This window comes from Protopterus annectens, chromosome 17.part0 (assembly GCF_019279795.1).
Source record: "Protopterus annectens isolate FY-2018-M chromosome 17.part0, PAN1.0, whole genome shotgun sequence".
NCBI lineage: Eukaryota > Metazoa > Chordata > Ceratodontiformes > Protopteridae > Protopterus > Protopterus annectens.
Genome location: NC_056751.1, coordinates 265,417,932 through 265,490,020, shown reverse-complemented (window position 1 = coordinate 265,490,020; position 72,089 = coordinate 265,417,932).

The window sequence follows — 72,089 nt, the reverse complement described above, 5'->3', positions numbered from 1 at the left end:
AAACCAAAAAAATCCATTCTACAGGACAAAAAACAATACTACTGCAACTTACAGACAGTAAATCAAAACAACCCTCAGAAGTTTTGGGCAGGATTGAATAATCTACTTCATCCTGAACAAACTTCTACCCCCATCCCAGCTGCTACTATTGATAAATGCCCCAAGGATGTTTCAGATAGTTTTAACTGATTCTTTACTGAGACAATTCAAGCCCTAGCAAGCCACTTACTTCAGAGTTCCCCTGGTCCTGAAAGTACCACCCCTAGAAACCTACCCTCATTCAGCTTCCAACCAGTGGCCATGTCACTTATCCGTACCTTGATCAAAAAATTAAAACCCACCACACTCTTTGCTGATTAACTCCCCACCGAGTACCTTCAAACATCAGCTGATGCTATTGCCTACCCAGTATCAATACCAATTAATCAAACCATAACAGAAGCTAGAATTCCCACCATCTGGAAAATATCCTATGTAATCCCACTTTATAAAGGATGCAGCTCTCCTGAATTCTCTAATTATAGACCAACTGTCATACTCTCTCCACTTGCAAAGATTATGGAAAAATGTATTCACAGACAACTCATGCACCACCTAATCCAGAATCACCTCATAGCAGATACCCAACACGGCTTCCATCTACACCACAGCACTACGTCAGCCCTATTAGCTTTCACCAACACCATAAACCAAAATCGCAACAACAATCACATATCCTCTGCCCTCTTCTTGGATCTTTCCAAGGCATTCAACATGGCTGACCATCAACTTCTAATACACACCCTGCAAACATTCTGTCTAGATACTAAGGCCCTTCAGTGGTTTACATCCTACCTGAATGGGAGACAGCAGGCTGTTCTTTGGCAGAACAAACTCTCTAACCTACTACCTAACACCCTTGGAGTACCACAAGGCTCTATACTAGGGTCCCTGCTGTTTTCCATCTTCATTAATGACCTGTATACTGTCATCTCAAAAGTCAGCTGTATCCAATACGCTGATGACTCCACCCTGATCTGCTCCGCCACATCTCCAGCAGACTTATGGTCTGCTACCCAGTCCACTTTTAACACTATAGAAAACTGGCTTTCTGAACATTGTTTGGTACTAAATCCCAAAAAAACTAAAATGCTGTTATTCTCAGCGACACAAAGGTCTCCTGCTTTTCCCTTTACCATAAATGCAAATGATGGCACATTAATCTCTCCTGACCCCTCTACAAAACTACTAGGTATCATTATAGATAACAATTTAAAATTTGACCTACATGTAAACCAATCGATCAAAACCATCAATAAAAAACTAGGGTCACTTTACAGAATAAAAGCCTTCCCAACCCCTCCAGCTAAAATTGCCATAGCTCGCTCTCACCTTCTCTCAACACTTCTGTACACATCTCTTATACTCTCTAATATAAACAAGACTATACTTAAACTCTCAACCTGCTATAACCACATTGCCAGGTTTGCCACTGGGCTGCCTTTTAGGACAAATCATTGCATCAATCTTAACCAGCTTGGGTGGCTTGAACTACCCAGTCTAATTCAGTATAACCAACTGATCATGGCTTATAAAATTCTTTATAATCCGGATAATACTCCTGCGCTTAAAAATCTTATCACCCCCTATCACAATCCATGACTTCTTAGATCCTCTAACAGACTATTAATTCAGACAAGCAAAATTAACAATGCAGCTGGTGACTCTCTCTTTGCAAACTCTGTAGGCAGATCCTGGAACTCACTTCCAGCTGACACTACTTTACTCTCCTCCCTAGGTCAATTTAAAACTAGACTCAAAACAACATCTGACACTAAACTGACTATGTCATTGTATCAAGCCTGGCTAACTCTCTTCTAGATTATGTAAAATCTATTAATCAGCTACTGTTTAATTTACCCCTGGCTTTCACCAGGGTTTAACTCTAACCTGTGGAACATGTTTATTATTGTTTGCTTATGTACTCTTTGTCAAAATTATAATTGTAACATGTTTTTAATGTTTCTGTTTACCTGGATCTTCTCCCTGGGCCTCCGCTGAAAATGGACATGCATCCAGTTGGACTATCTCGGTCAACAAATGTAAAATAAAATAAATAAATATTACTCTTGCTAAAGAATTACTAAAATCTGTCTGCAAGTAACTGGAAATGCCCAGGTTTATATAAGCAAAAACAATAACACAAATGAACTCACTGCTGTAGGTAACAAACAGTCCTTGGGCAATACTTTTCTACTACCAAATGATCTAAAATATCACCTGGCTGGATTCTATAGGAAAGGTAATTTCATTTGAATTTGGACAGATTTCTTGGAATCAAATAGAAATGAAAGATATCATATCACCACAGTGCTTTTTAGCAGTGCTGCTTCCTACATCTGGTCTGGAGGTTTGTGCCTTATTCCTTGTCAATCAGAATACAAATTCAAATAATAAATCCAATGGAAAGTCGCCAGCTGCAGCAAGATAAACTAATCCATTAGGTGACAGGAATGTAGCTGATTTAGCCTTGCTAATGCAATAGCGTGCCTATGTCTAATTGCAGCAGGCAATTTTAAAACATGCTGCCATTCTACATAAAACTCTGTTGCAGTTACTGTGCAGTTTCTTAAATTTCTATATTTTCATACAGATTTAGAGTAAAAATATTACGTTTTCTTCAGTTCACAGTTTTTCAGAGAAAAGAAAGAACAGATTCATCTTCACTGCTGATTATAGAAAGATGGGTATAGTACTCAGGAATAGTAGGATGTCTCTAGGAAAGAATTTGCAAGAGGATGACCAAGTCAGCATGAAGGTGGTAGTAGAGGTTAAATGCAGACAAAATGGAAAGTAATATATTGCATAAAATCTGGTAGAGGGAAATTGATGGCAAACGTACACAAAAACATTATGGGAGTATTAATCATACCTGGAAATGAGCAACAGGATTGTGGGAAAGGGCAACTGCAACATCAAAGAGCACGTTACGGTATAGCCTCAGAGGAAATGAAATAAAATAAAGTTGCTAAAGTGCCTGCATATATTATACACATAAAAAATAGTTGTTGCCTTTTTAAATCTAATGTTTGGTATAACCCTTTTTAAGAATGCATGCAGTCCATAATACATTGCAATTCTTAAACTATATTCAGTTTTGTATGAGATGCAGCTGTATGGTTACAAATAGAAGTTACTTGTTTGATTATACTGATGTTATTGCTTAAATTAGAGGAGTCTCGGTGACAGACCATGTGTTGTCCAGCCAGCAGAGTCGAGTCTGACTTTTCCTGATCCTGCTGATTCTGGTGATTGTAAAACTTTTAACGTATCTCATAACAGTATGTTCCAAAGTTTTCCTTTTGCAGGTTTTCAATTAATTTCCAGCTCTAGTCCAAACTCATGTGAAGAGGGGCCATGCAGCTTGAGTTCCATGGCATTTTAAAAGCTGTGAAGAGTCATTGAGGCAGTTAAGTAATTGCTAGTAATGCAATTTCATAATATTTCATACATAATAGTAATATTCATATCTAATGTTTATATGTAAAAGGCAGGATCAGTCAGTGTTGACTGCAATATACATCCATTTGATATTAACGTATTTTGTAATTTCGAAAAATGAAATTTTTCCCGAAAAGGGGAGATGTCATGATAAGTGAAATAAAGCAATGTATAGTCATTGGCTTTTTAAGATGAATGCCTGGTGTAGGCCTTTAAGGAATGTGTACAGTCCATGCTGTAGTGCAGTTGTTAAGCTGCATGCAGTTGTGTGTAAGATTTCAGTGTATTAATTGTTTATGTGGAGCTTTCATGCAGTTACAAATAAAAGTTACCCATTTGATTATACTGATGGTGCATCTTGACATTTCTGTCTCAACTAACAAAAAGTATTGGGTAACTAATGAAGGCAACCCCAACAGAAACTTAGTTGGACTTTATTGGAGCCTCTTTTTGAGACCTTATGTACTGAGTGTTGTGCAGTTTGTCGGTTATGGTCTTGTGGAAGTCCAGATGATTTGGTTTCATAGTATTTTTGGCTTTGTTTTAGATTATTTGAGATTCTGTAATGCATTATACTATCATGTATTATAGCTTATGATAAACCTGGATATGTCAGCATGTGAGCTATGAGAAAATGTTATTTATGTAATTTGTTTGGATAATGCATACTGGATGAGCACAAAATGATGAAACATAATACAAGGGTGTAGATGGGATTTATAGAATTACAGACCTACTTACACAGTCAGTGAATATAGAAATTGTTGGAAAGTCCCAATATGCTTACCAAATTATCTGCTGCTATTTCCCCAAAAAGAATTGTCCTTTTCATGAAATTAATAATGCAGCACACATTTAAAATTATTAGACTAGAAGCTAGGTGCCTTAATAAAATGATTAAGCTAGAAGCTAGGAGCATTTTATAAGACAGATAGTGCCACAACAAACACAGTTCTCTGGACATAGTTGTCCATGCCTGCTCACATGGACCATTTTATTCATAGACACTGAGCGGCAATGCATGCAGGCATCCTGCACACTATACCTTATATGTAACTATTCTGGATTATGAGTCATAGACCTGCATTTTGTCCCATAACAGCATTGTACAAATGTACCCAATTTTTATGAATTGCACACAACAGTACATTGCTAACAGTGAAGGACAAAGTAGTCTAGTGCGTAAGCTATCCTTGTCCATTCTGCAGTCCCAAAACTGTGGTACTATGCTGTATTGCATGACAGAACAGAGAACATCCATGCACAAAAGTATGCACTGCATTTTCTATACAATGATGTCTTTTGCTGAGCTGTGCTCATACATTATGCCTGACTGTGATTCATATAGCTATCACAGTCATTAAGCATGATGAAGGGACTAGGTTCATTACCATATTGTGTTCATGAAGACTTTTGGTTCTAGTGAACTCCCACTGTCAGAAACTTGCCAGCATCACTATGTGGGGATACAACATATTTGTTAATGCAACAGGTTTGCATGCACTGCAGGGAGCTCCATTTCCAACAGGACTTTTCCTATTGTGCAATGGAATTTTGTATTTGCTTGTAAGTGCTAATATGCTGCTTAGTACTACATTCTGAGCAGCATATTAGCAATAAAGGGAGATCACTGTGCTCGTAAGTGCAGCATCATTATATTGTATGTCACTCCTGTCCTAGAGGCTACTTTGTTGGGCCTAGATGGTGTTCCAATGGTGCTACCTTTGCTGAATTACATATGATTGGAGGTGATATATCTATATATATATAATCCATATCTATCCATCTAGATAGATAGATACACTGTGTGCATATCTAGATAGATGGATAAATACACTCCATGCATACAGTATAGTGCCTACACAGTTCACCAAGACTATGTACATGGCCTTGACCTATTATATATAAATTATTAATCAGTAAGTGTTTTGGTATGCAGATATAATGCATACCAGTCTTTCTTCACTGTGCACCAACATTAATGAACAAAGTTCCTAATCATCTCATTTAATTTAATTAGACATAAGTGTCTGAAGCCATGATAGTATATTTGTACTATGCAAAATTCTGCTTCCTTTAAAGTTAATTTGCACACTATGGCTCACTTTGTGTGCATCTGGCAATTACAGAGGCTTAATAGTAACATAGCGACAGTACTAGGTAAGTGATCATAGAGACCATAAGAGGCCTAGCCCTATGAACCTTTAGGAAGAAATACTTAAATATAACTAAATTGTATGGACTTTGAAGTGGAAAGTTGTCTCTTGAACAATGTAGTGGGATACTGTTCTCACTACCAAACAAGGCAATATTTGATTGTTGTCTTATTACAGAACTGCAAATTACTAAAAGGGCAGGAATGGAATCCTGAAGAATTTCTGCTTTTAAAGCATAGATGATAACTAATGTACAACGTTCATTTGCTTCACCCCTTGGCCATTATTTCTTGGTGAAGCTAAAAGTATGCAATTAATTTCAGCTTTAGCTTTTTGTTTAAAAATTTGTTTAAATTCACAAGGGTCTTCATTCAAAGTCCATGGACATGACAAAAACAAATAACAGATTGTTCTATGTATTCTCAGCCAAGATTCAGATTGAGACATATGTTGAGTAACCCATCAGAGATTACTGTTTGGCTGAGCTTTTTTTAGAAAACAATGAACAACTATACTTTTATAGAGAAAGATTTCTTATTTACCAAAGAAATTAAGAAACTGTTTTCTTATTATTATTTTCTATGATCCTGCCTTTGTTATTCCTTGTTTGGGATACTGCTTCTAACATACAACAATCTCATTCAACATGAAAATATTTCAGAATGTATTTTTATATAGGTAAAAGAAATAAACAGTCTGATGTACATTTGTGTCCTTTTACAAAATAATCATATTGTCATACTTGAAACATACAAGTGTCAACAGAAACAGGGTCAACAAAAATACAAAAGTATTACAATGTTAATCAGTGCTGCTGCATTTGTCTGTTTTATATATATGAGAGATACACCATTTTACCACTGCTCATTATATAGACTAACTAAAGTTGCTGCACCAAGTTGCTGCGCCTTGGGGTAGGCATCATACTACACAGTGCAGTAAACTTGCAGTTAGTATGTATTTTACAAGATTTTCTGTAAGTCTTTGGAATTACAACAAGAACTCATGCTGGCATGACTTACAAAACATAAACTTGTTGGATGGTAATGGTGGGTGTTAAACACTGTTATGTTTCCATTGTATTTTTCCTTAAAGATTATGGCTTATCCAGTGTAATCACCTTATCTTCAAGGACATGTGTAGGTTCAGCCTTGAAATGAAACAATCAGAATGGAAGAAATTTTAAGCATAACCAATGTCATATTTAAATCTGAATAATATAGGCAGCTATACTTGGGTTGCTGATGATAGCCGGTTCTTAGTACATGGTTCATTGAGATTACACAAAGAATTTGGGAAAAAGGAAACATTGTGAGGCACCTCTCAGTGCCATCCACTTTCATGCTAAACTATAATAGTGACCAGTGCTAGCCACCACAGAATAGTGTGAGAAGCTAAAACGGCTTTAAAAGCTGTAATATTCTTTGCTGCCCCCCCAACACAGAAAGTGTGGCAGAGAAAGGTATCTATCAGGTTTTAAAGGCCTTTATTCATCATGGGAACACTTAGATTCTCGCAAGTGTTTATGTGACAAAATTAAGGCCTCTTTTCATCAGGGGAACACAGGTTCTGGCTGTTTACTCATTAGGGGAACACTTAGATTCTGGCTGTTTATGCATCAGGGGAACACTTAGATTCTGGTTGTTTACTCATTAGGGGAACACTTAGATTCTGGCTGTTTACTCATTAGGGGGACACAGATGCTGGCTGCTGTTTATGTGGCAGAATTAAGCATATTACAACTATCAAAGTGGTAAAACAATTTGTGTTCTTACACTTTTTTTCTGGAACTAGAAGTATATCAGAGCATCTAAAGCTCTGAGTACTGCAACAATTATGATCAGATCCTTATCATCATAACTCAGTTGTTATTTGTTCACTTCCCAGCTCTTGAGCTGAATTTCTTGACAGACATGTCTAAGGCACATAACAGCTTAACAACTTGGTTTTGATTAGATACCTTATCATAAGTCTATGTGCTGTGGTTTCAAGACACAGACAGATACCAAGAAACTGACTTCAAGAGAAATTTGACAGGGGACAATTTTGCTATCCATTTTAAGAATATATTGGAAACCAGATCATAATTCTTTGTAATGCATGGGAACTTTTAGCTACCTAACTGTATTACTAGTTTCAAGCAGAAAGATCTAGAAGTACAAAACTATGTCATGAACTTCACATTGCCACACAAACAGAGGGCCAGGGCAAGGAGCACATCTAATAATTCAGCTGCTTTAAAAACTGCTAGGCACTTCACAGTGCAACACTTTCATTTTTTTAACTGCTTACGAGGCAGTGCAAAGGGTGTTAAAGTTTCTATTCAGTTCTGCAATGACTGCCACATGTGGATCAGTATGAGGTTCACTAATAACAGTTTCATATGTAAGCACTTCCCTCCAACAAGCGTATCATAGACAAATTCTTATTCATGAACCTTACTGTTGCAATCTTTTTTCGAGATTTCAGAGTGACATCATCACAATCTATACATTACACCATGTTCTAGAATAGGCATGTAATCTGTGTGTTTATTTTTTATCTTTAATAATCTTTACCATTTTCTTAATTCGCAATACAAAAAAGAGAAAATACTGTATAAGATAAATTTAATTCTGCATATCATCATTTACATGCTTATCGACTGTAAAATAAAAATTCTCTCTTCCTCTCCTTAAGGACTCGCTTGCCAAAAAAACAATGTAAATCCATGAAAACAGTCAAGTCCAAACAGGCTGTGCAAACTTTTATTCCATAAAAACAGGTAAAATAGTGATAAAACTGTGAGCGCTTCCGGGATAACCCTTCATCAGACAATGACACAGCTTTCATGAATCTATTTAAATATGTTTAAAAACACAACCACCAATCACACATGTATACCTTTAAGACCAGCCCTAAGGAAAAGGAGGACAGTGAGATGATTGGTGGTTGTGTTTTTAAATGTATTTAAATAGATTCATGAAAGCTGTTTCATTGTCTGATGAAGGGTTATCCCAAAAGCGCTCACAGTTTTATCACTATTTTACCTGTTTTTATGGAATAAAAGTTTGCACAGCCTGTTTGGACTCGACTGTTTTCTTGGATTTACAATGCTTATCAACTGAAAAAAAAATAATTTGCCTGTAAAGCTTCCTTTCTCTTGTTACTGAGCATTTTATAACTTAAAGCATTATTCCATTCTTTTCATGGAGATGGCAGGCATAGCCACATATTCATGACTTCAAAGAGTACCTGCATATTGAAAGTAACTTTTGGTGGTCAACAGGGAAGGACATGATGTCGTACTGCTTTAGATTGTAGAATTCAGTGACTGTCTGCCTCAGGTGAGCTGTGCAAACAGCCGAAGTGTTTTGCACTATGTGACATCCACCTCTTTCCACAAGAAGTATAAGTACTCGGTGGGAAACTTTCCGTCCACAGTGTGGTTTTTAGGCTTCTTCAAATTCCAAAAACAAACAAACATAAATAAATGAATAAATAAATAAATAAATACACAAATAAATAAATAAATAAATAAAAAATATATTCAAGATGAATAAAAAATCAAAAGGGAAGATAACCTTAGTAGAGACAGAAGTCTCAACAAATGGGTAGTTTTGAAGCATTTTCTGAATTTGGAGGATGCTGATATCTGTGCCCTTACTGAAAAACAGTTTAAAAATATGAAATACGTATCATAAATGTTATGGTGTACATCTTTTCAGTTACTGTGTATGTTATGGGTAGGTGGCAGCAGTGGTTATATCTTTGTAAAAGACCACCTAAAAAAAAAAACTAAGGACTTGAAATTCTATGCATGCCCCCTGGAGAGAATAAAAATTTAGAATCTGATCTCCACAATATAAAAACAAATGGAAACAGTTTTCATAGGAGATGTGAACTTGACAGACACTGAATGGGCAAACTACTTAGTTTAAAATAAACATGACCAAATACTAATTGCCTCCAATTATCAAAGTAATCTGAGCAATCTAGAATAATTCTACTCCCCACTCATCATTGCATCCTTTGTCATTTGCATAGATTGTGATACCACCATCTTTAAAACCAACCTCAGTTATAAAACATCCTTCCTAGACTTTCATAGCACAAATTATGATGTAGTAAATTATATATCTATGCAGAGTGATTCATAAAAGGCCTATCACCATAAGTCAGGTGTGTAACTGTAGAAGAAGTGATAAGGGACTACAGAATGCCCAAACTTTTTCGGCAGACCTTAAATTCTCTTAAATCATGTTAAATGGCTGTTTTGGTAACAGAGACTAGGGAAATCAAGCCTGAAACAAGGTTGTATGAGTGGATCTCTGCTCTTTGCTTTAATTGTTAACCCTATGATAAGAACGGTGATTGATAATTATTCTGAGGTATCAGTGTAGGGACTCTGAAAATGTATTTGTGTGTATTTATGTGAAAGACTTGATTGTACTGGGAAATAAGTATGATGCTAGTTTTATACATGTAGAAGTTAAAACAGTTTTTTGAAGCTACTGATTTACAATTTAGTATTCAGGATGATGATATGTGATAAGTCAATAAGGGGAGTATTAGGGAGGGGAAAGGTGTTATAGCATTGCAAAGAACTGGATACAAATTTTTGATTCATTTTCATGTTAAGGATCATGAGTATTACAACAGGGTAAAGTACAAAGTAATGAGGGAAAGAAGAATTAAGGAAGTTGTTAGATCTAGCTTACCAAAAGTGAGAAGTGGGTGATGTGTATGAAACTGTTTCTGGTTCCTCTTTTTGTTTGTGGAAGCAATGTTTTTGTTCTTTCACAAACTTTAGAGACAAGATCATATTGATTATTTTTCATGGCTGTGTGGAAACTGTATGCATCTTGTAAGGAATCTGGTTATGTAATTACCTGCTGAAAATGAAGGACTGGTTTTCCTGGTGCTAATGGGGAACTCATTGACAACATGGTTATGTTGAATGCTGCTTGGGGTAGGCCTACCAGAGTTATTGTGAAGTGCCTGTATTGGTACCAAAATGATAATGAGCAAAAAGTGTAATTTACATGGCTTTTCACTGCAGTATTTCATTGATGCATTGGAATGAATTACAAAGTGGAATATTAGTCAAGGTGTTGTTGTTTGTCTTTCGGCTTTTCCCGGTTAGTGGTCACCACAGAGGAACTCTGGTCCGCTAATGATTGGCAGTAACGTTTCACGAACGCCGAGGTGCCAGCTCGACATTCAACCTTCAACGAAGGCACGCCCATTTACGCATGTTTTTCTAACGCCCACCCAACCGCGGGGACGACATGCAGACTCCACACAGAAGGCACTACCCGCACTCCAGCCGAAAATAGGACGGGAGAACCTCTTGCTGTGAGGCAACAATGCTACCGCTGCACCACCGTGGATAATAAGAAAGCTAAAGTAAGCAAAAAAGTAAAAAGCAATATTCTTACTCTTCCTGTGCTAGACACATAATGTTGATCCCAATGCACAACTGACTTTAAGACTTCAGTTTGAGTAAATTTAGTGGAAAGCTATTTCTAGAGGATAACAAAATGACAGGCTGAAGAAGAATTCACAAATGTTCAAGAGTTCCAAACTTATTCGATTTTTTGTTTTTTTCTTTGTGGGAAAGGCAAAGACACCCACACCCAGGTGTCTTTGCCCCCCATATCCCCTTAGGTGATAAAATAGTGTTGCAGTCTTTGCATTTTTCAGAAACGAAAATTTTCCCCAAGAAGTGTGGTCATTTGAATGTGTCATTTTTGAACAACGTCCTGCTACTAGTTTTGATGTTTTACTTGTATGTATGATTCATCTCTTGGAGTGGGACTCCCTAATTATCAATATAACATTAACTGTCTGATTTTTTTCCTGAGGTAATCCAAGAACACTTTAACTGAATGAAGGAAAAACACAGAAGGTTGAGTGACAATCATGTTTTTTCTAGCACTATTTTTTTTTGTACCTGTTAATAGATATTGATGGACTGTGTGGGGATACATATTTTTGGTTCCACTATTGAAATATGAAGACTAAAAAACAGACATGCCACAATGCTGATAGCTAATGCCCAAAATACGGAAAAGCAAAGGCCTAAACTGTAAGCTTCTGAAATAGGATTCATGTCAACTCACTGGTAGTTTTGGTGAGTGTAAAAGATTTGAAAAATGTTCACCGAAAATCTGAGGAAAGCAAACCCCACCCCCCTGCTCCCCTCACGTGGGAGGACACACTTCAGATTTATATATACCAACTCCAAGGTTACACAATAGAGGAGAAAGAGGCAAACTCCACTACTGGCAAATGCAGTGAACATAATTTGATAATTTCACATTCACCAAAGCTATCTTCAGTGGCCTGGTACGTTCCCCCTGATGTTGAAGTTCAAGTTCCCCACACCCTCAAAATTTATATGCACTAACTGTCTGGCTGCACAAACATGAAGACGAGAGGAATCCACCCAAACAAAGGAATCACTGCCAAGGCACACATATATCATACTGGAAGTGATTTCCTATGAAAAGTGCACAAGGAAGAGTAACTCTGTGACTTGTAGAGACACCTTTTTCCATTTGTCCCCTCATCTCGTTAATGATTTCTCTTATAGTTCATTCTTTTAGTTTATTTATTTAGATTAGCCTGAAGAAAATGGTGCAGTTTTTTACCATCAGAATGACAGTTTTGCATTTTGTTTTTGTGTTACTCCATTGACTATCCATGATGTTTTTTTCTTTATGTTTTTATGCCACAAAGTCTTACACTATGTGCATTTTTTATAGTTTTATTCAATTAAGCAAATACCAAGTCTAAGGACCTATAATATCTACATGTTGTTGTTGTCTTTCGGCTTTTCCCGGTTAGCGGTCGCCACAGCGGAACTCTGGTCCGCTAATGATTGGCAGTAGATTTTGATGAATGCCGAGGTGCCAGCTCGACGTTCAACCTTCAACAAAGGCACGCCCATTTACGCTTGTCTTTCGAACACACACCCAACTGCGGGGAGGACATGCAGACTCCACACAGAAGGCACTTCCCACACTCCAGCCGAGAATCGAACGGGATAACCTCTTGCTGTGAGGCAACGCTACCACTGCACCACCGCGGATGTCTCGATCTCCCATAAACTCAGGTAGGTAGAACCTGAGTTTAATGTTTATCTAAAGGACAACTCATAAGTGTAGCTCCCTCTTCATGGCCCACTGCAATGCCACTGCTGGGACATGAATCCAGGCACCTAGTGTGGGGATAGAAGTGATAGTCTTCTGATCTTATGGGCATCAAAAATGTAAGCTATTCACTAAACCACTAATGCTAAAAGATGCTTTCCCTTCCTATATTTTTAGATAGTCTTCCTCTTCATCTCTCCCTGCTTTTTTTCAGTAGTATTTTTTTCATCACGTTCATCCTTCATCTTTCCTTTTCTTTATATTTGCATTTTCTCTGTCTTGAAATTAAATGCTAGTCTGTCCCTACGTTAGTATTCTTTAAGTTCCCCACAGACCCAAAGTCACACAGAGACTAGCTTTTATGGTTTGGTTGCTATAACAACTACATGATTTTGTTTCAGTGAAGCTTAAGTTCAGGTAACTGAAAGGTCAGATTACACCTCCACATGCACACACTCCCAGCGTACTCAGTTACATATATGCAGCTGAAGCCTCTGGTAGACTTTTTATATATTGATCAATTTTTCAGTCTTAATTTGAGCAGGATATTTTAGCTGTGCAGTAAGTTAAAATGAATGTTTCTCTCATTAGTGACATTTAGTAGTATTTTAAGAAGAGATGTTGCATACTCAGTAGTAGTATAAGTTATGTAGCAGACACATAAGCTTACTCCCTATCACACAGCTCCTGCGCATTACTTCTTATACACAGACACAGACAGACAGACAGAGACATACACATTAATGTTTTAAATACTTTTATGCAGTTAATTACTAATATTAATAAACTGAAATGAAGACAGTAATCTCTTTTCTTAAACTGCTCTAAATCTGCTTTAATGTACAAATCTCCAAAATTTTTTGTTTGTTTTGCTCTACAGCAGCCCGACTTTCAAGTTTCTCCATGCCAGCTATCCAAAGACTAGTCATATCATTTAAGGATCTCACATAAAGACAGCATCCAGATTTGATTCGCACAAGGAAGCGGTTTCACTTTCAATAGAGCCCAGTGCATACTGTGGCCTTTAATTTCCACATGCATGTTTCCAGCGATTGTTTGTTCCGTGCACATTTAAAAGGGATAGGGTCTGATGAGGAGCTGTCAAACTACAGTGGATTTTTTCTTTGGCTCTGCCATCAGTGTGCTGATGTTATGTCTGTAGGCTGGGCGGTCAATTATATGTGGTTTCTGAGAACATGCCCTCACTGTGCCCTATGGTAACCAAGCCTCATCACCCATCCTGTGTACTCAGTTCAGCAATCATTTCATGATCCAGCCTCCATCAGGGTGTGGTGAATTATCTGCCCACATCAGTACAATCGTTCATTTCAAGGTAGTCATTTCCATACTCCCTGACAACTCCATCAGTTACCTGAACTGCTAAGTGAACTCAGTTTACCTGGAAAGTGCTTACAGCTTTATCTCTCTACACTTCTAAGCTAATTTTTTTCTTAAACATCACATGTAAAGACATATATTCTAAAAATGCTGTCAATGTGTTAGTTTCATTTGCTAGAAATTACTAATTTATAATGAGGTAGTAGATGATATTAAATGTCTGCAAGCAAAGCTTCACCTTGTTTCTGTTTGCAGGACCTGTTCAGTAGCTCTGTGTCTTTAGCATTATGGTCCTTTAGAGAAACTTACAAAATTTCTTGTTCAGGGTTCCCATTTTGACAGTTATCCCATCAAAACCTTTATTTTGTGACAGTAATTTTTAACAAATTATTTATTTACAGTATTTATATGTCTACCTTCAACTCTGTCTATCTCCGTGTGTCTCTATCTGTATATCTGTTTTATTTGTTCGTAGTTAGATGCACTTTTGGCTGGACTGTTCAGATCTGTGCCTCTGTGCACTGGATTAAAACATTTTCCAACCGACCTGACAATTTGTCTGAGTCCCTTGTATACAAGGGAAGTAAAACTTTATTACACCTGATTTAATTAAGCAATTTTAAACTACTGCAACGCTCTTTGGAGCATTTAAACTGAAACAACATTTTTCAAAAAAAATTATTGTTATTTAGCCAGGTCTTGGAGACCATCTTTGAAACTATAATAGTTATTCTAGTTAGTAAGAAGATTAACTGCTGCAGTTTTCTGAGTGTCCAAGTACCATTGTTTCCTCCAAAATTGTTTTCTTTTTGATTCTTTTATTTCGCTTAGTTGCTATTTATTGCATGGCTGTATGCTGAGCTGTGGTCCACTCAGCACCACCACCATGGCTATAGTTGAAAATTGGGTAGTGAGTACAGATTTGTTTATTTCCTTTAGTCAGTACTAGCAAACCATCCTTTGTTCCGTTAGTTGACAGCTGATTAATTTGTGCCCCAAGTAACATTAGCATATGCGTATCTTTGCTCGGCTGCTCTGATTTGCATGTCACTCTGTAGGCACTGCTGACACTATTCTGGTAGCACTCCTCCAGCTTTCTTGTGCACTTAGCCAGCTAATACTCAAGTCACTGGACAATATGGAGGACCAGCAAAGCTATTTTCCTTATGTTTCCAACCTCCTGGCACTTGGTATCGTAAGGCAGTGTAGTAACTGCTTGATGCTCACTGATAAATCAATCCTGTTTCACAGAGAAAACTATTTCTGTGAGAGGTGCAAGTACCTCACTAATATGGAGACATCCCATCACGATTAATAACGTGCAGTTAATCACAGGCACAGCATCACCACTACCACATTCTCAAACAGAGTAAACAAAAATGTCATGTGCTTATGCTGTAAAGAAATCCTTGCCAAATCCTTCTTGAACTTGTAAGAAAAAGCTATAGAGGAGGCCCCTCAGCCACCTCCTCCATGCACACCTACATCAACAAGTCACCAACAGCCAATTTTTTTCAAAGTGAAGTGATCATACACTAGCTTGTGAAAAAAATATTGGTGACTCAGTTGTTCAACATACACAGCTTCCACTCATCAGGCTGGACAAGGACAGCTGCTTTTCAGGTGCCAGAATAACAAACATTACAGGGACCCTTAAAACCCTTTCCCCAAGACAAGTATGATTATCACATTGTGGTCTACGTGTGAGTGAATGGCCTGAGGTGCAAAATGCTGAGGTATAGGCACAGATGCAAACTTTTTTATGCAGGAGACAGATGCAGGTAAGATTTTGGTCATTAATAGAGTCCTTCCTTTACCAAAAATGATTCCTAGGTATAAAGAAAATGTGATTGGCTTTAACAAATGGTTTAACAGCTTCTGTTGTTCCAGGAGGTTGCAGTTTGTATCAGCATGGGATGAGATGATCATTTGTTCTACTTGGTTTGCAAAGGGTTGCCTACATCTTTCAGTCAGGGGATTCTTCATAATTGCAAAAGCCTTTCCTCTGCATAGTACATTTTTTTAGGCAGAGTCCTTCAAATGAATAGACCAACTTTCAGATTCATCTAACCTTAAATTAGACTAAAAATAGTATACAGTTATTATTTGGGATCCATTTATAGTCTTGACCAAAATTACTAGATTTTTTACCTTGGGGAGTGTTTGCATAGATTTTCTGTTCCAGACCTTCAGAGTAGCTGGAGTCTTGTCATTCAATATTTGCTGACATAGGCTGTAGATAAGAAATACATTTTATAATTTAGGGGTAATGCAGCCATGAAAGCTATGTATTGCTCATAGTAGGATAACCATTTCTTTTAACATCTAAACCCTCTACTACTTACCATGTGCATATGCTATGTTACCTTCTATGCAAGAACTGAGCAATTGAGCAATTTATGTAATGCTGGAGTAAATAATGATTACTAAAAAGAAGGAGGAGCTTCTAAAGTATAATGTTGTTCAAGCTAAGTAGTTTCCAAATTGTGGGAAATGCAGTGGGAAACAGTGTATATTTTGGACTGCTGTTGATGAAAAGAAATTCTATCAGTTCTAGCCAATGGATTATGCAGGGCAGAGACACACATAAATATTTTTCCCTCCTGTATCCTGTGGAACCCCCACATGTTTATTACCAATCAAGATGGAATTTAGTGAGATGGATACCTACAGTACTAGTCCTGTACTGTAATCCCTAGAGCAAGGTCAGTATTATGATCACCTGCTGTTATTGCTATCTTCTGTCAATGTCTGTTTCCTTTTTTCATTTTTACACACCTTTATTAAATTACCCGCGGTGGTGGTGCTGCGGTAGCGTTGTCGCCTCACAGTAAGACGCTGTCCGGTTCGATTCTCAGCTAGAGTGTCTTCTGCGTGGAGACATGCATGAATGGGAGTACCTTCGTTGAAGGTTGTGCATCAGGCCTGGCAAGCCGGTACGTAAAAATCAACTGCCAATCATTAGTGGACCGGAGTTCCGCTGTGGCGACCCCTAACCGGGAAAAGCCAAAAGACACACACCTTTATTAAATTATCAGTTAACAGATAGACACACATACATTAGAAAAAAAAACCCAAACGATATTAACATTTTTCATATTCATATATTACATATTACACATTTCTTTCTTTTTAGCATTCATTATTCACTCCAACATTACATTAAATCACTCAGTTCTTACCATCTCTTAAACCTCACTCTTCCTCTTGAATATTATTCTGTATATATTGTTCCCACAAAACCCATTAATATCTATGTAATTATCTCTTTCCCTTTTCTAAAGGTCCACCTCCACTTCTTTTGTTTACTTTATAATGCCCAGTACTTTAGTTACAGTTGGTTTATCTTTTGATTTCCATTTTCCAGTAATTGCTTTTTTGGCAGGCACCAGCTTTAAAATTATTAAAGCCTTTCTTTGTATAGGTAAATCAGATCCTGTGTTATGGCTCAAAAACATTTATGAAAACATACTCTGTATAGGTATTTTTAAAATATGACAGTTCATTATAATTCTAAAAAATGTTCATGGGTTTATAGGTTGGTACTAGGCTATCGGCCATAGGGCCTATACAAGCCTAGCCATAAAAACTCCCTGGCTATTAATTCTCACAATATTTACTTCCCTGGATCCCTGTCTAGCAGGGTGACTGACGTGATCCCCAGGGTGAATTTCCTATCTCCCATCCAGTCATCAAGGTTCCTTTTGAAGATGGCCAAAGAGCCGCTCTGCTTGACATGTATGGGCAGTCTATTTCAGAGTCTGGGGAGTCTCTGGGTCAGGAATGACAAATTCACCACCGTAACAGGTACAAGCAAGCAAAATCTGAGGGTAATGCTACTCAATGCTAGAAGTCTAAACCTCAAAATGCACTCACTCGAGGCACTCCTTAAAATGGAGAACATCGACATCTGTGCAGTGACAGAGACCTGGTTCAAAGCTCCAGAGAGCACCCCTGCATTACCAGGCTATAATTCATACCACACCTTTCGACCACCTAACCCGGAATGAAGCACTAAAGGTGGAGGCGTGTCCATATTCAATAAGGATATCCACACCTCCAGGCTAGTTGCACAGCATAATGCATCCGAGATTATCCAAGTGCAACTAACTCTGGGCAAGACCGCAATCCAAATTGTAGCTTGCTACAGACCCCCCACCATGCCCCAGGATTCCCACTCCTCATTTCTTGATACACTGGAAAGTATTAGGGTACAACCCAACACCCTAATAATGGGCAATTTCAACTACCCTACCATTAACTGGGAAAACTACTCATGTACCAACTCTTTTGCTCAATGTTTTCTGTAATTCATAAATTTCAGTGGCTTGGATCAACTTATTCACACCCCCACCAGGGGCAGCAATATCCTAGACCTGGTCATTACCAACATGGGCAACTGGTGTTCCACACCAGAGGTCAATTCCTCGTTGGTCAGATCCGACCACAAGCTAATCACCCTAGACATCCACATCCCACCCTCACCCCCAGTTAGGGAAACCACCATAAAAAACTTCTCCAAAGCCAACTTCACACTTCTTAAGACTAAAGTGGCAAACTTCATGACACCCATGCAGACGGACAATAGAGGTACGACTGCTGAATCCTACACAAATGCACTTTATAAGCACTTACATGAGTGCATGGATCATGCTATCCCTAATAGAAACAAGATGTTATCCTCCAAAAAAAGGAAGCCGATCTGGTGGTCCTCTGCCATAAACAAACTGTACAACAGAAGAAAAAAACTGTTTCAAAAAAAGAGTAAAATCCCATGACTGGAGGAATTCCCTGGTCAACCTCAGTAAGAAGCTGAGATCCCTCATAAAATCCTCCAAAGCTAGTTACAAAAACAAAATTGCCACTGACTCTAAAGACAACCACAAAGCATTCTATAGCTATGTCAAGAATCTCAATGGCAACACTCAGATCTGCTCTGAGTTACAGCACAATGGCACTAAATATACAGAACAACCAACATCCTGGCAGATAGATTCATTGCTAACTTTACCCCCTCTCTCACCCCCTAGAGGGCCCATCTCTATACCAGAAGAATGCAAAGTTCCTGTAATCACGGCTGCACAGGTAAAAAAACACTCTCCAAAGCCAAGAACACAGCATCCATGGGACCTGACAATATCCTAGGCTGCGTTCTACCCGAACTACAGAATGAACTGGCATCCTACCTAAGTACCATGTTCAATCATAGCCTCACCACAGGCTTTGTGCCCACTGAATGGCACACCGTGATGGTTATCCCACTCCACAAAGGGGGAGACATGATGGACCCCGGGAACTACCACCCTATTAGCCTGACGAGCCTGGTCTGCAAGGCCATGGAACGTATCATTATGGAACTCATAAACAAAGACATTGGTAATCTCCAAACTCTGGACCCTACCCAGTTCGGGTTTGTAAAAGGCAGATCATGTCTCCTAAACCTGATTGACTTCTTTGAAGCAGTCACCAAAGCCATAGATGAGGGTAAGGTGGTTCACACAGCTTATCTAGATCTTGCCAAGGCTTTCGACACCATCCCCCACTCTGGAATTATAGATAAGCTCACTAAACTAGGTATAAATCCCTATGTCACAAGATGGGTTTCCAGCTGGCTCATGGACAGAACCCACACTGTGAAAGTAGCAGACTCCAAATCCGACTTCAGACCAGTGACAAGTGGAGTACCACAGGCTAACATAGAATGTCTTTGGCTAACAAAGTTTGCAGATGACTGCAGACTAGGAGCCATAATCAAAACTCCTAATGATATGGACATGCTACAAAAGGGCCTCACTAAGATAGATGCCTGGTGTCAAAGCCATGGCCTGAAGCTCAATGCCAGAAAAGTGTATTGTCATCCCCTTTGGTAAAAACTCTGTACCCATGAACTACCACATAAGAGGTAATCTACTTAACACCGAAAGTGTGATAAGAGACCTTGGGACACAGATGGATAGTAGTCTCTCCTTTGATAATCCCATTGCCACAGTGGTCAGGAAATCCTTCTACATGGCTCACCTCATCACAAAAGGTTTCTCATCCAGAAAAAAAGAGGTAATTGTTCCCCTCTACTCATCACTCATTAGACCCATTATAGAGTACAACGCCCCTTTTGGTATGTATCTCACAAGACATCTACAACAAATGGAAAGGCCACAGAAATACCTCACAAAGAGGATTGCTGGCCTCAAAAAGATGCCCTACGCAGACCGTCTCAAAAAACTCCAGCTATACTCCATCGCATATCGCCTACTCAGAGATCTCTGCCTAACATACAAAGCTATGTTAACCCCAGAGCTGTTAGACATGCTCCACTTAAAGAAATCCCAATCCCTCCAAGCTATACGCTCTAGGGACCGAAACGTTGTCACCACAATAAACAGAACATGCTGGAGGGATAAATTCCTGTCCCAGAGACTTCCCATACTCTGGAACAGACTATCTATCTATGTTAAACAGAGCTCCTCATTAGCACTCTTCAAGAACAGTCTTGATGACTGGATGGGAAATAGGAAATTCACCCCAGGGATGACTTCTGTGGCTCTGCTCGGCAGGGGCACAGGAAAATAATTTTCTTGGGTGGTAAAAGCCAGGGTACCTTTTTGGCTAGGCTTATATAGGCCCTAGGGCTAATAGCCTAGTACCTACCTATGAACCTATGCACCTATCCCTCCAGCATGTTTTGTTCATTATGATGACAAGGTTTAGATCCCTGGAGCATGTGGCTCTGAGGGATTGGGATTTCTTTAAGTGTAGCATGTCCAACAGCTCTGGGCTTGACATGGCCTTGTATTTTAAGCAGAGATCACCTCTGAGTAGATGATATGTGACAGAGTATAGCTGGAGTTTTTTTAGATGGTCAGCATAGGGCATCTGCTGTAGGCCTGTGATTCTTTTAGTGAGGTATTTCTGCAGCCTTTACAGTTGTTGCAGATGTCTTGAGAGGTACATACCAAACGGGGCATTGTATTCTATAATGGGTCTAATGAGGGATGAGTACAGTGGGACAATGACCTCCTTTTTTTTGGATGAAAAGCCCTTAGTGATGAGGAGTGCCACATAGAAGGATTTCCTGACTGTTGTGGTGATGTGGTTATCGAAGGTGAGACCACTGTCCACCTGTGTCCCTAAATCTCTTATCACACTTTCGGTGTTTGGTGTACAGCCACCTATGTGGTAATTCACGGGTACATGTTTTTTTCCCAAAGGGGATGACTATACATTTCTTGGCATAGAGCTTGAGCCCATGACTCTGGCAACAAGCATCTGTTTCTGTAAGGCCCTTTTGTAGAATATCCACATCATTTTGGGATTCAATAATGGCTCCCAATTTGCAGTCATCTGTGAACTTTGTTAGCCAGAGTCCCTTAGTGTTGGCCTGTACTTCAGAGAAGTAGATGCCAAACAAGAGCGGTCCCAGGACTGAACCCTGAAGTACTTCACTTGTCACTTGTCTGGAGCTGGATTTGGAGTCGGCTACTTTTACAGTGTGGGTTCTGCCAGTAAGCCAGTTGGCAACCCATCGAGTGATGTAGGGATTAATGCCCAGCTTAGTAAGTTTATCTATGATTCCAGAGTGGGGGATGGTGTTGAAGGCCTTGACGAGGTCCAGATAGGCTGTGTCGACAGCCTTACCCTCGACCACAGCTCTGGAGACTGATTTGAAGAAGTCAATCAGGTTCAGGAGACAATATCAGCCCTTCACGAACCCAAACTGGGTGGGGTCCAGTGTTTGAAGGCTGCCAATGTCTTTGTTTATAAGTTCCATGATAATACATTCCATGCCCTTGCAGATCAGGCTCATTAGACTGATGGGGCGGTAGTTCCCAGGATCCAAGGTGGATCCCCCTTGTAAAGTGGGATAACTGTAGCTGTGCATCACTCAGTGGGCATGAAGCCTGAGGTGAGGCTATGATTAAACATGACACTTAGGTGAGGTACCAGTTCATTTTGTAGTTCATGTAGTACACAGCCTGGGATGTCGTCTGGTCCCATGGATGCTGTATTCTTAGCTTTGGAGAGTGCAGTTTTTACCTGTTTGGCTATTACTGGAATTTGGCAATCTTTCAGTATTGAGATGGGCCCTTTAGGGGATGAGAGGGGGATGAAGCTGGCACTGAATCGATCTGCCAGGATATTGGCAATATCCTTGCGATCAGTATATTTAATGCCATTCTGTTGTAGCTCAGAGCAGATCTGAGCATTGCCATTTAGATTCTTGACATAGCTATAGAATGCCTTGTGGCTGTCTTTGGAATCTTTGGCATTTTTTGTTTTCATAACTAGCTTTTGAGGATTTTATGATGGATCTCTGCTTCTTACTGAGGCTGGTAATGGAGTTTTTTGCACCCTGGGAGTTTCGTCTTTTCTGCAACCGTTTCTTCCTTTTGTTGTAAAGTTTGTTTATGGCAGGAGACCACCAGATTGGCTTCCTTTTTTTGGAGGAGAGTGTCTTGGTTCTTTTTGGGAGGACACAATTCATGCATGAATGGATATGCTCGTACAGTGCCTTAATGTAGGATTCAGCAGTCAAACATTCAGTTCCCATCCCCATGGGTGTCATGAAGTTTGTCACTTCTGACTTGAGTAGCATGAAGTTGGCTTTGGAGAAGTTTTTTTTCAGAGGTTTCCTTACTGGGGGGTGGGGGAGGGATGTGGATGTCAAGGGTGATTAGTTTATGGTCAGACCTGACCAACAGGTGGGTGACCATAGGTGTGGAGCATCGATTTCCCATGTTGGTAATGACCAGGTCTAGGATATTGGAGCCCCTGGTGGGATTATGGATTAGTTAATCCAGGGCACTGGAATTTATGAATTCAAGAACCATCGGGCAAAGGTGTTGGTATACGAGTAGTTTTCCCAGTTAATGGCAGGATAGTTGAAATCACCCTGTATTAGCATGTTTGGTTGTATCTTAATATTTTCCAGTATGTTTAGAAAGGTGTAGTAAGAATCTTGGGGCATGGTGGGGGATCTGTAGCAAGCTACAATTTGGTTTTCAGTCTTACCTAATGTTAGTTGCACCTGGTGAATTTCAGATGCATTGTATTGGACAACTAGCCTGGTGGTGTGAATATCCTTGGTGAATATGGACACTTCTCCACCTTTAGTGTTTTGGTCCTGGTTTGGTGGCTCAAAAGTGTGGTAAGAGTTGTAAACTGGTATTGCAGGGGTGCTCTCTGCAGCCTTGAACCAGGTCTCAGTTACTGCACAGATACTGATGTTCTCCATTTTTAGGAGTGCCTCGAGAGAGTGCATTTTGAGGTTTGGACTTCTAGCATTGCGTAGCATTGCCTTCAGATTTTGCATGCTTGTACCTGTTATGGTGGTGGTTTTGTCCTTTGAACTTTGCCTAAAATAGTCACTATAGGGGTGGCAAAAGCCTTAGCCAGTAACCTGAATCCCAGGGGTGACAGGTGCAGACCATCTCTGGCAAAGAATCATGGTCTGTTGATCATGTCATCCCAGGCACACAGATACTGGATCCCCTTTGAATGACACCAGAAGCTTTGCCAATTGTTGAAGTCAATCATTGTGTCCTTATACTGTGGCATCATTCTGGACGAAGGCAGGATGCAACTCAGGGCAAGGGTCATACCTGCCTGGGCCACATGTCCAAGTGCTCTTCCATGTCTCTTTTCATGCAGTCCAGGGAGGTCCATCTCAAGTCATTCACTCCAACATGGACAATGACAGAGTCATATTTGTACTTGTTGTGGAGTGACTTGAGTGTATGCATTATGTGGTGGATCCTGGCATCTAACAGGCAGCTGACTGTAATTTTCTCCTTGTTCAGCCTGGTGAGTGGGACATCAGTGTTTCTGACCATAGAGTCACCTATGACTAAAGTGTTGGGTACATTGTATTGCCTTAGGGGCTGTTTTTGGGTGGCACACTGGTGTTGTGAGCTATGTGACACTTTGGTTGAGATTGGTGTTTGTTTGCATTTCAGTTTTGGAGGTCCTTGTTTCTTGGGCAGGTTACTGTTAAGGGCCTCTGCATATGAGGGTTTAGTGTTGCTATGTGAGGGTGTTGGTGGTGTGGGTTTAGAAGGGCTATGTGTTGCTTGAGGTGTAGTGCGGGTGTTAACCTTCTCCTCTTGACTGTCTAGCACAGTCTTGGGTGGAGAGACCTTTGCTTCCAGTTTGGCTATGTAAGTGCATCTCTCGCAGGTTGTAGTGTTGGGTGGTAAGAGGAGAGGGTTGTCTGTGTACATGAGGCAATTGCTGTATTGCCCCAATATGCCCAGATTCTCCAGGTGGACAGGAGAAGTCACCGGAAGCTGACCGTTGAACGTGCCTGGTTTGGTGCTTTTTTTTGTAAAGTACAAGAGCTGTTTTCCTTTACCTTAGCAAGGTACTTTGCAATTATAGGCTGTTTAGTGCCTATGATTCATTTCTCCTTATTAACAAGGAGAGTTGAGTGTTTGTATCAGTTTAAAGCTTCCTAGTGCTTTCCAGCAGGTTTTAGAGCAAGTGCTAGTCACAGAGTTGCTTAAAGGGAAGATGAAAAAAATAGTTTATCCTAAACACTGCAGCGTGTACTAGAGGAGTTAGATGTGAAAGTAGGTAACTTAAGTTTTACCTGTCTAAAAAATTAAGTTTTAGTGGAGAGTCATAGGTTCATAGGTTCATAGATTATTACTAGGCTAACTGTCCTTGTGGGTCATCTTAAGCCTAGCCAACTACCCCATGTGAGAATCAAACCCTGTACCCTGTGTTTGCAAGGTAAATACCTTAACCATTATGCCAACCTCCCACCTTATTTTTAAAACAGCAAGATAGATTGAAAGGGGTGGTCACTTTTGTATTCTGGTACTATGGAATACAGCAGGATGGCCAAAACATTTAAATAGTTGAAGGGGAGTGATTTCACAAAATGATAATTTTGCGCTTACTCACACAAGCCAGTAAAAGCAGAGAGGAAATGAGATATATGGTCAAATTAACATAAGGGGCAGGAAACTAGAAAGAAAGTGGTGTTTAAGAACACAACAGTAACCGAGTGGGAAAGTGGAAACAATTTCTGCCTGACTCAGAAGAGACAGAGCTGTGGTCTCTTTAAGTTTTAATATGCAGTTAAAAGCAGAATACAAGTAAAACACAAGGTAACGAAAACAAATCACAGTATTCAAAATAGAAAAAGGCAATAAAGTAATACAAAATACAACAAATAAAAAGCAAACTAACCTTTTCCTCACAGCAAAATGTAGTAGAGTCTGGGTGAGCCTTTCTAGTAAAGCTTTGAAATGTTTTATTTTACCCTTAAATCGAAGGTTTAGTTCCCAGCTCCACCCCCTCAGTTCACAGATGATTAACCTTAACTGACCTGTTCTATCTTATGTGTGAGTCCTTACTTGAGTTGTTCTGATTTCTGTCTGACTCACAAGAGACAGAGTTGTGGTCTCTTTTCAAGTTTTAATATGCAGTTAAAGGCAGAATACAAGGAAACACAAGTTAAAGAAAACAAATCACAGTATTCAAAATAGAAAAAGGCAATAAAGTAATACAAAATATAACAAATAAAAAGCAAACTAACCTTTCCCTCACAACAAAGTGTAGCAGAGTCTGGGTGAGCCTTTCTAGTAAAGTTCCTAGTCACATCATTCTTTTCCATCAGAACTCCATCATTCACTATCTACCTGATTTAAAATTGTATGAAGTCTGCTTGGGGAATACAAATACATATGCAAACACTTCATTAACCTTCTGGATTTTTTCACATATGCGAGAACCATACAAGTATTCCAAGTACGGGCATTAATACTCTGCTAGCCTGCCAGTATACCAAAACAGTTGCTCCCATAAGTGCCCAGGCTGTTCCTAAAAGTATGTAAACTAGTGCTTGTTTACTGTAATTTGGAAGTCTGTTCCATGTATCAGCTGCTGTCTCAGAGAACCAATTTGTACACCTCTCATTCCTATAGAATCTTTTCACTCTTTTAATTTCTCCATGTCTTTTGGGTTTCAAATACCATGACAGGAATGGACCCCATTCCTAAGTCAAAGTACAATTAAAGTTCATGAAATTAGTATTGTTTCTATCTTTGATATCAGCCAGTAGTGCTCTTTGCAGCACCTGCAATGTGCCCGTAATGACTCCTTCTGTAGTTCGCATGGAGTTACATGTATTGGTAACATATCTAAATATGATTGTAAATTCTTTTTTTATAAGACCTGTTGCTCCTACTACTATTGGAAGTATCTGGCTATCTTTCTTCCACATTGCTCTCATTTCTGCCTGCAGATCCTGATATTTTATGACTTTGTATTTCTCTCTATGCATGACACTGTAGTCACTGGGTGTGGCAATTTCAGTGATCAATGCTACTCTTGTCTTCTTCTCTTGGACCACTATATCCGGTTTTGTAGCATCTATTTTTTTAACTGTTGGTAATGGATGATCCCATATGATGTAGACTTCTTCATTTCCTATGATGCTTTGTGGATCATGTTTCAGTGTTTTTTGGCCACTTCACTACCATAATATTTGCACAATCCCTAGTGCAACAGTCTCACCACATTATTATGCCTTTCAGTGTACAGTCCTTCTGCCATTAGTATGTTGCAACCAGCAACGAGGTGTGCAACTGTTTCCAGTTCGGTTTTACAAAAGCGACATTTGTCTGTTTCTCCCACATGTTCAGTGCACTTCATAAACCAGCGTATATGCAGCCCATTATCTTGGGCTGTCAATATTAACCTTTCATCTCTTGGTTTGAATTCATCTCTCCTTAACCATTCCTGTGTTCATTCCTGATCAACATGAGGTTCTTCCAGAAGTTTTCTATACTTGCAACTATATTTATGGTTTTTCTACATTTCTTGCCTTCTCATCTGATCCTTCACCTTATATTCTTTCTTTTGTTTTTGGCACATTCAGTTACACTGCCTGATTTTTATCTACTTCTGGTTTGATTTCCTTTCTTGCTTGATGCCGATAAGCTTCTGCTTGAGTAAGCAGAGAAATCATCTTAGATTTATTCTCCTCATGTTTCAAAACTTTCACTACGTTTGGGTCTTGTGAGGTCAGCAGATATGTGTGGAGTCCCATGACAGCAGATCTATGCATATAATAAATTTCAAGGAGGCCCATCCATCCTTCAGAATGGGGAATATATAATCTTGGTATGTACTGATTTTTATAAATCATTTGGTGAGCATGAAGCATCCTTCTTGTTTTCCTAATCTATCCAACACGTTTCGGGGATCACTCCAATACGTAAGTTAGGACAGGAAGAGCAAATTGGTTTATAGCTTGGATTTTTTTCCTAGATGTCAGTGCAGGTTTCAGGATTAACTTAAGTCTTCTGAAGTATCCCTTACTAAGTTTTATTTGCATTTGTTCATGCTTTATTGTTGATCCTTCAACAATTTTCAAATATTTATACATTTCTTCTTGCTCAAGTTCTTTTACGTCACATTCTTGTCCCAAACTGATGTTTTCCTGCTTTAAAGGTTGCTTTTACACATTTATCAAGACCAAATGACATTCTTATATCATCTGAAAAAGTTTTGACAACTTGCAGTTGTGCTTTCAGTTCCTCATCTGATATTGACAAAGTGAAGGTGAGAAGTCTTTACACTTTGTTGTTTTCTAGGAGCCATATTATAGCCATTGCCTAAGCTGTTGAGTAAAAAGTTTAGAGGATTAAGTGCAAGGCAGAATAGTAACAGTGACAGAGAGTCACCTTGGACTATCCCCCTTTGAATTTTTATCCCTGGGATAACAATTTGTCCTTTATCATGGCTTAATTGCACAGTGGTTTGCCACTGTTTCATGGTCACTCTAATGTAGTCAATCAGTGTGGGGTGTATCTTATACATTTTTAAGCACTCTTTTATCCATGAATGAGGGATACTGCCTAATGCATTTTTGTAGTCAATGTTCTACATGGGTTACCTGATGATTCTCTAGTACTTTTTGATAACTCCAAGCATTCTCAGAGGTAGTTGTCGTAAATGCATTATATACCTGAATAAGATATCCTCTTAAATATCGATAAGAGACATTGTATATGTTCAGACATTTAAGACTTTTCTGATAACTTAACGTTTTACATCCATGGATGCCCATGGTATATTTCCACTGTACTCGTTCCAGTTTACTCATGCTTGTTTTCTTATAAGGTTTCCATATTGTTATTACATATTCTCATAACTATCTTTAATCCCTGTCATAACACCTCCACCTGATTTTTTTGTTAGAATGTCTGTTACATTAAAAACATTTATACCCCAACAGAACTCATTGTTTCTTTGCATATAGTATCTATTTTTCCTTTACATACACAAATATCTTGCTTATATTGATTGTGTGTTTAAGCCCATTTATATTAAAAGTGTATACAACCACAAAATACATGTGGTGAGATACAGTGTAAGTTTCTGAGATACGACTGTTTAGCATGATTTAAGCATTGATTGTTTTATACACTTAGACTGTGGCAACTCAGTAATATAAGGTACTATTGGTACTAATACATTTAGAGCTTAATTAGAAAAAAAAAACACAAGCCTAACCAATTCAATAAGAATGACTGTAAAAATTCCCATATATGTGCTTTGAACCCCTTCAGAGAGTTATGGAAAGGCCTCCTCTAAAAGTAAAATGACACAATAAATTCACAAAGAATGCTACAGGAACCCACAATATCTTTTGACTTCTGTGAAAGGGAGGAGGAAAACATCCTGAAAATTTTCTTCCCTGACTCTCATTTCTTCCGTTAATTGTCTGCACTTCATGAAAAAATAAAAATTTCTCAAAGGAGAAGAGGTGTCCCATAACGCAGTGAAGTCTGTTGGCATTCCTAGTAGAAAGGGAGCATAACAGCTCATATTTTGAGTCAGCCATAAGAAATTCTTAGATTCTTTCCAAACCTACAGCAGGCCAACTGCCATTCTGTGGAATAAATGCCCATTCAATTTATAGTTTTTATCCATCACAGATACATTTCATTGCTGACAGGCCTGAACGCTTTTATTTTTTTAATTTTTTATTTGGTTTTAAAACAATAGATAAACAAATCAGTTATAAAACAAACAGATATTTGCATAGGTCCACAGCTGATCAATACATCAAAGTTACACATATCAAAAACAATTAATATTTTTCAAGCAAGTCTTTTAAGTTTGAGCCAAGATGTATATGAATGTGTAATATTAGAAGTTTTCATCTTTATAGTATGCATGAAATAGTCCCAATACCAGTGATTAAGTCCATGGAAAATACTCAAGTACTCCAAAACCAAATAGGATCTGGGGTGGTTTTGGATGGAAATTTTATTTAATACGAATGGATATTGCTTTTTGTATAAGTATATATATATATATATATATATATATATATATATATATATATATATATATATGAGAATTGAGCTATCTGATTTTATGTCTGATGAAGCAATGTGTAACATTGCGAAAGCGCTCACACTTTTATTCAATAAATAGTCTTCAATTTTTATTGTGGGGTATTTTGCTGTGTACCTGCCTGCTGTTGCACGGATTCTTTTGAGTCTTTATAGTATGCAATTCACTATTGAAAATTATTTTTGTCATACTAATAAAGTCAACACTAGAGGGGGTAACTTTACTTTTCCAATTTAAAAAAAAATTACTTTTCTGGCTATAGCAAGAATAGACCAAAGAAGAGACACTTGGGTTCTTAGAATTATCTCAGGAATCAGAGCATTAAATAAAACCAAAGATTTAGAAATATTACTTCTATCTAACCATAAAGCTGGAATGAAGTTATTCATTTCTTTCCAAAAAGGGGAGATGACTTCACATTCATATGCCATATGTGTCCAATCAGCTATTATTTCAGAATCACATCTCCAGCATTTATCTCTATTTGATTTTTACATAATTGTAATTTTCTTAGGAGTGACAAAAACACTTTGTAAGAATTTCCAAGTGAAAATTTTCCAATATAATGAAGATATGTTTTTATCTGTAGATTTTATTATTTTCTTGTACTCTTCAGAGAAGTCTTCATTATTAATTTTTGAGGAATAATTCCAATAGGAATTGTCTAAATATGTGAAATCTAACTTAAGAATTTTATAAATTTGCGACAAATATGATTTATTTTTCATTGCATTATTGATATTTATTAAGAATTTTTATAATTTGGGAAACAATTTCTTATGTAGGTTAAATATCTTATTTATATTTGTGTTCTCAAAGTCTCTAAATATTTATAAAATCAACCAGTTCTACAAATCTTGATTGTATTTGGACCTTAAATTTTCAGAAGTAAATATATCAGTACCATTTAAGAATTGATGCCAATAAATTAAGTTACTTTGTTGTTTCAATACTAGCATTTTGTTGAAGTTATAAGTTTCTAAGTAGCCATATGTATATGCAATTGGAAACATAGAAAATATTATGTCTTTAATACAGTGAGTAGAATATGTGAACTTTTGGAAAGAGGAAATGATGTTATTTAAATAGGGACTTTGAGAAGAAGGTGTAAGTCCATTTACTCAAAAATATTTTAATAACCAGATAAAACTATTAGGAACTATTTGTTTATGACTGGTTGCAATATATTTATTATTTACTAATAATATTTCCTGATGTATTTGTTCACATTTTGAACCATAACATGAATTTATCCACAATTCCATAACTTTTACAATTGTTGAAGAAATGTACAATTGAATATCAGGGAATCGTGTTCCACCATTATCCCAAACTTTTCTGTGCCAATCAAAGGAAATTCTTGGTTTATTAGGATGCCAAAAAAATTAAGTAGAATATTATTTATCTTCTTCATCAATTTGTTTGGTGGAGGTAGTACTAAAAATTATAAGACAAACAATATTTTAGATAGAATTATCATATTAATAAGCATTAATCATTCTTCCATGGTAAAGAAGAATTTATTCCAGTTTGTGACTAAATGTAAAATTTTATCAATGACCTGTTGAAAGTTTATTTGTATCATTTCTTTACTATTAGACATAATGGTTATACCAAGGTATTTCATTTTATTACTATTCCAGTTGAAGTTATAATATTTTGTACAATTTATTTTTTATTAATTAATAATGTACTTATTTTATTATGATTAAATCTTAAGTTTAAGATTTCTTCAAACTGACTCATAGAACTAATTAAATGTTCCAATGAATTTTCTATATTTCCTATTGTTAGTAAAATGTCATCAACAGAGAGCTGAATCTTTAGTTTGAAATCTTCTTTTATTTTGATAGCATTAATGTTCTTATTGGATCTAATACTGTTATCAAATGGTTCTATAGCTAATGGAAAAAAATGTGATATGGATAGCCTTGTTTTGTGCCTTTTTGTAATTTAAAGGACTTAGAAAGAAAAAAAAACTATTTTAACAAAAGCACAACAGTTATTGGGTAACTTAGAAATTAATTCAATTAGCTCATTTGAGAAATTATATACTTTAAGCGTTTTAAACAGGTACGACCAATGAACTGAGTCAGAAGCCTTATCTAAATCGAGACTAATGATAGAAAGTTATTTTTTATTTTTATTTGTATAGTCTGTTAATGTATGTATTCTAATTATATTATCCTATACTTCTTTATTTAAAATAAACCCAGTTTGATCATTGTTAATTAGTTTAGGTATACGTAGATTAATTCTGTTAGCTAAAATGGACATGGAAATCTTATAGTCCACATTTAAATGTGAAATGGGTTTACATAATGAACACTTTGTAGGATCCTTGTCTTGTTTTAAAATAGGTAATATAAAGGAATATTTCCATGACAGGGGACTTTAGTAGTTTTTTTTTTTCCTATGGAGACCTTATCTAATATTTTAACTGCATCATCTGGTAGTATTTTATATAGTTATGGTATAAGACCATCTAAGCCCAGCACCTTATTATTTTTAACTGTTTTATTTGATCTTTTATTTCTGTTAAAGCGAATGGTCTATCATTTTTTTAAATTCCATTAGAAAAGTTTCAACTATATCATCATTACCTAGGTTATTTGTAATATTATTTATATGTCCATAAAATATTTTAAAGCCCTCTAAAATACTTTTAATATCTGTTCTTCTTTCTTTTTTGTTATTTATATGTGTTATAATTTTTTTAATATGATTTAGTTTATTCATTTTCTTTGATCTTAAGCAAGTTTATGCAAGCTTTAAGGGTTCATTGAGTATGCCTGAAGTTTAAGTTTTTCCAGGTTTATTGAAACTTTATGATTTATAATTTCAACATATTTTGTATTTAAGTTTCTAAGTTCAGACTGATTGATAATGTGATTTGGTTTTAGATTTAACTTTAATGTGTTTATTTTGGCCTGTAGTATATTAAATTATTTGTCATATGCCCTTGTATTACATATATACCAGCCTGTAACTCTTTCATTTAAGGAAGCCTTTAATGAATCCCACAGGACAATGTCAGATGCTTCACAATGCATGTTTATTTATAGAAAATGTATGATCTCTTTAACATACCAATCATTGAATCCTTTTATTTTGAAAATGTACACTGGTAATCTGTTGTGCTGTATTACATTATCAGTTTTTGACAGGCCTGAATTCTTGGTATGCATTATTATTTATAGCCATATGGTCAGAGGTACCACATTACTGCTATTATCAGTACACCCTGATTTATAATTTCAACATATTTTGTATTTAAGTTTTTAAGTTCACACTGACTGATAATGTGATTTGGTTTTAGATTTAACTTTAATGTTACAAAGACATGTGTCTGGAGCATTTTTCCCTGGGCCTCCACTGAAAATTGGCTTGTTCCAAATTGGACTTTCCTGGTTAACAAATGTTAAATAAATAAATAAATATCCAGCCTTATTCAGCTGCAACAGTTGATATTTATCTGCCTTTTGGACACTCGTGCCTTTCAGATATCCCAAACTGTGGGAGAAAAATGGAGGAGGACATGCATCCAGTTGTCATTTCACAACAGTTTAATATGAACTATTTATACAGCATCATTCCTTTGGGTGGGTGAGAAATAAATACAAAATCTCCCCAGACCAGAGGGGGGCAGTCAGATATTTTTGCAGCCTGGATCCAGTGCCTACCATAGATACATGCTTGTTTGGTACCTGTATCTCTACTGAGTTGCAAGTCTTGTCCCAGATTCCTTGCATAGTTAATGAAAAAAGCTCCACCAGTAGCTAGAGTTTCGCATACTCTTTGATCATACATATTTCAAATTCTCTTTCTATCCCTACCAGCTCATCTCCTAAATCTACTCACAGAAAAATAAAACATTTCTAGTTCCAAAACATCATAGAGGAGGATAATACAAAACACGCATCAGCTAAATCTCAACACATCTCGCAAAGAAAGTAAAGAGCATTTATTTAGCACACTGTTAGAATTATGTGTTGGGAATATTTCTTGAAATAATTGAAGACTATTCCATAACCTGTCCTCACTCACAAGATGGCTGTTACAAGGATTAGCAATCTGACTTACGCTCATAACTGTAATTCCCAAAATGAAAATTAACATGACAGTAAAATCAGGAAATGCAGAGACAATTTAAATATTGTCAAGATTAGGGAGATCAAACATAGCCATCATAAAAGAGCTACAGAATTCCCCTGACAGTAACTAATGTTTTTCATTATCCCAGCAGCAAAAATGGCAGCATTACTTTTTTGCATTCAAGGCTTTATATATAATGCAACATTCGTCTGTATCGCTAGTCACTAAGGTAATCCAAACTTACTTTGCTTGGTTTGTTGGGTCTATCTTTCCAGTCATTGATAGTGTCATCTTCCTCTGGTTGTTATGCAGAGAAGTCTTTGTAGGGGAGGAAGAAAACCTTCTGCCAGACACTAGCCCTGGGTATCGTCATGCAGGCCATCTGAACTTCTGTATGCAACAGATTTTTGTATGCCTTTACTGGATCCAAGTAATCTGTTACTCTTTGGTGTAGTATCACCATTAGATGAATGGGTATCTCTGGGCACCAGAAAGTAAAATAAATTTGCCTTGTCTTTAAAACAGGGACAAAGGATCTGAGCAGTTTCCTTCATGCCAGGACCAATTTGGAATACTCACTGTCTATAGTCTTCCTGGCTTCTCTACAGCTCAAAGAAAATTCTGCTTATTGTGTTTTGAGGTCTTTTATTTCTATAATTTAAGATAAGAAGATTTTATAGGTTCATTGATTCATAGTTAATTACTAGGCTAGTTGCCCCTATAGGCCATTTTAAGCCTACCAATTTCCTTTTGGTACTAGAAATAACCTATCCCATTTGGTGCTTGATTGGCCTTATCCATCCCATGGTTGATAATTATATATTACCCCTCACGAGAAAAACTGAGAATCATACAGTAGATAATTTGAGGGGAATCCATGAGTGGGCTAAAACATTTTTGAGCTGCGTATATCCATTAGTAGTACAGGGGGCAATCTTCAGGTAAATTTTCTTTTCATCGATAGATCAAAGTTATGCTTGAATATGGACAGGTATGAGCTTTGTTTCACATTGATGGAGAATCATTTCCAGAGCAGTAATATCCTTTGTGAGATATACCTATCCCTCCAAACCATTTGTTGATGTTGCAGCAGATGTGTTTATGCCTTGACTGAGAATTTCTGATGTGATTTGGCATTCTGATGTGCAGTAAATTCATCAGTATTGGGTCAGAGGATGCTTTGCATGCCAAACACAGGTCAGCTCTTAGCAATATGTAGGATACAGAGTATAGTAATAGTATAGTGGCAGGGCTTTAAGGCAGTTCATAAAGGACATATTGTTTAGGCCTTTTATCCTTTTAATAAGGTATCTCTGTAGGCATTCCAGTTGTTGTTGCATGAGTATGGACAGATATATATATATATATATATATATATATATATATATATATATATATATATATATATACCAAAGGGGCATTATACTCAATGACTGGCCTAATGTAAGCCAAGTAAAGGGGGACAAGAACATTTTTAGGAAACAGCTACAGTCAATCCCTTGCATAAGGGAGAACCTTCAACAGACCCAGGCAATTACAGATGAGTAAGTCTGACTGGCCTTATATGCAAAGCCATGGAAAGACTTAGAATAGTATTTGGTAACCAGGTAAGTGGGCTGATCACCTGTCCCTTTTTAGTCAGACCCAGGCTCACATAGAATTTTTATTAGTTCAAAGTTTATAATATAGAGTTCAGTTCTTGGTACTGTACATATAATATGCATATATGATGAAAGAAGGAAGAATTGGTATGTCACTTAAGCATTAATAGAATCTTAGCAGAGCATGTGACATGAAGTATGTACATTACATATTTACATTGTTCATAAACCACTCATTCATATTACATATGTTGATATGAAACAGTAGCATAACAACTGCCCAGCAGTATGAACGTTTACAATATTTACAGAAGAGAGTTTTCTTCTTATTTTTTATCAGCTGGGTATATAATTAGCATTACACTACTTATACAAAGTAGAACAAAATGTTACAATTACGCTGTATCTCAAAAGCATTTACAAATGCATTCTTGCTAACAGTGCTCTTTTAGCTGTGATTTAAAAGGGACTAGGATAGAACCCTGAGGGAACACCCTGACTGAAACCTAAACTTTCACCTGTCCAGTTATTGCATGATACTTGCCATGTCCTATTTGTAAGCCATGCAGCTATCCATCATATCAAGAGTACGTCAATACCTACTCGTACTAATTTATTGATCAGTGTTTTGTGTATGACACTGAATGAATTGGTTGGGCTACAGATCACATCTTTGATCAACCACATCTGCAGATAGCTTTGTCTATTAATTTTGTTTGTAAGAGGGACTGGTACCCCTCCCCAACAACCTCCATTTAAATTGCTCCAGATGAGGGGATTAAAGGGACGCCAGCTGCCTTACAAACAGAAACTGCCAGACATACTGTCTGTAAATATATGTTGTAGTGGCACATTGTATATATATATATATATATATATATATATATATATATATATATATATATATATATTTAAGTTACAGTAAAATAAGGTCTTGCCTTCCCTGCTTACGCTCTTACTTTCTTCATTGTTTCTAAAATAATCTCACCAGGAATGTCAGAAATTTAAAATATATCAACACATGGCAAGTATCATATAACAACTGGACAGGGGAAATCCTTGCTTACAGTCAAGGTGTCCCACAGGGCTCTGTCCTAGGCTCTTACTTTAAACTGTATCTTTCATACCTAACTTTTTTATCTGAGGTGTACTACAGTCTATGTGCAGACGACCTGAAATTGGGTAAACTGATTACATGTGTTACAGATAAGGTATGTCTGCAAAATAACTTGGCTAAATTGACCATTTGGGCACAGGAGAATAATATGCTGATAAATACATCAAAAACTAAGCAGATGGGATTTGGGAGACATAAACTGAAAGGTGAATATTTAATACAGCACAGAGTGATTGAAACTGTAGACTCATTTAAGGGCCTGGGTATATGGGTAGATTCAGCTATGAGTTTTTCTAATCATATCAACCAATTGGTTAATGATAGTTATAGAACTATAGGTTGTATAAAAAGATTTATAAAGTCTATGAAATTAAAAATGATGAAGTCATTGTTTGGTAGTTACATTAGACCCAAACTTGAGTATGGAATAACAATATGAAAACCCTATAAGAAAAGAAGCATGAGTAAACTGGAAAGAGTAGAAAGGAAATATACCAAGGGCATCCATGGATGTGACAATTTAAGTTATTATGAAAGACTAAAATAGCTGAACTTGTACAGTGTCTCTTCCAAATATGTAAGAAGAGATCTTATTCAGGTATATAGGGCATTTAGAGACTACCTCTGGTAATGTTTGGGGTTATCGATAAGTACTAGAGAATCCTCAGACAACCTATGCAGAAGATTCTAAAGGAATGAGAGGTGCACTAATTGGTTCTCTGACAGAATAGCTGATGCATGGAACAGACTACCAAATTACATTAAAGCAAGTACTAGTTTAAATATTTTTAAGAACAGCCTGGACACTTATTATGGGAGCAAGTGTTTTGGTATATTGGCAAGCTAGAAGGACATTAATGCCTGTGCTTGAAATATGTGTATGTATGTATGTATGTATGTATATGTCATACAAATGGAACAACAATACTCTTCACGAATCAGTTTAGATTGTAGCAGATCTGTCAAACTGTGCTGAAGAAAAGAACACTGGCACATATTTAATGACCCCACATAGGAATGACATGTTACATACTGACAGACTCAGTTCAAACAGAGAAGTACACTAACACTTCAGTCTTTGTCTTCATAAGGTGCACCAAAGAGCTCACAACACTCAAACTAGTTTTGAAATACAAGGGCATCACTAAAGTAGCCTATCGCAAGTAACTAGCAATAATTAATAGGTTGCCTTTTAAAAAGAAGATATTTTAAAATGAAGTCATTTATATCCCAAGGTGCTACTGTTCCATATTTAAACAATAAATTTGCCTCTTTTCATTTTAACATTTTGGAGAGATCTAATTACATCCTAATGATTCACATGAAATATAACACAAAATCTAAGATCCTTTTGGCCTAAGTTGTGTTTCTCCTTAGAATATTGTTCTACTATACTCGCAGGACACATATTCCTCTTATGTTTAGTATGTTCCACCAAACTTATACAAGCGTTTCTCTTTCTTCGCCTCCCCTCCATAAAACATAATGCAAGGACACTTCAAAGAGTAGAAGACCTAATGTGTTTGTCATATAGACTGTGAAATGGCTACAGATGTCAAATTATTCATTGCAGTGGATTTTTGTTAGAAAGTCATAAAGCAGACAGAGCAAGAACCAGTAAAAGTACCTGTCAAATGTAATAAATTTCTCTCTTACTGTACTGCATAGTAACATTTTGGTAGCATAGTATGCTTCGTAACTGTTGCTATTAACAGCCTGCATGTGGACCAGTTCATTTACCTGGTTAACAAATTTAAATAAATAAATACATTCATTAATTAATTAATTTGTTCTGAAAATGATTATTTCCACAAAGGTGTCCACACAGATTAAGCTGTTTTGCTGATTATATGAATGTTTATGAGATCTAAGAACACAGGAAAATGCTTAATGTTTTTAACATATACTCTGTATAACCAGGGCAGTTTTATTCGTGTGGTATAGAGACAGTGAAGCCCCATTCCCTTACAGTTTAAAAAAAAAAAAAAGAGAGATGCTCCCTTCCTTGACACTCTAGGTCATGTAGTCCCACTCTAATTACCTGTTCCACTTTCTGTAAGTACACAGTTACACCATCCTCTGAGCAAACGGGTTTTAATTAAATAGATTGCAATGTTGCTGTTATCTTATCTTTAAGCATGATAAATGGCTGTGTGTTTTCACTAACATCAAAGCTATTCTGTTGCTGCTGTAAAAGAAATTGTACTGTTTGCTGACAAGGTCACTAGAGTGGACAAACAAACGTAGTGAATGAGCCTTGATACATAGTGTGATCTCATGCTGCATACACACTTGTGTTAAATCCTTCTCCCACATACTGATCATGTTTTCTGCATAATCTGAGAAAGCACACATTGTCAATATGGAGCGAAATGGAATATCCAGAAATTGTCATCCTGTGTGTCATCTGTATGCACAGTGTGTAGCATAACCTTCACAGTAATACATTGCTATCACTGGCCAAGTGAAAGGTGTTTTTTTATTTAATCACAGTAATCAGAGTGTATAGTGAGTGATCCTTGCTCAGGAGGGATAATGCTGCAAGAGGTATGAAAAACAAACAAAATGTATATCCTAGCTACCATCTTACTTGTTTTGGCTGTTCTTTATTTCTTTTTTCCTCTTTACTCCTTTAAGCAATGAATTAATATAAGAGAAGCCAGAGCTGATGGAAAACCCATTTAACAACAACACAGCGCAGATGTAACAGCAGTGGGTAGCAACTCATTGATTCTTATGTATTTCCCTGTAATTAGCTGGTGGCAAAATAGGGATATTGCCAAGAACATCTAGTAACAACAGTACTCTGATCACTGTATAACATCCTTTTTATTGATTTATGTACTGCTTTTAGAATTACCTTCCCAGTATTCAGAACTGGTTTCACATGTAGTGTTCCGCACATCAAGTTCTTTACATTCCATTCTGTTGCTTTATTTGAATAATTGTTTTATTGTGGCTTAAGGCACTCCATTGCCTATCTTTAAGAAGTTGTAGCCATCTGTTTATTGATCACTACTTACAATATGTAATAGTGAGTACTATAAATGTATGAATGTTACACTATTATAGAGGAAATTGCACTCTTAACTTATTAATAACAAAATGCCTTTAGCTGAATGCATAGCCTAGTACCACTAAGGTAAATCCTAGGAAATGAGTACCACACCATTTTATTTGTTTGAAATACTAATTGCTTATACAACTATCGTACAAAAATAGAGTAAGTCATAATACCACATACAGATTACAAGAACAATTAATATAATTAAAAAACGCAACAACAACAACAATAATAATAATAATAATAATAATAAATGATTAGAGCTCATAAGTTCTTCCAGCACTGGGTTTAATAGAGTAATTTAAAGAAAGGATATTTCATGGACTTCTGAAAGCGACATCTGAGTTGTGACTGAATAAGACAATCTTAATGATTCCAAAGCTTGATAGTAAGGTGTGTGAAAGAAAACCTGTTAAGAGTTCTCTTAACTAGGCATTTGTGACTCATATTAACCCCTCATCTTGTGGCAAAAGGGACCTAGATAGCTAAGTCTTCCTTCCGACTAACTAGATGTAGGTTGTATAGGGCTAGATAAGTTAAAAAGAAGGACCTTAAACCTGGACCTAGGAGCATATGGGTAGCCCTGCAGATTCTACAGTAAAGGAGTGATGTGACAAGAATGGAATTCCCCATTAATAGACTCATAGCATAATTCTGTGTTATCTGCAGTTGTGTCAGGCTACTGTCATAGAGCAGAAGGTACTGGCATCCCAGCAATGCAGATGGGAAGATAGCAGTGCTGTTGTCAAGTTTGACGATGGAATAAGAGTCATCATGTAAACAATGTCTCACGACGTATTAGGAAGTAATAATGACAGCTAATGCTTGACCCTTAAGTGTCATTTTGTCTTCAGGAATCACTCCCAGGACATGAACCTGGGAAAGAACTTTCAGTCTAGTCCATCCATATTAGACAAGGGGGAGACATGGGGAAATGTTTGGATAGACAGTAGCTTTTCACCAGAAATATGCCAGCTTTAGTAGCGAAACCTCAATAAACTGTTCATCATTCACTGAATGAATCCCTGCAAGGAGTCTTCATGAGAGTTATTGTTATTTTTTCTCATTGAAAACTGTACATTGCTAGGTAGGATAATGAAGGTTCACCAACTATATCTATCTTGATATGCAGATATATATGTATATCTAGCTATATATGTGTGTGTGTGTGTGTGTGTGTGTGTGTGTGTGTGTGTGTGTGTGTGTGTATATAGATATAGATAGATATAGATATAGACATAGATACAGATATATTGTCTAAGCTTTCATATTTTAAGCCTAATGGTCAGCTTCTCTTTACACCATCTAAAGATGAGCTTAATTTTATTCAGACAAATCTTTGTCAGACTCTACAAAAAAGTCTTAGTAATAGCATCCAATTAAGTTCTCTGTTATAAATTATTGAAAACATTTCTATTTGTACATTAATAATTTAAAAAATTCAGACGTATTTGTTGGAGAATACTAAGAAACATAAACTTTAGTTAAGCGACATTAAAAAATATTCAAGGAAGAAGATTCCAGAAGTCATATGACCCAACCAAATTGTTTAGAGAGGTCTTCTAGAGGATGGAACATTCACCAACCTACAATCTTCAGGCACTTTCCACAAGTGATATCAGACATCTGTTCCAGGAAAGATTATCATTCAGTGAAGTACCTATCCAACCCAGAGACCTTGTTTTATACCATCACTACCTCAGAGGGTGCCATGAATGTAGAACAGTTGTACCTCAGAAGGCCTTGGAAAGATGATAATAACAGAAGAGAGAGAAGTATCTCTACAAATATATTTTACTGTATTCCTTTTCTGTTTCTGATATTTTCTGCTGGGAAGTATCACAAACTGAAACTAATAGGACAGATGAGAACAGCAGAAAGCAAAATTGCAAGAAGATATCAGCAGATTGTTAAGGAGAAGGGGGCATCTTCTGCATGGCAATTCAGTTATTAGGTGGGTAGAACTTGTAATGCTAGGGCACAGAGAGGAAGGAGTCATGTGTTTCTGGGGGTAGCTGCTTTAATTTAGAAATATTTAGTTGATGAAATTGCAGTCTTTTTCAGAAAATACATTAACTATTCCAAAGATGACATGACTAGGCAGAGAATGAAGGACTACAAGCCTGTGATGCATGTGACGACCCACTACTGCCAACCAGAAATCAAGGATCTTCAATCCTCACCACTGGCAACAGTGGGGGATGTTCACTGGTAGGATGACAGGAAGACACACAGTATTTCCAGATGCATCTCTCTGCATCAAGTGCAGTTTCCCTTAAGAGCACACAGAGACTACAGTCAGTCTGGGGCTGATTTCTCCCTCTTTCTCCAGATCCCAAATAAGACTCCACACTGGCAAAGCTATAGAGTTGAAATCTCAGCTGAATGACTTAGCCAAGGACCCCAGTAAACTCTCTGTCAAACCAGTGCTTCATGTCCCTGCCCAAGTGGCTGACACACATATAGCGGGGAAAGGCTGGCACAGGTTTACTAGCTATACCCCCTTCTGCCTGGACTATAAGGTAGTTATTACTGCCACCAGTTAATCCTTAACAACTACTTTAAGGCCCTTAACAAAGGGTGTCTAATCCTACTGTATAATAATAATATTAACACAAATGGTAGTTTGACCAAGAGCAAGGTTATTAGGCTGTGTCGGCTGGTGACTTCAAATCAAAGGGGGGCTGCCGGAGACAGCTGAATGGGTGGGGCTAATGAGAAGGGGTGCAGCCAACTAGAAAGGGGAGGAGCTATGCTCAAAACCACAAAAACTGGAACTTTAATTAAATATGCTACCCTTGGTGCCAAACCGTTATTGTGAGAGTCCAATCATAAAATGAAGTGTAGTAGAAAAAAAATATTTCAATGCACTGGCTGCATGACAGCTTACTTAATATCTAGATGGAAACAAAAAGGTTGTGAGGCATGAACAAATAAATTACTTTTTAAATACATTACTGGAATCCCAGTCAAAATCAAGTATAAGAAATACAAGCAGCACTCAACTCAAACCACTTCTCCTTGCACTGCAGTTCTAATTATAATTTATATTTAGCTTTATAAAAGTACCAAGTAACATGCTGAAAGTAGCAATCTCTGTGATACCTCCACTTGTAAAAATGTTTCTTATCCAAAAATGACCTGCTGCCTGACAACAGCTATCTACTTGTTTCATGGGGAAAACATGATCAAGGTAAAAAATGAACAGCAAACAAGAAACAAGCTCAAGATAAATTGTTTAAAGGATTACTGGACAGGTTATGGATCACACATGGTAAAGTGGCATTCTGTTTAGTTTATGGGTAATGCCTGCAAAGATGACTGCAAGTCTCCAGCAAAGGTAATGAGCTTCTTAAAATACTGTAATCCTGTCCTTTATTACAAATACTGTCATATGCATTTCAATACCCAAGGCTTACACATTATCTAGTTAAGTATTCTCTGCATGGCAACAACAACAAGGCTTTCAATGTTGGTACTTCTTCAACAGTATGCTTATTAAAGTTTACTGACATCTTATAATCTCAGACAAGCTTACCTGATGGTTATGAAAGCATTGCTACTTAAGCACAGAACAACGGGCACTTTCTGAATAATAAGAAGCATAAATCAACAGTATAAAAATATGAGAGAAAACCAGAACATTCTGTAAAATCAAGCAAGGACAGATGAAAAGCCAGTGTAGTACTTGTGTCTACCTTGGATGGGGAGATACTCTGCACACTTACACTGCACAACTGCTCCTTGCCTTACTTGGACACATCCAGATTCACTACATGGAGGAGTGGGGTGCAATGAGTATGTCTCAATTTGAAATGTCTCTGGCTGACTGTGATGGCCCTGACACATTTGTCATACCTCTAACCTCAGAGCAAGAAATCTGAACAAAGCCATACATTGGACAAAGGCCCAAAAATAAGGACAATATTTAAATATTGCTCTTATAAGCTTTCTAATAGAATAGTAGGTCTCACATTAATATGAATTTTCTGAAGGGTATGAAATATGAAACTCAAATGTCTGTCATTATTTTCTAACTTCAATCTTTAATGATTAGCCACTAATTTGCCAGAAAACCACAATTTTATAAAAAATGGACCAAAAATGTGATGCAAAAATTTAAAATAGCCACACAATACAGCTGGGAACCTGTCAAAGAAGGGACACTTTTTTAATATTAGTACTGTTAACTTGAGCAGCTGACAAAATAAAAAATCTACATGCATTTCTGAAATAGAAGTAATCTATAACTCTGATTACTACAGTTATTTATTAATTGTAAACCCTCCACATTTTCTTCCAAAATTGCCATTTTGTGGAGGGATTATTAGAGGAAGAGCAACATTTTGAGCCAAAATCAGGAACAGTTGAGAGGTTTGGATATGCCTAATTCTATAAAGCAATTTATTTGCACGTGTCTCTCAACCTGTTAACGCAGGAGATTTGGACAATGCCAACTATATTGAGGGAACATACAAACAGTACTAAAAATTGTTCTTGTATAAACTTAATTGATAGAATAACAGGTCTTGCTTTAGCATGCATTTTTCTAAAGGTTATGAAATCTGAAACTCAATGTCTGTCATTTAGTGTTTTAATTCCTAAATGATTTGCCAGAAAACCACAAATTTTATGAGGAACAAACCAAAAATATAATGCAAAAAACTATTCATTTTGTGAAAATCTGGACAGTTGAGAGGTATAGTTCAGCCGGGGCTGACTTTGAGTTTGCCACCCTTCCCCTTCACAAAATCATGGTTGAATGGACCCTTCCCCCTGCAGCCATTCCAATGTCCCATTACTTAGCTATTTCACCCCATTTATCATAAAGACTATAAAGTGCATACAGATTTACTTCTACGATGATTTGGATTTCATTTGAAAGTTTTATTTTGCATTTTACAGCACAAACACTAAGACATCTGCTAAACAAAGCAATGCAGTCTCACAATGAAAATAGACTTAGCATTAAAACTTCTCTGCCCTTGAAACTCACATTCACTGAAACAGCATTGAAATCCACATTCAAAGAAAATACATTTGGCTAGTATAAACATTAACTTTGGGCTGTTTTCAAATGATAGGCCCCTTGCACACAAAACTTACATGTGTTGTGTGATACACCTTCCTGATTGTATTAAATTATATTCCTTGTATAATACAGTACAGTTGTTAGAGGGTGTTTTAAATTTGTTGTTTTGAACATTTTTCCAGTAAAGAATGAAACAAAATGCATGCACCAATAATGACAAAACTGCTCATAAAAGTGTACTCAAACTTTTACAATCCACCAGTATCAGTAAATATGCATAATCTCTGCAGAAGTAAAAGTCATCTAAATAATTCCACATTAAAGAGGTCTGTAACTAATGAAGAGGTTGATGCTAGTAAACAATTTTGTATTTCATTGTTTCATCTACAAATAAAGTGCCAGTTGCCCTTGAGGAATAAATTGCCTGTACACAAAAATGAACGTGTGGGCTTGAGTTAAATGACCCAGAAAAGGAAAATAACCTGTAATAGCACACAATTCTCCAAGGGTCATACACAATGCTGAAGGATGTCACAATACAGTACAGTAATAAAATAACAATGTAGTAATAAAAAATCCAACTATTTATTCATTCAAAATAGGTCAGCGCTTTCATGGGAATGACTCCCACTTCTTCAGACCATTCAATAAAACAAAGCACAAACAGTCCCTATATATACACCACATTTTTTCTTAATTGAATCATTCAAATTATTTAAGCTCCCCTCCCATATTTTAAAGTGACAAAGTTTAAACATTATGTATAATTATTTAAAATCATTGTATTTATATATATAGCTTCCTAATAATTAATATAACTTAATAAAACAGAAATTACATGATTTTGTAAAATATATAAAATATCTTATTAGTACAACCACAATAAATATCACCGAGAAGAACAAAAGCAGCATTAATGAATTTTCAAAACCAACAGAAACAACATTAATAAATTCCTTCTATGTTGTGGGGGAAGGTATATCACTTAACATTTATATACCATTTATCTACGAATTCCCCTATTTTTCAAAATCGGCTTTAGTGGAACTCTAGCATTAAGACCAGTGCCACTATTAGCCTGCAACCAAATAATCCAGCTTGCTTCAGATGTCTCAGTATTATTACTGATATCCCCCCCCCCCTCTTTCATTTTCCTTAACTATTTCTATCACCATGAATTTAAAGGAATGGATTTCTCCTAGTTCCATAGTGTGTTTTGCTAGAGCAATGGTATTATCTTTAGTCATAATACTCAAAAGATGCTCTCTTATGCAATTTCTGAATTCTCTGTTGGTCTTACCTACTTAATGACTCAAGCAATGGGTGCAAATTGCTAGATATACAATATTTTTTGTATGGCAGTTAACCTTAACCTTAAACTTATATTCCTTTCCTGTGGCAGGATGTGTAAACTTATTGATGGTCTCTATGTATCCACATTGGTTACACTTTTCACAGGGTAATGTACTATATCCTTCCCCCTGTTGTTCTCCTATTCTAGGTCCGTAGCACAACATTCTTTTCAAATTTTTCTTGTTTCGATATATAAAACTAGGTCCATCCCTTACTATCTCTCTAATTTGTGGTTCTGATGTTAGTACTGGCCAATATTTCTTTAATACATCCCTCATGATGTTCATATTACTAGCATAGGCAGTGGATATCGTCAATTTGTTCTTAATGGGTTTGTGTATAATCACCTGCTCATCTCCTCTACCTGAAAAATAGGGTTTTCTTTTTGTATGTCTCAATTCTTGAATTTCTTGTACAGTATTTTTAAAATGTTGTTCCTTATAACCTCTCTTCCTGAACTTCATATATAAATCACCTATTTCATTTTGAAATGTTTCATTCTCTACCATGAGTCTGGACACTCTAAGTGCCTGTCCCTTCACTACATTTTTAAAGATGTGGCTAGGGTGCATACTTTCCCTATGTATAAATGCATTTTTGTAACAATTTTTTCTATATAATCTAGTCAACCATGTCCCATTGTAGTCTCTAGCTATCCTTACATCAAGGAAGTCAATGGTGTTTGATGAAATTTAAGTTCAAATTTTAGGAAGGACGTACTATTATCTAATTCATTGTGGAAAGTTAATAAATCCTTTTCTGTTCCCTTCCATAATAGGAAGAGATCATCCACAAATCTCTTACAAAAAACTATCTGTTGAATAAATCAAGAACCGCTTCCGACTGAAATGTACAAAACCACGCTGTCACCAATAAGTGCACGAACCTCTTCTTCTTACGAAAAATGGAATTTATTCCAAACACACTAATCCATAAAAACACACAGTGTTGAGCGCTTTCACCCACTTCAATGTGGGCTTCTTCAGAACACTGAAACACTAAACAAACACTCCTTTTATTTAAAATTTTGGCGTCAAAAGTAAATCTGGCATTTAAAGCCGTATACTGATTGTGATCATAATGCAACCAGAACTAGATGCCCAAAAGAATATTTACACAAACATCGTGTAAAACATATAACACTAAACATCTAACAATTTACATCTACATCACAATGGAAAGATGAATGAAGGGAAGAAAATGTGGGACTAGTGAATCAAATACATTTCATAATATATGCTTGTCACTAAGTAACAACTGTACTATATCCGATAAACATATAACATACATTATATATAAAATGTTGTAGAATCGACCAGAATGTAAATATTATTGTTAAAGTAAATTCATACATCCAATACCCTTTTTCTTTGTTAATGATGTATGCCTTGCATTGTGTAGACATACATTCTACTATCAAACAGATTTTATCCCAGTCAAAATTGGTATGTCTTCTGATGCTGTTACAGAAGGCATCCAACCCTTCTTGTTTTGGGATACATGAAAATAAATCTATAACATCTATAGTAACTACTATGCATTCCTCTTTCCATGAGTTTACAGGGAAGTTGCTTAAAAATGCCCAGGAATCCTTAGCCATATGAACTATATTATCATATATTGGTTTGAGTCACATATCTATAATTTTCCGATATCAGGTAGCAAATCTAAAACGGAAAAGTTATAGACCCCTAGGTCATTTGGTATGGAAGTGAATAATGAATGCACATCCATTGTAACCATCAACACTGATTCCCCTTTATAGTCATTACTTTCAATGTGTGCATATAAATCTGTTAGAAATTGTTTAGTATCACATAAGATCACTTCATTTTTATTGATTAAAGGTCTTAATTGTGTTTCAATGTATACAGATAGGGGTTCAGTCAACCATCCTCTTCCCGAGACTATAGGTCTTAGAGGTGGGTTGGCTGGATATTTATGTACTTTTGGTGCTCCATGTATTATAGGTATTATTGGATATGGTGTCAAAAAATATTCATATTGCTCCTTAGATATCCATTTGTCCATAAGGCAATCCTATAGTAATTTATTCTGTTTGTTATATCATTCACAATATCCCTTCCTATAACTTTATAAACTTTCCCATCACTTAATAATTTTCCCATTTCACTATCATAATATTCCCTGTCCATAATTACAATAGGACCACCTTTGTCAGCATTATTGGATATGGTGTCAAAAAATATTCATATTGCTCCTTAGATATCCATTTGTCCATAAGGCAATCCTATAGTAATTTATTCTGTTTGCATATTATATCATTCACAATATCCTTTCCTATAACTTTATAAACTTTCCCATCACTTAATAATTTTCCCATTTCACTATCGTAATATTCCCTGTCCATAATTACAATAGCACCACCTATGTCAGCACCCTTAATTACTATCGTTTCATCACTCTGTAATGACAATAATGCCTCACATTCCCCTTTTTTTCAAATTATTATTACCATAGTTATGTTTGTTGACATGCAATTTATCATACAATTCATTCTCACATAATTTAGCAAATGTTTCCACCGTAGGATGATTAGGCGGGATATATTACTGGTTTCTTTAAAACATTTTTATCAGTTAAAACATTATTGCCATATAACAGTTTTAATTGAATGTTTCTAACAAACATTCTAATGTCAATTATACTGTCCGTTACCTCCATTTGTTGGCAGGGAATAAACAATAGCCTCCTGTTCAATAGCCCAGGCTCACAGTTCGTCAGGTGCCTAGATGAAATATTCCATATTAGCAAATCTTCGGTTGCTATTTGAACCAGTTCCTCTTCACTGACCAATTGTCCAGTCACTCATGGTTGCCCTTTCCTCTTAAAACGGCCCCTGCTCTGGGATATGCCTCTTATATCTTTGCCTGACTCCATTGTTAGTCTGATTGGAAACACAGAAAAAGCCGGTGCAGTGGTGTTTAAATGTTCTGTTTGCACATTTAGAACCAAATTATCCTGCTCACTGATTGTTTTGTAGGATCTAGTTGTTTTAGACCGATTTGTCTCTCCTCTCAGCTGTTCGTCCCCCTTTGGCGATATTAATTTGGTTGTTTTTGGTCTCACGCCCAGTAACTCACTAGATTTAACCTCCCCTCGTATCATTGATTGCATTACTTCCTTTACTTGAGCTACTTGTGCATTTCTTAAGGTGGTATTATTAGTATTACATGTATTTTCATACAATCTAGGCCAAACAAAGACATGGCCCTCCTTAAAGTCTTTTCTATCACGCTCAAGCTTCCCAAGTTTCTGTCTCAGTAATTTCTTTTCAAATAATGAGACAGAATCCACCATAGATGAAAGTTTATCATGCACCATATCACTGGGATAATCTTTATACAGTTCATTTTGCTGACCAACTATATTGCCCATAACAGTCTGCTCTTCTTTTTCATTAAATTCTAATAACAAATGTATGTAATTGAAGCTGAGCTCTATATTCAATTCCTGCCATCTACGTAAAAGTTCAGGTTGTGTTTCAAATTGCCTATGTTTCATTAAAAAAATGATAAGCTAGTAATATTGCAATAGGGAATGGATGGCAAACTGATAACAGGTTCATAGTTACTAGGTATCTTTGCCAGAGGACATTCTTAGTACAGCAGCATCCACCAGCTGTGAGAGTAGAACCTGCAGCCTTCTGCATCAAAAGCAAATACACTAACTGTTGTGCTATTAACAATGTAAGCAAACTTAGCATAAGCAGCACTAAACTTCTGTTCTCCTGCAGCTCTCAGCTCCTTGTGAAATCTACTCGACACTCAACTGTATCTCTCAACTTTGCAGCACAAGAAATCTGGAAAAAGCCAAAATTTATTGGGGGGGACAAAAGCCCAAAAACCAGGGGCAGATTTTAAACATTGCTTGTATAATCTTGGAAAGTTGCTAGAATAAAATGCTGTGTTACCACCATACATTTCATTGCCAAGTCTTGGTCCCAGGACTCTGTGTAAAACAGTCAGAGCAACATGCCACTATGCCAAATCAGCTGTTTTGTGAAAGAGAGGAAGACTGAAACTTAAATGGCTACCATTTAGTGAATTCAGTTCTCACCATAGCTTTCAACCTCTTAGCATAAAACACCTGGACAAAGCCAGTAATGGAGGAATATAGCCCTCAAACATATTCAGTGAATTCAGGTCACACTATAGCTCTTAACCTTAACACAAAAACCTGGATGAAGCCAATAATGGGGGAATACAGTCCCAAAAATAGGGACAGATTTCAAATATTCATCTTATAAACTTAGAAAATTGCTAGAATAAAAGGTTTTGTGTTACTATGTACTTTCTGAAGAATATGAAGTCTGAAATTCAAATGCCTGTCAATTTTATTTATTTAACATTTAACCAGGAAAGTCTGACTTGGAACAAAAGCCAATTTTTAGCAAAGGCCCAGGGAGAAATACTGCAGACACATGTCTTTGTAACATGGGAGGACACCAGAGCAAAGCCACACAATCACAGGGAGGACATGCAGACTCCACACAGAAGGCACCCCATCGAATAATCAAACCAGAGAACCTCTAGCTGTGAGGCAACAATGCTACCACAGCACCACTGCACCATCAACTATTTAAAGAATTAAAAATGCAGAAACCACGGATTTTATGAGAAACAGAACACAACAAAATATGAGGCAAAAATTTGCAAAAGTTTCACAAATGGTGGTGGGTAGGGAATTCAGGCTCTTGTTACATGCACCCAAGGTACAGTGTTCAAGCCTGAGGTATTCTCTAACCACCAGTATAAATCAACTAAGGCACCAGTATCATCAACTGGAGAATTTCACACACACACACACACACACACACACACACACACACACACACACACACACACACACACACACACACACACACACACACACACCAAAGTTTCATTCATCCTGATAAAATCAATCCACAGTTTCATCCAAAATGATAAAATAAATCCACAGCTTCATCCTGAATGATAAAATAAATCCATGGATGTCTACATTTGCACCAGAATGCATACTTCTAGTTTCCCAGCTCTTATTGGTTCCTTCCTGTTCCAAGACTGCTGACCTTGCAGTCCGATCCCCTTCCAGTCTATGCGGTTAGCACCACATAGACTTCTGGGGCATCAGTAGTCTACTGCCTTCTTCCTGTATCCGGACTGGTAAGGCAGCAGTCCAGATTCATTTTCTATGTGCAGATTAGGAGGATTTGTAGGATTGTACCATTGTGGTTCACAGCTGGGGGGGTGTTGCAGTCCTGCAGTCCGATATCATGAGCCGCCACTGTTATTAGGAGCGGCCCACACAGTGTCACCAAATAAATATGCATGTACTCTCAATGCTTAAATATCTCTACACAGATAAGCCACAATGAAAGCTTTAAATATATGTAATAATAAATAACATAAGAACAAGACAATACTAAATAAATATTCACAGTGACATCAGAGTTAAAACCACAGGAAGTATTGAAAACAACATTGCAGGACAGTCTCAAACAAAGAAAGAAAAATATCTAAATTAAGCTTTACTATATTCCTGGCAGTATCTATTACTATAACCTAATAACTTACTAAGTGAGCAAGGCAGATGTGGTGAATGGATCTTCTAGTTGTTCATAGGTTCATAGGTAGGTACTAGGCTATTGGCCCTAGGGCTTATATAAGCCTAGCCAAAAATGTACCCTGGCTTTCGCCACCCAAGAAAATTATTTTCCTGTGCCCCTGTTGAGCAGAGCCACAGAAGTGATCCCTGGGGTGAATTTCCTATTTCCCATCCAATCATCAAGATTTTTCTTGAAGAGTGCTAATGAGGAGCTCTGTTTGACATAGATATGTTCCAGAGTATGGGAAGTCTCTGGGAGAAGAATCTATCCCTCCAGCATGTTCTGTTTATTTTGTGACAAGGTTTAGGTCCCTAGAGTGTGTAGCTCGGAGGCCCTGGGGTTGACATAGCTTTGTATATTAGGCAGAGATTGCCTTTGAGTAGGTGATATGCGACAGAGTAAAGCTGGAGTTTTTTGAGACGGTCTGCGTAGGGCATCTGTTTGAGAATGGGAATCCTCTTTGTGAGGTATTTCTGTGGCCTATCCAGTTGTAGATGTCTTGTGAGGTACATACCAAAAGGGGCGTTGTACTCTATAATGGGTCTGAGTGATGAGTAGAGGGGAACAATGACCTCTTTTTTTCTGGATGAGAAACCTTTTGTGATGAGGTGAGCCATGTAGAAGGATTTCCTGACCACTGTGGCGATGTGATTATCAAAGGAGGGACTACTGTCCACCTGTGTCACAAGGTCTCTTATCACATTTTTGGCATTAAGTAAACTACCAGTTATGTGGTAGTTCATGGGTACAGAGTTTTTACCAAAAGGGATAACAATACACTTTTTGGCATTGAACGTCAGGCCATGGCTTTGACACCAGGCATCTGTCTCAGTGAGGCCCTTTGGTAGTATGTCCACATCGCTAGGAGTTTCAATTATGGCTCCTAGTTTGCAGTCATCTGCAAACGTTGTTAGCCAAAGACCTTATGTGTTAGCCTGTACTTCAGAGAAGTATATACCAAACAGGAGAGGACCCGGGACTGAACCCTGTGGTACTCCACTTGTTACTGGTCTGAAGTCAGATTTGGAGTCTGCTACTGTCACAGTGTGGGTTCTGTCCATGAGCCAGTTGACAACCCATCTTGTGACATAGGGATTTATAACTAGTTTAGTGAGCTTATCTATAATTCCAGAGTGGGGGATGGTGTTGAAAGCCTTGGCGAGATCTAGATAAGCTGTGTGAACCACCTTACCCTCATTTATGGCTTTGGTGACTGCTTCAAAGAAGTCAATCAGGTTTAGGAGACATGATCTGTCTTTTACAAATCTGAACTGGGTAGGGTCCAGAGTTTTGAGATTACCAATGTCTTTGTTTATGAGTTCCATGATGATATGTTCTATGGCCTTGCAGACCAGGCCCATCAGGCTAATGGGGCAGTAGTTCCTGGGGTCTGTCATGGCTCCCCCTTTGTGGAGTGGGATAACCTTTGCGGTGCGCCATTCAGTGGGCACAAAGCCTGAGGTGAGGCTATGATTGAACATGGTACTTAGGTAGGGTGCCAGTTCATTCTGTAGTTCGTGTAGAATGCAGTCAGGGATATTGTCAGGCCCCATGGATGCTGTGTTCTTGGCTTTGGAGAGTGTGTTTTTTACCTGTGCAGCTGTGATTACAGGAACTTTGCATTCTTCCGGTATAGAGATGGGCCCTCTAGGGGGTGAGAGGGGGGTAAAGTTAGCACTGAACCTATCTGCCAGGATGTTGGCAATATCAGTTGGTTCTGTATATTTAGTGCCATTGTGCTGTAACTCAGAGCAGATCTGAGTGTTGCCATTAAGATTCTTGACATAGCTATAGAATGCTTTGTGGTTGTCTTTAGAGTCAGTGGCAATTTTGTTTTCATAACTAGCTTTGGAGGATTTTATGAGGGATCTCAGCTTCTTACTGAAGTTGGCCAGGGAGTTCCTCCAACCATGGGAATTTACTCTTTTTTGCAACAGTTTCTTTCTTCTGTTGTAGAGTTTGTTTATGGCAGAGGACCACCAGATTGGCATCCTTTTTTTTGGAGGATAGCATATTGGTTCTATTAGGGATAGCATGATCCATGCACTCGTGTAAGTGCTTATAAAGTGCATTTGTGTAGCATTCAGCAGTCATACCTTTATTGTCCGCCTGCATGGGTGTCATCAAGTTTGCCACTTCTGTCTTAAGAAGTGTGAAGTTGGCTTTGGAGAAGTTTTTTACAGTGGTTTCCCTAACTGGGGGTGGGGGTGGGATGTGGATGTCTAGGGTGATTAGCTTGTGGTTGGATCTGACCAACGAGGAATTAACCTCTGGTGTGGAACACCAGTTGCCCATGCTGGTAATGACCAGGTCTAGGATATTGCTGCCCCTGGTGGGGTTGTGAATAAGTAGATCCAAGGCATTGGAATTTATGAATTTCAGAAAACGTTGAACAAAAGAGTTGGTACATGAGTAGTTTTCCGAGTTAATGGTGGGGTAGTTGAGATCACCCATTATTAGGGTGTTGGGGTGTACCCTAATACTTTCCAGTTTATCAAGAAAAGAGGAGTGGGAATCCTGGGGCATGGTGGGGGGTCTGTAGCAAGCTACAATTTGGATTGCGGTCTTGCCCAGAGTTAGTTGCACTTGGATAATCTCGGATGCATTATGCTGTGCAACTAGCCTGGAGGTGTGGATATCCTTAATGAATATGGACACGCCTCCACCTTTAGTGCTTTGTTCCGGGTGGCCGAAAGGTGTGGTATGAATTATAGCCTGGTAATGCAGTGGTGATCTCTGCAGCTTTGAACCAGGTCTCTGTCACTGCACAGATGTTGATGTTCTCCATTTTAAGGAGTGCCTCGAGTGAGTGCATTTTGAGGTTTAGACTTCTAGCATTGAGTAGCATCACCCTCAGATTTTGCTTGCTTGTACCTGTTACGGTGGTGAATTTGTCATTTGAACCTTGCCTAAAAAAATGCACTATAGGGGTGGCAAGAGCCTTAGCCAGTATCTAGAATCCCATGGGCGACAGGTGCAGGCCATCTCTGGCAAAGCGTCGTGGTCTGCCGATCATGTTGTCCCAGCAGGCAAATACTGGATCCCCTTAGAATGACATCAGAAGCTTAGCTACTTGTTGAAGTCAATCATTTTGTCAGGTCCAAGACAGAATGCAGAATGCTCTGTCTCACTAAGAGACTTCTCAAATTAATATCTCAAATATTACTGCTGGGATAACTTGCAGAATTACATCATTTCTTGTCATCTCACTCCTAGTTCCCAGGCAAATCAACCATTGATGAAGCTAGCAATATTTAGCATCTACCTGTAAAAATATACATACAAGGGCTTCTCCTCAGATCTCTGGCAGATGCTGGAAGTCATAAAATAATTGCATTCCTTCATGGTTTCAAGACTAGTAATTACTTCACCCTAAAGACAATACAGAAAGTGTCTTAGTACATATACTGTGTTTCTGCTGTATTAAAAACTAAAAGATACAATATTTTATGGCCTAGCCATAAAGTAATTTAATTTCAGTTGTTTTTCTAAAATTTACTAGACTGAGGTTAACCTCCTGTATCCCAGTTTCCACTGTTAAAATATATACATTTAAACAGTTACAAAAGTGCATGTGCATTTCTGTTCTTTTCCAGTAGGGCACACTGTGGTTACATTTCAAACACCACTATGCAAATAACTTTTCAACACACATATCTGTACAAGCAGTTTGATATACACATGACATACAGTTCTTATACATTTGTAACACAAGAACCTTGTATAAATCATTTCAGTATTCACCAATGACATATAATCATTTACAAAATTCCAGCTAGCTGCACTGGCAGTAGCTCCTTTCATCTCACTTCTCCACTCCCCCCTTCAAAGACTCAAGCTAGTTTTTCATGTGACCCTTGAGAAACATTGCTTGAGAAGAATGAGCCTATCTGGTTATACATTATCCCATTCCCTGTCTTGAAATTTCAGCTGCCTTTGCATTGCTGATCCCATTACAGTGTTGCTCTGTCATATCATACGCCTGCAACCCTAGGCTCCACCAAAGTAACTTGGGATTTTGCTGGCTGGCTCCTTGTAGCCATAGATTCCCCTCAGACTCCTCTTGCTTTCTAATGCAAATACTTAGCACAAGGGCCTCCCTGCCATGGTAAGATTTCATCATGTTAACATGGTACACATTGTTTCCCCCTGCCTACTGCCTAGCAGTTCTACCATGTAGTTGACATCACTGACCTTCCTTACCACTGTGAAAGGTCCCTCCCAAGCTGCCTGCAGCTTGTTGTGTCTGATAGGAATGAGGACCATAGCCTGCTGCCCCACAGCATATTCTCTAGCATTCCTGTCATACCAGACCTTTTTCTGCTGTTGGGCTTCTGGCAGGTTCTCCTGGGCCAAGCCCATGAGTTCCCTGAGCCTTGTCCTGAGGTTTTGGGTCATATGTCACAACAGACTCCTTATGGAATTCACACTCACCCTCCCACACATTACAAATCAAATCTAGAGGTCTCCTTACCCTATGCCCATATGCAACTCAAAGGGTGAAAAACTTCTGGATTCCTGGGGCGCCTCTCTGTAAGCAAACAACAGATGTGGCAAATATTTGTCCCACTCCCTCTTAAACTGGTCTGCAAATGTCCGTAGCTTGGTCTTTAGTGTAGAGTTTAACACCTCTACAAAACCATTAGTCTGGGGGTGGTAGGGGGTGATCTTTAGGTGCTTAATCTCACAGTACTTCCACAGACAAGCCAGCAGGTCTAACATGAAATTGGCACATCTGTCAGTCAGTATTTCTTTTGGGAAACCTACCCTGCTGAAAATCTCTTACAAAGCATTTCCCACCTTTTCTGATTCAATGGAGGACAGAGCCACCACCTTAGGGTATCTGGTAGCATAATCTCCTACTACTAGGATAAACGTCTTCCCTGTGGAACCTGGGGTAGTGAGAGGCCCCACAATATCTAAAGCTACCCTCTGAAATGGCTCCTCAGTCACAGGCAAAGGCATAAAAGGAGCCTCGGCCTTGTCTCCTGCCTTGCCTACATTTTGGCACTGCTCACATGGCCTGCAGTACCCTGTTACATCCCTAGAAATCCCAGGTCCATACAAGTTCTTTATAATATGTCTTTTGGTATGCTTTATGTCCATATGACCTGTAAAGGGATTGTCATGGGCTATGGCTAGAAGTGCCAGATGGTAGGCTCTGGGCACTACCAACTGCTATAGTAACTCACCCTCTAGACCTCCCTCAGGGGTCCAATCTCTGTACAGTAACTCTTTGTCCCAGTATAAAGATCCCCCCTGTACTTGAGAATCATGTGCCTCCTTAGCTACCTCCCTCAAGCCTTGTTATGTATGGTCTGAGAGCTGAGCCTGTCTCAACTCTCTCTTTGTAACCCTTCCCAGCTCCCCTTCACAGGAAGTCTGATATCCTCTGACAGTGGTGCCTTACTGTCAGCCTGGATACTACTACTCACATCTGCCCTTGCAGTCACTCTTTCCAAGGGAACATCAGTAGCCACCAGCAGCTGTGGCTCACCTTCAGTCTTACTGCTACAGGGTAGCTTCCTCTCTGAAGTAATCACCTCACCAGTCCTGGCTTCAAATATGCAATCTGTCTGCCCCCAGGCAACCAGACACTCATGCTTGTCTCCAAGCCTGACTGCATGCAACTGCATGCACACAAGGTACTGCATTATCAAAATATTTCCCTATCAGGACATCTGCAAGAATATCCTCAAACACACCTACTAGCTTGCTTCCTTTTCCACTTTCCCAGTCAAGGTGAAACCTAGCCAAAGGTATTTAGAATGGGGTCCCTCCTAAAGCTCTGACTGGAGTAGATTCCCCAAACAAGTAGTGCTCCTCTTTAACCATTTCAGGCTTGACAATGGTTAGGTCAGACGCTGTATCGCTCTTTGCAGTGGCCTGTTTCCCATCTACTAAGATAGGATATAACCTCTTGTGGTAGTCTGGTACCCTTGTTGTCCTCGGACAACTTCTGGCATTTTATCATTTCCACTTACTGGCTCCCCCACCTTTTGTTCCCCACCTTGCCTCCATCAGCATGTATATGCTACATGGCCCCACTGATTACATTTAAAACATTTAACCCTCAGAACTAGTGGTTTACCCTGTTACCAGCGGACTGTGTTGGGGCAGTTTAGGCTGCCCACCATGGATTTCGTTAGACCCATGTGCAGCACTGGGTATCTCTTTTCTGTGCAGTGATGCCCTTCTTGCTAGGTATATATCTCCTTTTTCCCCAACTCATCTGCAGTATTTGGGTTTACTTCATTTGATCGAGTTTCCAAAATCTCGAAACTCATATGGTAGAGACCATATGATCGAGTTTTCAGAAACTCGAACATCTGAAGGGGGGGGTTAAATAGAGTGTGTGAGTGTTTTAGGTGAGGGATTCTGTAGGGGGGCAAGCCCTTTGCACTCCTGCAACTTAAATATACTAACTCTGAGACTGTGCTACATCGGGGAACAGGGAAATATCTCGTTCTGCAGTGTCTGCAGAAGAGCAGAACGGGAGATTTCCCTTTTCCCCACTGTAGTGCGATCTCGGAGTTAGTATGTTTAAGTAGGGGGGTGTGGGGGTGCAGGGGGGCTTGCCCCTCCTCAAAAACATCTTTAAATGTGGTTTTTTTTTCTGTTCTGATGTTTGAGTTTCTGAAATCTTGAACATATGGTCTAGATCATATGAGTTTTGAGATTTCAGAAGTTCAATCTTCTGAAGTGAATCCGCAGTATTACATTCTCTGTCTGCCAACCAGATCCTCATGTCCTCAAGCAAAGTGCTAACAGCTTGTTCCTTCACCAAAAGGTCTGCCAGCCCTTCAGAAGTGATGACCTGACACCCACTCACACTCCTTTAAAAATAAGTGCTTAACTCAGCAATATATTCACACACCCTTTCATCTGCCTTGCATCTATGCTCATGAAACATTTTCTCTAAGCCTCAGGTGTTAACTTAAAACATTCTAATAAACAATTTTTAACAGTATTTTTAACAGTATTGTAATTTAAGCAATCAGTATCAGACATTTTAGAAACATCTGTTACAGTTTTACCATGGAGTAAGGAGGTCAGGAACCATACCCAGAGCCCTTGGTCAACATTATACTACTTCCATACACTTTCAAACAAATGAATAAAACTATCAAAATTATCCCCTTCTGTAAATTGTGGAAGAAGTTTACTGACCTTTATTGCTTCTGGGGTTCAGCTACTCCCTTCCCATTACCTCCACGACCCTGGCAAAGAGTCAGCATCTCCTTAACATGTTGCCTCTGCCTCTCATTTTCTTCAGCCTCCAAATGTCTCAGTCTCTCATTTTCTACAGTCTCCAGACATCTCAGCCTCTCTGCTGATTCTTATTCCATCTGTTTCTCCTTTTCTTCAGCTTCCAAATGCTGCAGTCTCTCTGTTGATTCTAGTTCCAACTGTTTGGCCTCCAGTTCAAGTCTCTTAATTCCAGATGGATCTTTAAGTCCTCTTTGGCAAAGATGAACTGTCCATTTTCGAGAGTTGTACATCCCCAAGGCTAGTCTGGTTATCTACCTGGTTGCTGGTCTGTGATACAGCTGTGACTAAGGCTGCAACCATTTCCACTTTAGTCAGGTTAGCATGCACCAGTCCTTTGACTTGGTGCATCTCAGCCAACTGACTCCTTGTCAGCTTGCCATAATCCTCCTCTGATATCCTTGCCTGCTCTTCCTGACTAACTAAGCTAACAAAAAATAAATAAAACTATTGTGATATGAAACTCTGAATGTTCACTGTGTGGCTCCTTGAGAGTACAAACACCTTCTTTAGTGACCACTGTTTACAGGCCACAGGAGTTCAATATCCACATCACTGAATCCCAGTATGTGATGTGGTGATCCCACCACTGCCAGCCAATATGTGGTGTGGATATCACACAACTGCTCACCAGTTCTGACAACCCACCACTGGCAGCCAGTAATCAAGGTGTCTCAATCCTCGCCACTGGCAAAAGTGTGTGTGTGTGTGTGGGGGGGGGGTTCACTGGGAGGATAATAGGTCCACAAAAAGTATTTCTAGATGCAGCTCTCTGCATCAAGTGCAGTTTCCCTTACGAGCACACAGAGACTCTAATCGGTCCAGGACTAGTTTCTACCTCTTTCTCCAGATTCCAAATAAGACTCCCCACTGGCACAGCTATAGAGTTGAGATCTCAGCTGAGTGACCAAGACAAGACCCCCAGCACCCTCTCTGTCCAACAGTGCTTTTTGTCCCTGGCAAATTAACTGACATACACACACTTTGACCCACATTTTTGGTAATCACTAGCTAATGACTTAAATACCTCCTTTAACTACACTAACTTCAGACTGCAGCTTAAATCTTTCCTACCCCCAACAAGATCTCTGCAAATGTTTCACCACAGGTCATATCACATACGAAGCTCAACACTAGCAAGATGACAGTTATCTAACATCATTCCATTACTATCTCCCTTTCTGATAATGCAAACCTCATATATACTATACATAGCTGTGTTCCTGTCCTCTTTTCTTTTTTCTCCTTTTTCTCTTCATTTCTCTTCTCTTCTCTTACAGTCCCTTTTGATAATATGAATAGATTTATATTACTTTGTATAACAAATAATTATTATAATCAATTTTTTTTACAGTTGTTTGCTTTTCTCTGTGATGCAGTTTGTGTTCAATCGATTATTGCGTTGTTTACTTTGTATTATAACATTGTTTTATAACTAATTTCGTTGTATCCATCCAGGCTGGGCCCATTTTTGATCATAGCCCTATCCCAGTAAACAAACATAAACAAACAAGGGCTTAGTTTAATGAAATTTACCAGTGACTTTTAAGAAGAGAATCAGCAGTAAATTAAAGTAATACAATGAATTTTCTGCTTCTCTTGGAAATGGTGCAGGTCAAACGCGTAACATAACGTATACATTAGTTGGAGATAGTGTATAACACAGTTAAGACAAGTAGAAAAGAAGGTTAAAAGAAAATGAACTAGTCTGAAATATATGGAAATTGTAGGTGGGGATGTTCAGTTAGAGAGATTTCTGATTTTTCTTTCAGTGTCTTTCCAAAATTATTATCTTACAATCAAAGGACTTTTACCAGTCTTTTAGTCTTTTTATCTTCCTGAAGCCTCATGGTAATAGACAGGGAAAGCCAAGTGATAGCAAATATGAGTCAAATTAAACTGTGACCACTGTCTCAGAAAACGTGCCTATAAAAGTCTGGTTAGAAATGGATCAATAATTCTGATAATTCAGATCCAAGGAAAGTGTAATGAGTAGAGGAGTAATTAAATCTGCTTTGAAAATTGGTTTGCGATGGTGGGCATTTCCTGGTAATTAGGAAAAAAAACTTTATTATATGAACTAGAAGCTTAGCTACACAAGAGAGGGATAAGTCTGGAACCACTAGTGAAGTTTATTGCTAATTTCTGCACCTGAATCAGGAATGTCTTCTAATAGTTATTTTCCTATTTCTGGTGTTGTTTTTTTCTCTTAAACTAAAACTGTGAAGGTAAAGGAATATAGGAAGGACAGAATGTAAATACTTGAAAAATATATATATAGTAAGTTATTCTGAAAATAATTAAGATAAGTTTGAATGAAATAGAAAAAGGGGTTGGGAGGGTGGCCTAATGGTTAAGGTTTTTGCCTTACAAACACAAGGTGTGAGGTTTGAGTCTCACAAGGAATAATTGGCTAGGTTTAAAATGTCTCGTAAGGGCAGTTAGCTTAATACTAATTTATGAACCTATGAACCCATATGTCCTAATAATTTGGTAGAAGCTTAAAGATATGCCATATTTTTGCAACTGAAGTGATCTTTGGGTATGGGATTAAAATATTATTACTGGTTATGATTTTAATTTTAGTTAATAAGCTAGCTAAGGAAAGAGAAAGCTACTTAATTGACAAGCAAGATTTTTTAATGTTTTGTCTTTATTTTTTATTGACTCTGAGTGAAATAGTGGCCCCATTATTGACATATTATATCTGTTCGGCACTGAAGGAGAGTTTATTTATATGTATGTTTGTTTGTTTGTTTGCTTTTGTCTTTGTTGTCTGGGAAAGTCTGATTAGGCAAAGCCCATTTTTAGCAGAGGCCCAAGGAGAAAAGATACTCATGACAAAACAAATTTTTTTCAAACATACATTACACACATGGTTCTTAAGACCCCTAAATACAAACAGGTAACTGTTCTCTAGTGACATTATACAAAAACAAATCAGGTGTTTCTTTTGTAGTGACATTATACATGATGTTTAATTCAAAGTATAAAGCATTTAGTATGTAAACATTTCCTGTCTGTGAAATATGTGAGAAGCAGTCATTAGATTACTTATAAGACATGGGTAATGAGGTTTACTGTATAGATCTTAGAAATAAATAAAACTGAAGTTAGGTGTATGAAACACTTGGATTTTAATTATTCATGAGCCATTTAAAGGGTCACTTCTCCTTCTGGTGGACAGAAAGAAAATCTTGTCTTATATGGAATTCAGGATAACTTAAATTATTGTTTGCTTAATCTGGATCTTTATTATAGATTATATATTAATAAATTATTATATTATTATAGATTAGGTAGTATGGGAGTTATATGGAGAAACTCTTATATGGTAGATTAGGAAGTGTGGAAGTTATATGGACAAACTCATATTCCGTAGAATAGATAGTGTGGAATTATATAGACAAACTTGTATTCAATAGACTAGGTAGCATGGGAGTTATATGGACAAACTTACATTCCATAGATTAGATAGTACCGAAGTTATATGGGCAAACATATTCCGTAGACTAGGTAGTGTGGGAGTTACATGGACAAACTCATAGTCCATTGATTTCGTAGGTGGGAGTAATATGGACAAACTAATATTCCAATGATTAGTTAGTATGAGAGTTATATGGACAAACTCATTAACAAAAAATAGCTGCTGTGCTCCTTGGATAATGTAATTTTTCCTTACTATTTACCTGCACCGAGGACAGGCTGTCACAAATTAAATAGGGGTAGTCTACTTGAATAAAAGAAATAAAAAAGATACTGCAGAATATTAGGATGGTGACCTATCAGTGCCTTCCCACTGCAAGATTATATAAACAAAGTACTGACCTCTGTTGTTAGACAATGTAAAGGAGACTCAGATATGCTAAGGGACTGTTACTGCATCATACCAGAAGGTAGAAGGCAAAATGTGAAGGAAAATAACATGGTGGCGCTAATGACTGAATCAATTACAATATTAAACAGATGCAGTATACATTGAGAGCAGGAAATCAGCTAAAAAAAAGAAAGTAAATTACTGCATGGCATTTAATCTCTTTATTAATGATCATTTTACAATTATTTTCAACTTAAAACTGACTGCTTTTTTTCTGTTTATTCTCCCTGCCTAGAAAAGGTTATATCTCCAAAACCATTTGACATATTTTGATAAAACCTATGACAGTTCCTTATACCAGGCTCCTAATTTCAAGGCAAGTAAAGCACCAAATCTGGAATTTTCATTTAAAAAATGCTGTTCATATTTTGCCAAAACATCTTAAAAGTGAAATCTCATTTGTATACAGAAATGCCCCCTAAGGTATGATATAATAACAGCAGTTTGCATACATACACATATGTGTGCATGTGTGTGTGTGTGTGGGTGTGTGTGCGAGTGTGTGTGTGTGTGTGTGTGTGTGTGTGTGTGTGTGTGTGTGTCACACACACACACACACACACACACACACACACACACACACACACACACACACATGCTTTTGATAGCTGTTATTCTTGTTAATTTTAACAAAAGTAACTTTGTTTTTGTTTTTTTTACCCAGTGTTTTTCAAAATGTTATAATTTGCTAATTTCCAATGCACTTCTGGCCTTGTTTTCTCACTGGGTATAATGACCAATATTTCTGTAATACGTTAAAATGTTCTTATCAAAAGCTTCAAGACAAGAGAATGGAATATTGGGGTTTGTATTATGTACTTCTGTGAGCTAATGGCTTTGAAATGTGAAAATGACAGCCTCTTGAATGTATGGATGTACATCTATATTTATCAAAACTGTGATTTTGTTGTAACAGATTTACAAATAGTCACTTTTGTTATGTTATGTAAAACTGGAGATGACAAGCACAGGCTGAATGAAAATACGGCCCCTTTCTTAGCAGAAAGCCTTAAAGCATCAGCAAATAAGGATCCATATCATGAGTGGTCAACTTCTAAAAAGTAAACACAAATAAATAAATAAATAAATACATATATGACTAAACAAATAAAGAACACCAAACAAGTTCAAAATAGTACTTTATGAGAACAGTGTTGCTTGTGCTTTGAAGTGATGCAGCAGTTTTCAGTAACAGATTAATTGATACAAGGCAGGGTTAGTCCTATGTAAGCTTACAATCATCTGTGAACTTTGATAACTGGCAGAGCTCATTTGATAAGTGGAGACTGATGAGCTAAATGCCAGCAGAGGCCGCAGCATAGATTCCTGCAGAACTACACTGGTCACTTCCATGCTCTAGGAGAATGCATTCCCCAACTCTTACTGTGTGAGTTCTGTCTGTAAGGAAGTTAGCTACCCACTTAACCACATATACAGCTCAGTTTGGAGCTCCTGCAAATTGCTTATTATATTTTCATTTAGTATGGTATTGCGAGGTCAAGGTACACTGCATGGACAGTTTGTCAACTGTCCTTAGCCTGAGTTACCCCTTCAGTATAGTTCACAAGATTGATTACACAGGATCTTTCCTTGACAAAGACAAGCTACTGTGGGTCTGTCTGATAAAATTTTTGATATCACAGTAAAGTAGAGCACTTATGATATGTTCCATACCTTTGCAGATAACATGCATTAGGCTGATTGGAATGCAATTTTTGGGGTCTGTGTTGAGGCCTCCTTTGTGAATTATCATCACAAAAACAGTGTGTCACTCTTGTGGGTCAAGGCCATTTGCTAAGGTCAATTTGAAGAGGTTGAAATGTGGGGACACCAACGCTTGCTTAATGCTATTATTTAGACAACCGGGTATATTGTCTGGTCGCATAGATGATGTAGTCTTCATTTTGGAGAGGACCTTCATTACATGCTCTTTCATGATGGTTACTAGCTTGATAATATCAAGGATAAGTGGCTTGGAATAAATGTTTCTGGGGTGAAGTTGTCACTATATTTATTTGCCAGCATGTTGGCAGTATCCATTGGATTGGAGTAGTTAGTATCATCATAAATAAGCTCAGAGGAAAGGTTGGCATTATTTCTAGTTTTTCTGACATAACAAAAGAACGACTCATAGTTATATTTGGTTTCTGTAGCTAGTCTGAGTTCATGAGATGTCTTTCTTTTTTCTTATGTCCTTTTTAGATTCTGATCTAGCCATTTGATGTTCTCCTCGAGTTGGGGTTCATTTATTTTGCATAAAGGTTTAGGAGTTTCTTACTTTTATTACACAGCTTATTAAAGCATAAGAACTACCCCACTGGTTTGCTTTTACACCTTCCCAGTTGCTTGGACCCATTTTGGACTGCCAATTTAATACTTTTGTCCAAGTGTGAATAGAACTTTTCTGTATAATTCTTTGCAGTATCAAACTTGTGGGTAATACTATTATACGTATCTTTAGAGATTTTATCATAGAATTGTAGGAGATTTGTACTTTTGAAGTCTTTGAATTATATAATATTTGTTCTGATGGTTTGGAGATTCTGATGGAAAAGGTTATTAGTCTGTGGTCTGATTTGACCAGTGAGAGGACACGTTGGGAATGGCATCTACAAGTGCTAAGTTTATTAATACCAGGTAAAATATATTCTATTCTCTAGCAAGTTCTTTATCAACCTGGTCCAGGGAGTTTTTATGGAAAGTGAAAATGTGTGTGCCTAACCTACAATGGTGGTATAGGCTCCCCAGTTAGTTAAACCACCTGAGATAACAGCATTCCTACTTATGGCCAGCTCATCCAGAATATTTAGGAATATTGTATGATTTTCTAGAGACATGAAAGAGGTTCTGAAGCACACATTGAGCTGGTAGCTGATCTTATTTAGCTTGATTTGAATCTCTATGAGTTCTGCTTATATCTGTCTTGAGGTAATGTTGTCTAACAAATAACCACAGTTTTCATCAGGTATAAATGAGTGGCAACCACAAAACCAGGTATTGAGGGAGAGTTCTCTTGGTACTTAAACCTAGTTTCTGTAACAACACATACATGGATGTGCCCCAAATGCTGCAGGGCCTTAAGGTCCAGCAGCTTGTTATTTGGACTTCCAGCATTAAGTAGAATCACTTGATATGATCCAGTAGTTGATTTGTTTTGAAGGTTAGGTTGGGAGGTTCATCAGCTGGACCTTGCCGAATAAAGGCACAATGGGACTACAACAGCTTTCACCAGTATGCAAAAGTCTTGGAATGAAAGGAGAAAATCATCCTTGGTAAGGCAGGAATGGCTAGCATGCATCTCATAACATGCTGACACATACTGGATCCACCAAGAATGGCACCAAGTGTTTAGACAATTATTAAAGGCAGTCATCTCTATACCTCAGCATCAGTTTTACTGATGGAAGGATTCCACTCGATACTAGGGTCTTTTCTCTATTTGTGATGTGCATGAAGAGCTCAGTCCCTCTCAGTTCTGCTTTTCAAGTCATTTACACCAGCATGGCCCAGCACACTGCTGTACTCATATTTGTTTCTACTAATCCTAGATTTTAGATTTTTAAAGAGTGATTTCCAATCTTTTTCCATATTCCATTTAACTTAATAACCTGAAGAGATCCACATCTAGTCTGTTACTTTTCCAAGCTATAAAGTTAAGTATACATAAAAAGGGGAAAAGAAAAGAAACAAAGTTTTGAAACAAGTATAAGAATTGCTAGCATCTCAACAGGGGCATCCCCTACCCCTTCTTAGGCCAAACCTTTCATAAGATGCACTATATTGTTTTGAACTCAACTTTAGTGAACTCTTAGAATAGAATCATTTTTGAAACTGCCCATGCCAGGCATTCAGAGGAGAAGGGACATACCTGAGCAAGCTCCTGTCTCCAGTTTGTATCATTGTCCAGTACTCCCTCTCTGTTTGAAGTAACTAAATGAGGTCTTGCCTTTCAGACAATTTTTTTTTCTCTTTTAAACAATGGAGGCATGTCATTTACCCCCTGGCCTGTCATCTATGGAATCTTCTCCGTATCTACATTTGGTCCTGCTAGGACAAGGATTTTGCTGTGTGCTCATATGATCTGGGAAGTCTCTTCAGAGCCACCATTACTAGTTTTGGATCTGTAAAATACTTAACACCACTCAGAAAAATAATTTTATAGTGGCCAGATAAAGAAGCTTAAACCATTATTCTTTAACCTTACAGAATGCCTGCACTGAGACTAACAATGCCTGCTTATTGTGAATTGGTACATAATAGTCCTAGTCTAGAAAAAAACATACAATCATCCATATTCCAGTTTCACTCTAGTTTTCCAGACCTGTGTTAATCTTTTATCTTGTAGGGCAAATGTCGCAAAAGGTATAATTAATTCCCTGGGCACCTGCTGTGAAATGTCATTTGGGATCCATGCTGTCCAATGACCATGTTCTGTTTGAATATCCTTTTCTGGGATCTGAGTCTGTAATGATAACTTTTTGCTAATGAAACCCCCTACAATCGTTAGTCCTCCAGGCTTTAATGGATTTTACTTATTCTGATATTCTTCCTTCTGGCATGATTTTTGTGATCAAACATCACTGTCTCCATCAGATTCAGTTATGCTTCACAGGTCGAAGTGATCATTGCTTTGAGCTTTTCATTCTTCTGTAAAACTTTCTGAAGGAGTCTATATGCCCATTAACAACTTCAGTGACTTCACTGATATATTTGTATCTTTCATGAAGTTTTCTGTTTACTTTCTTCACTTCCCTAAAAAGTCTTTTGAGATTACTCTCTTCATTATCTTATGCTGTTGTGGTCCCTAACAGACTGGTCACATTTCTTTTACACTTTTGGCCATTCCTTTCTCCCCTCTGGTCCATTTTTTTCTTTCTTTTTCTTTCTTTTTTTTTTTTTCGCTTCTTTTCATTATTCACTGTTAATCTTCTTTTGGAAGTTAATGCCCTACTTCTCTGATTACTGAATTCCAGAGATATTATCTTGCTTTTTCCAGTTCCTCCTATTTTATCAGGAAGAGCAGCAAAAGACACATTTTACATGTCAGTGTCATTACTCGAAGTCTTCAGTGTATATATATATATATATATATATATATATATATATATATATATATGTGTGTGTAAATAAAATATGAATTAATAATATTCAAGTTGATATTCAAATGAAAACAGCCATCAAAAGGATAGATACAATCTGACGACACTTCATTAAAAAGATTCCAACCTTTCCCTGTGATCAATCAAGTCTGAGAATACAACTTTTCAAAACTCCATCACAGTCATCAAAAAAATGTTTCAAACAATACAGTGTAAAGTTTAAAATTCTCGGTACAACAATGGACAACTACTCCTATAAGGAAAGGCTAAGAAATCTGAATCATCACTCTGTTGCACAAAAAACAGTAGGGAAAAATTACTCTAGAATATAAAATCTAATGGGGCAGTGACCACTTGAAAGAAGTAGGAATTATAAGATTTCAAGTGTATTCAAATCACAGAAATTATCCTATAAGACTGAAAATGCCACAATGAACAATACAAAATATGGAAGCTATGTAACTGGTTTAAGTGTAGGACAGTTAATGAATGATATATAGGATGCAGACATAGGAGATGTGAAATCAGCTTATTCAAAAATGCATTAGACAGCTCCTAAAAAATCTTTATTTTGGAGATTATTATGTTTGAAATTTCTACATAGATCATTTATCATGCCACAAAGAATTAAAATTATATAAAAAACAGGAAAGTGTTGGTGACTGGAGGTATAAATCCTTAATCAAAGCAGATACATGACTGCAAAGTTCTGTAACACTTCTGGGAAAAACAATTAACATTTCCTGCATACATTGTGGTCTGATAAATTTATATTAAATACACTTTTGGTGTTGTTTAATGTTACAGATCTCAAATTATACCCAAATCTCAATTATTTCTTCTCTGGAGTTTATTAATGTTAGGCAGGAGAATGACTACAAAAATTGGGAAAATTAGGTTATGCCTTCATTTACAAAATTTATAAATACTGTTACTGTTGAGTGTCAAAATGAAATGTCCACTGTTAAGATGAAAACAAACAAAATAACCACGTAATATAATTAATGACTAAAATTTAACTGATTAATAGAGAAATATTAATCAGGGTTCTATGATATGTTTATGCTGTCTGGTTATTTAATAATGTGTATAGTAGGAACTGATATAGACACTTTTATGGTTATTTCGTATTACATCAGTAAAATGAAAATGGAAAATGCAGCATATTTCTCTTTTCTAACAATCACATGCAGTAGTGAGTGGGGGGGGGGGGGGCACATATCACACAACTGCAAGTACATCCTTACTGATTATTTGAAGAGTCAAATGAGAGTAATGAAATCTACACAAATGAGGTACACAAAGACAAGCAAAAATTATAAATAAATGAACTGATGAAAATTAAACTTGTAGCAGACAGTATGGATAACCCACCTCCAGTCACATAAAAATAACACATCAAAGAAATGTTGAATTATCATAACTTATCTTTATTCACAGTATGAAGCATGACATAACTACAAACCAAGCATCACATGTTGAGAAGATATACTGGTCTGTGTGATTTTCTGACTGATTTCTACCTAATCTGTCCTGCTTAATAACATTATCTGCTACAGTGTCACATGTCCAAGAAGCAAATAGTTGAGAAGCTACCTTTGTTTTATAAATGCTTGGTTATTTCTCTTACTGCTTGTTGGAAATTGTACTTTCAAAAACATGGAGTGTGACTTTGTTGGCTTGATCCAGCTTGATGTTCTTCGTGTTTCACTGTTGCAGTCATCATACTTGGGTTATCTGCCTGCAGGTAGCCCTCAGTTGGCCCGAATAACAGAGTCTTGGGATTTCTGCATCGGATGCTGTCACCTCTTCCATGACATCAGGTCGTCAGGGGTAGAAAACATGCAGCCAATGCCATTACATCAGCTTTTCTTGCTGTGCGGGAGCCCGAAGCAGAAGCAGTTCCAAGTGCAGGTCGGCTGCTACCAGAAATTTTCATTTTTCGAGTTTCAAACCTGACATCTTCTAAAGCTAAGTACCCCATTGGGGAACCTTTTTTCTTGCTCTAACTGATGTCAGAAAAAGTTAGCAATTGTCTTGCCTGTGGAAAGCAAATACCTCACAGAGATTTTCATTCTTACTGTGTCACCTGTTTAGGCCCAGACCATGACGTTCCTCGCTGTCGGTTTTGTGCCTTGTTCAATGCCCAAACTATTCGCTGTCAGATTATCTTTGTGGCTAAATTCTTTTGCTCTCATTCTCTGTATTCTGAAATGGCTTCATTAAGCCTTCCCACTACCGATCTTCCGAAAAAACGTAAGGATAAAGACAGAGACAGACCGCATAGGTCCAAAACTGCCGATGACGCTTCCATTAAGCTAGTCTCCAGTTTGCTGGTACTCAGTGAGGTGCTTTCGCAGCCCCTGATACCCACTTCTACAGATTCACAAGCTTCTAGTGAGATCCATTCAGAATCCGGTATGCCGTGAGATGCTTCTTCAACTATGGAACCTGCGGATGGCTCTACCTTCGATGGGTCTGGAGCTGCTGTGCAGGCACCGGCTTCTGAGGGTGTATTCAGACCTTCCAATATTCATATTAAGCAGTCTACTTCATTTTTGACTAAATCTACCAACTTTCTCAGGCCCAGAGTTCGCACTACGGCTAGGAAACTGATGACCAAAGCGCATTCTCAAGCTCCCATGCCTCAGAAACAAATACTTAGAATGGCTGAAGACCTTATTACTTTAATTAGGGGAAGCCAGCATTCCCCCTCTAAAAGACAAAGAATTGGTTTTCCTTCTGATTCTGCAGACCATGAGTCTGATGACTCTGACCCCTCTGATTACCAGGACATACCCTTATCCACCTATGAGGATTCAGATACAGAGGATTCCATTCCCTCTGCCTCCCCTCCAGAGGACTTTTCTTTCGGTGAAACCTTGCACACCATAACAGAGCATTTCTGCTGGGAATGCCAGGACTACCCTCAGTCAAAAAAGAGACTCAGAGAATTTTTAGACTTGCCTCAGCACAGGCCTCTAGCTATACCCCCTGTCCTGGATATTGTAGATGATGTCTTCATGGAATCTAGTCTTACCCCTGATACTTTACCTCCAGGTCCTAGAAAGCCTGACAGGTACTGCAGAGTACCTGACTCTCACAAATTTCTCTTTAAAAATCCTACTGCGGATTCAGAGACCATTTCCCAGGGACCTAAACATATTAAGGCTACTACAGCCAAAACCCCTACCCCTTCGGACAGGACTTCTAGGGCTTTAGGCAGATGGGGTAAGAAGGTATATACCTCTGCAACTCTTGCCATCAGAGCGTTGAATTGCCAATTTCACATGTTGAAGTACCAGCAGCATATTATGGAACTAATTAAACAAAAAATATTGTTGATTCCTGATTGTACAGAAAATAAAGATTTACAAGAGTTAATGCATTCTGCAAACCAAGCTGGTAAACATACTTTGCAGTGTGGTTTTGATGCCTTAGAAGCATCTTGCAGGGCTGCTGTCACTGAGTCTGTTCTGAGAAGGCATGCTTGGCTGAAGGAACAAATCTTGTCAGACCATGTCAAAGCAAAATTAATAGATGTTCCATTAAATCAAGAATGTTTGTTTGGCACAAAAGCAGAAGAAGTTCTTAAAAAGATAAAGGAAAAAGCTAAATCTATGCAAACTGTTAAAGATTTCTTATAGGTGCAGACACCTAGATTCAGTAGGCATTGGCCTTCAAAAAACTGGACCTTTCCAGTCCCTTCCAGGCCTTCTCAGTCCAAATCCAGGGGCAACAGACCGCAAAGACTACAGTCTCAGGGTATACACCGATCTAAACAATGGAGTGCTCCCACCCCAAAAACAGGGAGTGGTAAGCCATCCTGGAAAAAGTTCACAATGACTTCTCCTGCATCCTTCCCAGCCATGCCCAAGTACTTGCACCTCTAGGAGGAAAACTCGCCCTACTTGCAAAAAACTGTGAATATATTACCCAGGACCATTGGGTCTTGAACATTGTATTCCAGGGATACAGATTCTACTTCCATTCACTGCCAACCCCAAACAGATTACCAGACCTTCCCGCAAACCAGTGGGCAGAGGCACAAAAGCAAGTACTTTCTCCTCTGAGTATCAGGGCTATTCAACCTATTCCAACAGAGCAAAAGGGACAGGGTTTCTACTCCAAACTGTTTCTGGTGCCCAGAAAAGAAAACTCTTGGTGCCCATATCTGGATCTGTCAATTCTCAACACCTTCCTGGTGGTACCAAAGTTCAAAATATTTACACTCCAACAGCTGCTGCCTCTGCTAGCCAAGGACTCCTGGCTGGTCACCCTAGACTTAAAAGAAGCTTATCTGCAAATCCCCATAAGGGAATCTTGCAGGAAATATCTATATTTCAGGGCAGGCTCTATGCACTATCAATTATATGCGCTTTCCTTTGGCTTATCTACTGTGCCCAGGGTATTCACAAAGTGCCTGGCTCCAGCCATTGCATACTGCAGGCAGAGAAACATTCAAATTTACCCATACTTGGACGATTGC